The sequence below is a fragment of the Camellia sinensis genome, chromosome 9, assembly GCF_055761805.1.
Source record: "Camellia sinensis isolate YWXY chromosome 9, ASM5576180v1, whole genome shotgun sequence".
Lineage (NCBI taxonomy): Eukaryota > Viridiplantae > Streptophyta > Magnoliopsida > Ericales > Theaceae > Camellia > Camellia sinensis.
The window spans coordinates 132,834,484-132,906,572 of record NC_138969.1 but is presented as its reverse complement, the minus strand read 5'-3'; the positions used below and the strand labels follow the sequence as shown (position 1 = coordinate 132,906,572).

The 72,089-nt window shown below is 43.2% G+C and overlaps 1 protein-coding gene across 1 annotated transcript; it reads right to left on the bottom strand.

The window, feature by feature from the left end:
- Positions 1-35,386: 35,386 nt before the first annotated feature.
- On the bottom strand, positions 35,387-66,798 carry LOC114314777 (uncharacterized). Its single transcript, XM_082889387.1, has 7 exons — positions 65,374-66,798; positions 64,624-64,869; positions 63,940-64,527; positions 62,660-62,752; positions 36,156-36,266; positions 35,818-35,979; positions 35,387-35,719 (listed from the first exon to the last, which is right to left on the bottom strand). The coding sequence occupies exons 1-7, from the start codon at positions 66,796-66,798 to the stop codon at positions 35,387-35,389; spliced, it is 2,958 nt and encodes a 985-aa protein (XP_082745513.1).
- Positions 66,799-72,089: the final 5,291 nt, after the last annotated feature.

The window sequence follows — 72,089 nt, the reverse complement described above, 5'->3', positions numbered from 1 at the left end:
CTTTCGTAATCGAGAGTTAATACTATGGAATTGGTTAACAGGAAGGAATGGTAAATGTGAACCTCCCTTTTTGGGAACATGACGGTTTGGACATTCCATAATGAACCATCAAAATTGGATGATCAAATAGGACTGTGGATAGTCCTAAACTGGTATGTTTTGTTTACCGTTAATAGGTGTTATTAACGTCTTGTTATCTGGAAGTTCACTTTATTGATTCATGATGAACAAATGGAATAATGATGTATATGTCTTCTATCAATAAGTATTACTACGATTACGATATACGTAAGACGATTATTTTAGCTTGGAATAACCTATGAAGAGATTTGTGTACACTGTTGGGTGATAGTATTTTTACGAACCTTCTGGTATGGAACAAAGTGCTGTACGGAACTAAGTGTTGCAATGCAAGTCACCTCCAGAATCCGTACGAGCCACCTCTTGAGTCCATACATATGTGAACTGGGCTTAAAGCCGATGTGAAAGTTATAAGGCCTATGGCCGTTCTGTGAAAGATCTAATTTGTGAAGTTATGAAAGATACAATTTGTGAAATTATGAAAGATATAATTTGTTAAGATATGAAAGGTATAACTTTGTGAATTATGAAATTATGAGGCCGAGGGCCAACTTGTGAATATGAAATTATGAGGCAGAGGGCCAACTTGTGAAGTATGAGGCCGAGAGGCAATTTGTGAAGTTGTGCATCTAACTTAGGCCAAAGGCTAATTTGTAAATTTGTGAACCCATCAGGCCAAGGGCCAATCTGTGAAGTTACGAACCGACAAGGCCGTTCTGAAATGTGTATTGAATCAGACTAACCACAGGATTTTTGCATTTACTTATGTAATTAAATGAATATGTACATTGTAAGTAAGTTAAGCTAAGCTTTAAATTGTTTATGTACTACTATTCACTGAGCTTGACTCACTTTGTGTTATGTCTATTTCTGTAGGCATTCCACCTGGAGGTCAGTTTTAACCCATGGCATTCGTGCCTCTTTTGTCAACCTCAGAGTGTCCAGGCACCTAAGTGAAGGCAGCTCATTTTGCGAAGCTTTTAATTTTGCACCCTGATTGTCTGCTTAGGGTTGATGTATATATAATTCGTTTGCCTGTCCATGTTGTTTTGCGCCCAATTCTAAGGGTTGGGTCTGTATATATATATATATGTACAAAGCTAATTCTCTGATGCACGTCACAGTATGTTTATTTGCCTTATGTTCTGTCTGTGATCCTGGTATGATAGTGGTCGTTCAGTGGATGCAGTTCTTTTATTTATGTTAATTTATAATGGTAAATGCTTCCGTTCAGGCCCTATATGATATGTACACCAGGTTATGCGTCCTTTTCTGTATAGGTCATGCCCAAACTTTTAGGGGCAAGTTTGGGGCGTGACATCACGGGTCTCCTAAATTTCCCAAAAATAAAAATATTTAGGTGGCGACTCTGTATCTGGCAAAGCAGTCCAATGTTGGCATTTTTGATTCAAAATCAATTTTTCAAAGGATTTGCCAGATTTGGACTCTTTGGTGTTTATCAATTTCAAATTGCATTTTTGGGATTACAATTAGAACCACGGGAGTCTGAACTGTTCAAACTTCTAAAAGAGGGGCGTGAAAAAGGCCGAGCTACAGTTTCTGGCGATTGTGCTGGGGATTTAGAGAACTTGACTTAAAATTCATGATATGAAATTTTATCTAAACTTACATGTTTATTTGCATTACATTTGCATTAGTGCGTTTAGTCACTGTGTTTGCTATATATTATTCCTGGCCGGTTTGCTGGAGGCTTGCTTGAAAAGCTTGCCAAAATGCTGACCGGTCACAGGATCTACCGTGATGGGAACACAACCCTTGGATCTTGATTACCGTTGTAATGTTTGATCCACCTTTCACTTTTCCGTATTAGGTGTGAAAGGTATATTAGGTAGTCTTGCCGAGGTACCCTTTTGACCATTTGGCCTAGTTACATATCGAAAGCTATAGAGACTTATCCAAACTAGGACAGGATACTTACCCGAATGTAGGACTGTGTGAAACCACTTTGTTTGAATAGTGAACCCCAGTTCCTGATAAAACTAGGATAGGTAACCCTACCCCCTCATAGGGTTGTTTTGGCTCTCACTTAACTGGTATGTCTTTTAGAGTGAAACTCTACAAGAATGTGCATATTAGTTGCAAGTTTGGGTATCAGATTTGGGGGCAGAAGTCAGTGTTGAGTGCAGTCCTATCAGCTTTGATTACATCTGTGTATGGTTAATATCTGAGCTGAGGTGCTGTGCGGTTTTTTATTTTTGTTTTCCTTTTTGCTTTATTTCTTTTTTCTAGGTAGTTTATCACAATTGCTTCGGACAGTTTGGATACCCCCTAAGCACTCTGGACCAATGTAAGGAGACTTCACAGATTCGGGGATCTTGTTAGGGGACAACATGTGTTTGCTTCACTCCCACCGGTTACTAGACGGAGGAGAGTTAGACACAATTCACCATTTCAGCAATCACCTGCATCTAGTTAGGCTCAATCTTCTACACCTAGGCCAGCAAGAGATTACTCGCCTATTCAGATGACTCGGTACCCTGCAACCAATATGGAGGACTTGATTCTTCATCTCCAACAAATAGTGGAAACCATGCAGCAAGATGCTACCAGCCAAGCTAAAATTGCAGCCCACCAAGCTGAAGTAATAAATATATTGCAGCAACAGCAACCACAGCCGACAGCGGCTTTTGCATCTCATGTACCTCCTGCGGGTATTCCAACACTCGGAGCCATAGTTCTTACTGCTGATGCCCAGGCTGAGAATCAGGGTAACCCGATAGACCCCATGGAGGTGCCTTTTGAATTTGAGATTGACCTGACTGTGCTTAAGGTCAACAAGCTGGAGAAGCTTTTCAAGCGGGCACAGGGCGTGAACTCTATTCCCGACATCAAAGATGGATATACTAACTCTGCGGTAACTTTGCCAGACCGGTTTAAAATGCAACACATAGATCGATTCGATGGCTTTGGAGATCCCATGGTTTATTTGCGGTTGTTCTCTGATATCTTGCGGCCGATGGTCCTCACCAGACTTCAAAACCTGTTATTTTTCGGCCGGACCTTATCAGGAATAGTGGCTATCTGGTATGCAAAGCTGGAGGATTTAGTAAAGTAGAGCTAGGAGGAAATGGCTGAGGCCTTCATCGCACAATACTCATACAACACGCAGATCGAGATCACCATTCGTGATCTTGAGACAACCCATCAAAGGAGGGCTTCTCAAACTTTGTAACGAGGTGGAGGGCCAACACCACGATGATGACTACCAGGCCATCCGAGAATGATCAAATTAGGATAGTGGTCCACAATTTGCAAGGGAAATTATTGTAGACGATGATAGTCTTACCGGTGTTCACATTTACTGAGCTGCATGAGATAGGGGTTAAAATCGAAGATGAAATGAAATAGGGGTTGATAACCGATGAGAAAGAGCAGGTGAAGAGGCCTTTTGTACCCAATTTCAATGCAACCACTAGTGGAAGCCTAGCTGCGCGACCATCTGATGAGAGAGTTGTCACCACCATAACCAAGACCGCCAATCCTTTCGGCAGTACAACTCCACAAACTTCAAACAACCAGGCCCGATCCCAGAGGACCTTTACCCCACTCTATATGCCTTTATCACAAGCCTTGAGGGTGTTGATAAAAAAGAGGCATCTTAAGCTGTTAGAGTCTCGCCCAACACAACCCAACCAAGTACTGTTCGTTTCACCAGTAGCATGGTCACGACACCAACCAATGCTTCAGGATGCATCATGAGATAGAAGATCTCATCAACAACAAGGTGATAGCACAACCCCAAAAGCCAAATGTAGCCAACAACCCTCTCTCAGCTCATAATCAAGTTCCTCCTCCTCACAATCTAAACCTCATCCATACACTAGCCCTCCCCTACGACCCTAGTGTATATATTACCCCTTCTTACCTACCCAAACAGACGTTGTTTATCCTTGAAGGCATGGACTTGTGCGTGATGAATACGCCCACACTTTAACCTGAACCCGTGGTGGTGATAATGGTAGAAGTAGGGAGGATGGCCTTGGAGGAAAATGTTAGTCCATTACCTGAGAGCTCTGCGGACTTATCTGAGGGGATTTATGACTCGTGTTGCTACATTATGCCAGTTGATCAAGCTAAGCCAGAAGTGGTGTTGCCAACTACAATGGAGGTCAATGTGGTTAGAGAGGATGGCCCAAGTTAGGGACTGGATGATCTAGCGGAGCTGGAGAAGGACTTAGACAATCTGCAGTTCTATGACGAACAAGATCAAGGAGGCGTGCAGATTGACTGGTTTGATCTGAATGGGACGATAGAAAACTCCAGGTGGCTTAATGACAAGCCTGACAAAGAGCAAGAAACTGAAACACAGCCAAAGGAATAGGGAGCAAGAATTGCTGCAATGGTCGGAATGGCCGAAGACAAGAGGAAACCTAAGAACTAGGGGTTTTGTAAGGACTGAGCATTTGTCAGGTTTTGTACTGACTAAGCACTACACCCAAGGTTTTTCCAAGGAACTCAAACCTAAGAAAATCTAGGGGTTTTGTAAAAATATCAGCTTTTTGATGCTCAGTGGGTACATGTTCAAGAACAACAAGGCCCTCTTCCACTAACTCTCGAATGAAATGATGACGAATGTCAATGTGTTTGGTGCGAGAGTGTTGGACAAGATTTTTTGAAATGTTAATGGCATTTGTGTTATCACAGAAAAGGGTGAGAGTGTTCTGGTCTATACCATAATCATGAAGCATTTGATTCATCCACAACATTTGGGTACAATAACTCCCTGCAGCAATGTACTCAACCTCAGCAGTCGAAAGAGAAATGGCATCTTGCTTTTTGCTATGCTAGGCAACCAAATTATTCCCAAGGTAAAAACACCCCCCAGATGTGCTCTTACCATCATCAGCACACCCTGCTTAGTCGGCATCAGAAAAACCAGTGACTTCAGTTGTAGTGTCGGTCAAGAACCAAATCCCATAACCCAAAGTCCCATTCACATACTTAATGATGCATTTGACTAGAATCAGATCAGACTCTTTACGATAGGCTCGGTAACGGGCACAAGCACCTATAGACACCCCATTTTTGACCGCCCTTAAGACTTGGGCACTACTGATGGTTTGCTCGGTGTTGAGAGATGTGCAGGGCAAAGAATTAGTTTCTTCGGCTAGAAGAGAGGTAAATATTTCAAAACACTTTGTTTAGGGTTTTGGAGTTGAAGAAAAGAGGAAAGGAGAGGAGAAAACTAGTTTGGGAGAAGTTCGGCATGAATCCGGGTAGAAGCGAGTCGAGCAGCCCTCGCTGAATTGGGCTTATCTGTCTGTACACTTGGAGTTTAGCTATGGGGCCACCACCGTCGGAAAGCTTACTTCCGGGGCTTCATTTTGCACTCAAGAATCTCCTAGAGCCAAGTCCGGGTGGGGGAGACATGATCAGTTGAAGTCGGGCATCATCCCGGTTGGATCGAATCTGCGCAGCTTCACCAAAATGGGCATAACTTTTTCCACAGGAGGAATTTTAATGCAAGGTTTGTGCCATTGGAAAGCTAACTTCCGGGGGTTCAATTTAGACACCAACCGGCCATTTTTTGACCTTACCGGCCATCCACCGACACTATATTTATCCGGCCGGCAATTTATTGTGCCGACCGGCACTTTATTTTGCTGACCGGCAATTTTTGCTAGCCGACGGCCTTCCGGAGCATTCTGCAGATTGAGTGGATTCCAGTTGTGCCAGCTGGAATGCACAGAATTGATCCCCCATGCACATGTGTGTTTGTTTTGCACCTTGTGAGCCTTAGAACCCCCTAACCTTCTAGAAGCTTGAACCTTTTGGCCAAGCTTCTTGGAGAAGCTTGGCCAGCTGTTTTAGCTTCCTCTAGAAGCCTTGCACCCCCCTTGAACCCCTTGGCCCCTTTGAAGCTTGTCTTAGAAGCTTAGCATTGCTTATATAAGCACCTCTCCTCCTCCTTTGTTTAGGTTAGAGATTTGAGGCAAAAAAAAACCAGAGATATACCACATATATCTGATATACATACATACAAACCTCCATCTCTCTCTATATCTCTCTCATTCAACCATCAAACACCTTTGTTCTTGGGCCATTTCTTCATCAACTCATAGCACAAGGCATCCAACGCCCATTCCAGCAGCTTGAGGCTATCCTCCAGAGGTTAAAAGCTCCCAAACTCAGTCCAAAGGTTGCTAAAGATTGGTTCTACAAGGGTGAGTCTCATTTTCCCTCTTTTGTGCATTTTTTTGGCCTATATCTTAGCTCCTTGTGGTTACATCTTTGGGTTCCGACCCAAACTTCAAATCATCATATTTTGAGGTCCTCTTCATGTTTGATTGAGGACCTCTTGCTGTTTGAGGATAGTAGCTAGCACTTCCTTCTTTATCTCTCCTTTAGGCCCTAATCTTGCATAGAATTTTTGGCTTGCGTGTGATCTGTTTTAGAGCCTGATGTAAACTGAAAATAGGCTTATTTTGAGCCCCTCTTCAACATTGAAGAAGGGCTCAACACTTTTTGGGACTTCCATGTTGTACTCCCCTTTATATCCTCTTTTTGGTCCCATTTTTGTATGTCTTGGCAGCCCCTGATGTTGCTGTTTTTGGACCTTGGTCCGAACTAAAAGTGGCTTTATTTTGACCTCCTGAACATGTTTTATTAAGGGTATTTTCTTGTTTGGTGAATGTTTTGTATACCTCATGTTATAGCCACTTTTGAGCCTCATTTTTGCATTGCATTTCTAATATATTTGTATACTGTTTTTGGGGCTGCCATAAACTGTAAATAGTCTTATTTTGGGCCCCTCTTCAATTTTGTTGAAGGGCCCTAACCTGTTTGGAGTTATCAGCTGTGAGTTGCTTCATAATCGTATGTTTAGGGCCGTTTTTGTATGCCATTTTAGCCCCATCTTTGCTTGTTGTTTGGCCATGACATAAACTGTAAAAAGGCTTATCTCAGGGCTTCCTTGCTTCTGTCTTCATGCTCCATGTCCATATTATGCATGCTTTGTACAGCTGTAAGCCATTTCATGTGCCTAATTTTGCATTTCGGGATTCATTCCATGCGTTGAGTGTTGTTTCGTTATGTTTCGGGGCTGTTTTGCATCACCTATCACCTCTGAAATTTGCATGAAAATTGTCCATGTTTGTGCCTTTCAAATGCGTCGAAAAGTTGCTTCATTACGCTTAAGTCTCGGACCATGTATCTATGCATGTTTGCATGTCATTTGCCTCCATGCACTTAGCATTATGGCCACTGTTTTAGGCCTTATTAGAGCTGCCTAATTCATGTATAAGACCACCTTAGCATTAGTTTACATTGCCATATGTATGCTTGTATGCTTGCATAAGCTTGTCACCATGCCATGTTGCATCCTTAGCTTGCATGCTTAGGTTGCATTGCATCTTACATGCATGCCTTGTTCCTTGACTTGATGATAGGAATTGGGCCTTGTTTGATTTGATTTGGTTTGCATGCATTTGAAATCAAAGTTGCATACTTGGTTCTTTGGGCCATCATGCATGGAAATACGTGATTGGTGGTCCGAGAACCGAGGCACATGTCCCTTTGAGTCATTACAATGATAAGAGACATGGTTGGTGCATATATGCCTTGAAATGTGCTGCCATGCTTTGCCTTGTCCTCTGTTGCTGTGGGTTGCAGGTTCTGCAGGAATACTCTGCCGACCGACAGTGTAAGGTGCCGGCCGGCAACAACTTCTCTGCCGACAACTTCATTTGGTGCCGATGATCATACAACACTGCCGGTGGAAATTTCATCTAGCCGGTGGTGATCCCCTCTATCCAAGGATGCAGTCCTGAGGTTTTGACAGCCTCCAGAGGAGTGAAGGAAGGAAAACAGAGGCAGCCTATGCATGGCGGCGCGTTTCCCGAGGCGTTTACTGCTTTTCTTAGTCTATTTTAATTTGTTAATTAAATTAGGCAATTTGTAACATTTAATTAGCTTGCGTAGTTAATTAATTTGTAATATTTATTCGGTTCCTCTGAGCGAGGGCAAACTTGTAATAAGTGTGGGTGCATGTGTGTATGTCTTCCAACCCCCACTTCTTTCTCCCTTTTATTTACCTGCTTATGATGGTAGATTAGGGCACATTTATTTTAGCATACCTTATGCTATGCATGCGCGCATTCATGCATTTGTTGACATGCACCGGGCTCGGTACATCATACAAACTACATTGTACTTTTCAATTCCAAATTGAATACATGTTACCTGTAGCATTTCATATGCCATTTTAGGGTTAGCCGAGCCTGTTTAGATTGCATCTTTGCATGTGTTGCATTAGCCATTTTTAACATGGACTTGGATCATGCATGTTTGCTAACAAGTTCTTTGTTTTGGCATGGAGTACTATGTAAGTATTTCCGCTTTAGCATATCGCATGAGTGTGAATGTTGCCATGACAACATGCTTAACATGTGGCTAGATGCTTATGTGTTAAACTGTTTTGAATGCCTGTGGGTGAAGGTTGAATTGTTTGAGTTGGAAAGACTCGTTGAAATTCGCATTTTAGCCTACTTGTGAGTAGCAAATTCCAAAGCATTTTCAAACCGAACGGATATGCAATGTTTATTTCCAAATTAGGCAATCTAGTCTATACTTGTTTGTTGTGCGCATAACATAGTAATTCTAGGCTGATAATCGGAATAAGAACACGTAAAGTTTTCAAAAACGGATATCACGGTTAGTAGAGGCCGGTCTTCGGACCGGGCGAAAGGGGGTGCTCATAGCTGACCTTCCCCGATCGTACCCAAGCTCCCGAGCCGAGACAACTCCGCTGATGACGGACACGTGGCCTTCGGCACCGAGTCAGGGTTTCCTAAATTCTCCCATTTTAAAATATTTAGGTGGCGACTCTGTATCTGGCAAAGCAGTCCATGTTTGACACTACTTTTTCAAAAATCTATTTCTCAAAACGATTTGCCAGATTTGGACTCTTTGGTTCAGATTTAGAACCGTGACGCAAATCGAGTCCGAACTGTAGCATGAGGCCCCCCCCACGGGCGCGTCTACAGTTTCTAGCGACTCTGCTGGGGAAATTTTAGAGAGCTTGACTCGAACTCATGATATCCTGTTTTGATTTCGCTTATGTGTTTCTTTGCATTGCATGTGCATTGGTGCGCCTAGGAACACAGTGTTTGCCATCTGCCATTCCTGAATGGTTTGCCGGAGGCTTGCCTTGTCAAGGCATGTCCATAAGGCTGACCGGCTATGGGCTCTGACAGTATGTGAACACAAACCCCGGTTTACCGGGGTACCCTTTTGACCATTCGACCTAGTGCATATTCGGAATCCATAGTGACCATTCCAAACTAGGACAGGTTGCTCACCCGATGTTAGGTTGTTTGAAACCGCTGCGTGCGTAGTGAAATCCCAGTTCCTGACAAAATAGGACAGGGAAACCCTACCCCAACATAGGGGTGTTTTGGCTCTCTTTACTTGCTATGTGCTTTTAGAGTGTATCTCTACAGGAATGCATATACCAGTTTGCACATTTGAGTATCAGGCCCGAGGGCACCAGAATCAGTATTGTTGGGGATCAGTAATTGAGAATCAGTTATCTGCGGGTATCAGATTCAGTATTTTGGGAACAGTGATTTTTTGGGAACAGTGATCAGCAGTAGGGTATAGTTGTTTGGCTACACCCGTGTTTGATCCGTTTTGGGCTGAAATGCTGCCTGTTTTTCCTTTCAGGGGGTTCAAAGAGTCGCGAAGTTGATACAGAATAGCCAGTGTCTCCCCTTTGCTGAGGCAGGACTTATGATGGCGCAGAATTCAGAAGAGACTGTGGTTATGACAGCCACATTAGGTCAAGGAATCAGTTTGCAGGGCGAGATCGATGGTGGTGCACCATATTCGCCCAGGTTGCCTGTTGCGCACCCGGTCTGGGCCTCCCAGCTATACCAGGCTCGCGAGCCTACTACATTTGAACTAATGAGGATGATCGAAGATCTTCAGAGAACTGTGACAGATCTGGCCTTTGGGGTTTTGGCTCCATCATCAACCACATCACGTACCAGGGAGTTCATGTCTAAAGGCTCCCCAACTTTGGGACGGGTTGCATTGGAAGAAGGCCAATCTCTTGACAAAGTGGAAGCGACTGGTAAGAACAAGGTAGGAGCAGGCATTGGTCCCCATGAACACCTTCAGTGGGATATTGAGGCTATGAAAGCTGAGGGACTGAACAAAGAGCAAGTCCTCGCGGTTGTCACAAAAACTGTGGATGACACTTTCGCCACTCAGAATGAGAGCACTCTGAATCAAGGGGCAAGCCGGGAGAAGGGCCTTTGTACCAGGAATGTTCCCTTCAGCCCTAATCCCGTGCTCGGAAATGATCAGCAAACCCAGTCAACGTCTGCCAATCCCTTTGCTGGTGCATCCAGCAAAACTCCACAAACCTCAAAACACCCACCTCGAGGCCAGAGGGTGTTTGCACCACTATACATGTCTCTATCAGCGGCCTTGAGGGTCCTGATTAAAGAGGGATATCTGAAACCCCTGGAATCGCGATCACTGCCAGATAGACTTCCTTCCTCCCATGATCCGGCCAAGTACTGTGCCTTTCATCAGCAAGTTGGCCATGTCACTGATAGGTGTTTCCGTCTTCGCCACGAAATACAAGATCTGATTGACAATGAGGTCATCGTCGCACCAACTCAGAAAAGTCTATCGTCATTGGATCAGTGAACTTGTGGGGGATAATGTGATGTGATCAGGGGATGAACCACCTGTGGGCGGCGCTCAGTTTACTCCGGATGTGGCGTTTGGCACGCACTGTTTCGAGCATTTTACGAATGCTAGTTGTTGTGTTTTCTGACTTGGGTATTGGGTCAGTCTTCTCAATTTGTATTGAGTCAGTCTTTTCATACTGAGTCAGTCGGGTCTGTCTTGTTGTATCGAGTCAGTCCTGTTTTGTTGAAGTCGGGTGATTCCGGGGGTGTTACTTCGGATATCCCTATTTTGCTTTATGTTTGTCCTTTTGAGTCTGTTTCTGCCAGGGAGCCAGTTGTGCCAATAGATTTGAATGAACAGTAGTGATTTTCACACTCTTGTGTTTGCTTCTGCCGTGTGCCAGTTGTGCCGGAAGTATTGAATGGAATGACAGTGCTCTTCGCCTGCCTTTTCTGTGCCTTGAAATCATTGTATCGACCTAAGTTTTTTTTTAAAACTTTTTTGAACACTGCGGTGAAAACGAAGAGGAAGGAATTCCTCGGGATTTGCAAAATTTTGATCATTTGAGAGACAGAGAGGCATGCTAAGCCCTTAATGAATGAGATCATGTTTGTTAATGTGAGTACTGAGAAGGACCCTGGCTTGATCCAGATTGGTTCTCACTGTCTTCGGCACGAGCGATTTGTCGCTTTCTTAAAAAATTTCAAAAAATATTTTGCGCAGTCCTTCGAAGACTTGTGTGGGATCACTTTTGAGATTGTGCAGCTTAGGATCGCTCTCAGCCTCGAGATTCGACCGCTCACTTTCAAACCTTGAACCTGAGTTCAGAACGTTCAACGGTCAACCACAACGTGAGGCCTATGTGGCCATTTTGAAGCAGCCCTCGAACAAGAGGCACCAAAGTCAGATGAAGAAGATCAGATCAAAGGAAGCTTGTAAAGCTAGATCAGAAGTCCCCCCCTCAAACTAGGGGCAAAAATGTCAGATATGCTCGAAGAGCCGAAGATGGATCCTTCAGTAAATCAATACAACAGCCACTCTCCTGGATACGGATGGCTTCAAAACCCTAAAACCATTTGGCATGGACTTGTTACACTTTTACCCTTTTGAGAGGCTCGCTGGGCCGAAAACCCGGAAGGGCGACCCAGGCAAAAGTTAGAGCAAGAGAAAAGAACAAAAAAAAAAGGGAAAAGAAAATAACAACAAGAATAAAAGAAAAAAAAAGAAGAGAAAAAAAAAGAAGAGAAAAAGAAAAATAAAGAAAAAAGAATGGAAAAGAATGAAAAGAATTGAAAAGAAAAGAAAAACAAAGCTCGCAAGGTCGAAAACCCGCATCGGGCGCCTTGGCAAAAGTTAGAGCCTAAAAAGGAGAGGTTAAATACCCGAGTGTACCTTAACCACGAACTACGTAAGGCTTGATTCCCATGTTTGGGATACGTAGGCAACTTCATTCTGAAGTCCAGCCCTAAAACACTTCAAATTCAACTGTGTCCATGTGATGGTTCTAGTCATCTTTGTCTTTTCTGTATCCGGGAGTTCGGTTGCAATCATCGCTCTGAGGACTGATTACAATACACTACGGGGCCATTCAGACAAGGGGCAACTTTCCGTTGCCATTCAATGCGCTGCGGTGCCGTGCAAACAAGGGGCAACTTTCCGTTGCCATGTAGCTCTCTTCGAGCAAGGGGCAATTTTCCTCTAAATCCGAGGTTGTGCGTCTCAAGAGTGGGTTCCGTGCTTGTTAAGCATCGGCCGTTTGCAAAAATAGTTTTTGAGAATTTTTACTGAGGTTGACTAATTTTCTCGAAAATTGTTCCATCTTTTCCAAGAATTGGACCATTTCTTGGACCCAAAAAAGGAAAATTTTCAGTGCTCATAGCCTGACTTGCATGATTTCAAATCAAAAATCGAACAAGTGTGTTAATCTAACTCTCATATTGGTCAAAATTGTTTTCGTAAAAAACCAAAAAAAAATGGTCAAAATGATGAACTAGGGGCACAGTTGAGTCAGGTGTTCTGTCTTTTCCCCGTCATCAACTACTCGCTAAGAAGGGCACTCTACCTGCCAGAAAAGGGCACAATTGAAGTCAACAACAAAGGGCTAAAAGCTCTCTCATCCTCCAAGCAACGAGGAATCAAGTCAAGTACGAAGCACGAACTAGAATGGGGCGAGATGTTCCACTCCCTCATCTGGACAGATCTAACCACGTCCAAACTCCCCAGCAGGGCATCATCAACCGATGTTAGCTGCAGATTTGCTACACACCCAGTTGTAGCACAACCCCTCTATGGGAGAAACTTACTGTTGTGAACAAGAGTCTGGTAAAATACCAGGGGCAAGAGCCCACAATTTCCAGCTTATCCATCAATCACCCAGGGGAGGGATTGAAAAATTAGAGATTAAAGAATAGAGAGATGTGCGCTGAGAGAAAAAGCGAGAAAAGGGTTTTGAGAGAAAAACCGAGCTTGAGAGCCGAGTGATGTGAGAATCACAAATAAGAAAGGGTGGGAATAATACCCGGTGAAACAGGCTCCCTGTGCATGTCTGTGTGTCGTGTCTTTTGTTTTGTTTGTCTCGATTCTTGCTTTGAGTCGTTCCGAGCGTGTCTCGACGTGTTTAGGTTGTTTACCTTTTGTTTTCCGTTGTTGAGTCTTTCTCGCTGTGTTCAGTCATAGGCTCAATACCTGGTCGAAAACTCATATCTCAATTTCAAAAATAAATCGTTTTGTGCTCAGAGTGCTGTGCCATCCTTCACGTTTGTGCAAAACAAGATTCTTTTTTCCATAAAACTGCAGGGTCCACCCCCGATAAGTGTGAACGGTGAAACCAGGACCTATCTGAAGCTATGATGGTTCCAGACTGCAAAGCAAAGACAAAAGAGCGAAAATCGAAGTATCTGAGTTTGTGTCAACTTCAGAAAATTCCGTGATTGTACTCCGGACGTACCTCTTCAGGGCCTTGTCAATGCTCCGAAATATGAGTGTACCTCTACCTCAGGCGCAAGATCAATCCTGCTTCAAGGTTATACACTCTTCCACTTACATTGTTATGCACCCACTTCACTTGCATTGTAATGCATTATACCTATCAAGTTTCTTCCTCAATCATGCACGATATTGTATGCACGGTTCATTCAAAGAAGTTCCGTTTTAAGGTCATTCACTTTCGTGTATCAATCACACACACTCACTTTAGTGTATCAATCACACTTCATTCGCTTAGTGTATCAATCACACTCTAATTTCAATTACACTCTAATCTACTTAGTGTATCAATCACGCTTCAGTTACGCTCTCATTCATATAGTGTATCAATCACACTTCATTTGCCTTAGTGTATCAATCGCACTTCATTTGCCTTAGTGTATCAATCACACTTCACTCGCTTTGTGTATCTATCGCACACATATTTGCTTTTGTGTCTATTGCACTCTCATTTAGTGTATCAATCACACTTCTTTCACTTTGTGTATCTATCACGCACATTCTCGTTTTTTGTATCACACTTCATTGATTTAGTGTATCAATCACACTCTGTTCACATCGTGCATCTATCACACTTTGTGTTCATTTTCAGTATATCGATCATACTCTGTTCACTAAGTGCATCTATCACACTTTGTGCTCACATTTAGTGTATCAATCACACTCTGTTCACACTGTGCATCTATCACACTTTGTGTTCACTTTTAGTGTATCAATCACACTCTGTTCACATAGTGCATCTATCACACTTTGTGTTCATTTTCAGTATATCAATCATACTTTGTTCACACTGTGCATCTATCACAATTTGTGTTCACTTTTAGTGTATCAATCACACTCTGTTCACATAGTTCATCTATCACACTTTGTGTTCACTTTTAGTGTATCAATCACACTCTGTTCACATAGTGCATCTATCACACTTTGTGTTCCCTTTTAGTATATCTAGCATACTTGCTCACTAAGTGCATCTATCACACTTCGTGTTCACTTTCAGTATATCCATCATACTTTGATCACTAAGTGCATCTATCACATTTCGTGTTCGCTTTCAGTATATCTATCATACTTTGTTCACTTAGTGCATCTATCACACTTTGTGTTCACCTTTAGTATATCTATCATACCTTATTCACTTAGTGTATCTATCACACTTTGTGTTCACCCTTTGTGTATCTATCACACTATGCTCACCATACTCGCTTAGTGTATCTATCACACGCTCAACTACTGTATGTATCACATGTTGCTTCATATAGTGTATCTATCACATGCTCGCTTTGTGTATCAATCACACACGTTCACTTTGTGTATCAATCACACACTCTCACTTAGTATATCTATCATACTTGTTCACTAGGTGCGTCTATCACACTTTGTGTTCATCTTTTGTGTATCCATCATACTTGTTCACTTAGTGCATCTATCACACTTTGTGCACACCTTTTGTGTATCTATCACACGCTCACACTTTGCTTCATATAGTGTATCCATCACACTCGCTTCACCTTTTATGTATCTATCACACTATGCTCACTTTGTGTATCTATCACACATTCACTTTGTGTATCCATCACACGCTCCCTTTGTGCATCCACCACACACAGTTGCTTAGTGTATCTATCACATATTTGCTCAGTGTATCCATCACACCTGTTTCGCTTTGTGTATCTATCACACTTTGCTTTGCTTAGTGTATCAATCACACTTTATTCGTGTAAGCATGTCCATCACACTCTCTTCACTATGTGTATCTATCACGCATGTTTGTCCACTTAGTGTATCTATCACACTTCGTTCACTTTTGTGTATCTAACGCACATGTTCGTGAGAATTGCATAATTCTCTTACATCCTTTCTGCACGAGGTGTAGTTTGGCTCGAGCTTACTTGCTTGCCTAGCATTCGCTTAAAATGTTGCATTTATTTCACATAATTGCTTCATTACAGCTCTCTTTACATGATCATGAGTGATAACCGGCTTCGCGTAGCATATAAGTCCAACTTTCGAAATCGGCTTCGCGTAGCGTATAAGTCCAACTTTCGAAATCGGCTTCGCGTAGCGTATAAGTCCAACTTTCAAAACCGGCTTCGCGTAGCGTATAAGTCCAACTTTCAAAATCGGCTTCGCGTAGCGTATAAGTCCAACTTTCAAAATCGGCTTCGCGTAGCGTATAAGTCCAACTTTCGAAACCGGCTTCGCGTAGCGTATAAGTCCAACTTTCAAAACCGGCTTCGCGTAGCGTATAAGTCCAACTTTCAAAATCGGCTTCGCGTAGCGTATAAGTCCAACTTTCGAAATCGGCCTCGCGTAGCGTATAAGTCCAACTTTCAAAACCGGCTTCGCGTAGCGTATAAGTCCAACTTTCAAAACTGGCTTCGCGTGGCGTATAAGTCCAATTATCAAAGTCTTCTTGCATATCATTTGCATCATGCCCCTGAACTACGCTGGTTTGATTCCTTGCAAAGGGATACGTAGGCAGCCTGTGGGCACAACCATTTATTTGTCGGTATTTTGTTTGTTTGTCCAAGTCTTCGGCCTTGTCAAAAATGGGTTGTCTCTGGGCTTTGACATTCACTCCCGTCATTGTTATGACTTTCGAGTTCTGTCAAAGAGGGGCAACTGTAGACACCCCATTTTTGACTGCCCTTAAGACTTGGGCACTACTGATGGTTTGCTCGGTGTTGAGAGATGTGTAGGGCAAAGAATCAGTTTCTTCGGCTAGAAGAGAGGCAAATCTTTCAAAACACTTTGTTTAGGGTTTTGGAGTTGAAGAAAAGAGGAAAGGAGAGGAGAAAACTAGTTTGGGAGAAGTTCGGCATGAATCCGGGTAGAAGCGAGTCGAGCAGCCCTCGCTGAATCGGGCTTATCTGTCTGTACACTTGGAGTTTAGCTATGGGGCCACCACCGTCGGAAAGCTTACTTCTGGGGCTTCATTTTGCACTCAAGAATCTCCTAGAGCCAAGTCCGGGTGGGGGAGACATGATCAGTTGAAGTCGGGCATCATCCCGGTTGGATCGAATCTGCGCGGCTTCACCAAAATGGGCATAACTTTTTCCACAGGAGGAATTTTAATGCAAGGTTTGCACCATTGGAAAGCTAACTTCCGGGGGTTCAATTTAGACACCAACCGGCCATTTTTTGACCTTACCGCCCATCCACCGACACTATATTTATCCGGCCGGCAATTTATTGTGCCGACCGGCACTTTATTTTGCTGACCGGCAATTTTTGCTAGCCGACGGCCTTCCGGAGCATTCTGCAGATTGAGTGGATTCCAGCTGTGCCAGCTGGAATGCACAGAATTGATCCCCCACGCACATGTGTGTTTGTTTTGCACCTTGTGAGCCTTTGAGCCCCCTAACCTTCTAGAAGCTTGAACCTTTTGGCCAAGCTTCTTGGAGAAGCTTGGCCAGCTGTTTTAGCTTCCTCTAGAAGCCTTGCACCCCCCTTGAACCCCTTGGCCCCTTTGAAGCTTGTCTTAGAAGCTTAGCATTGCTTATATAAGCACCTCTCCTCCTCCTTTGTTTAGGTTAGAGATTTGAGGCAAAAAAAAACCAGAGATATACCACATATATCTGATATACATACATACAAACCTCCATCTCTCTCCATATCTCTCTCATTCAACCATCAAACACCTTTGTTCTTGGGCCATTTCTTCATCAACTCATAGCACAAGGCATCCAACGCCCATTCCAGCAGCTTGAGGCTGTCCTCCAGAGGTTAAAAGCTCCCAAACTCAGTCCAAAGGTCGCTAAAGATTGGTTCTACAAGGGTGAGTCTCATTTTCCCTCTTTTGTGCATTTTTTTGGCCTATATCTTAGCTCCTTGTGGTTACATCTTTGGGCTCCGACCCAAACTTCAAATCATCATATTTTGAGGTCCTCTTCATGTTTGATTGAGGACCTCTTGCTTTTTGAGGATAGTAGCTAGCACTTCCTTCTTTATCTCTCCTTTAGGCCATAATCTTGCATAGAATTTTTGGCTTGCGTGTGATCTGTTTTAGAGCCTGATGTAAACTGAAAATAGGCTTATTTTGAGCCCCTCTTCAACATTGAAGAAGGGCTCAATACTGTTTCGGACTTCCATGTTGTACTCCCCTTTATATCCTCTTTTTGGTCCCATTTTTGTATGTCTTGGCAGCACCTGATGTTGCTGTTTTTGGACCTTGGTCCGAACTAAAAGTGGCTTTATGTTGACCTCCTGAACATGTTTTATTAAGGGTATTTTCTTGTTTGGTGAATTTTTTGTATACCTCATGTTATAGCCACTTTTGAGCCTCATTTTTGCATTGCATTTCTAATATATTTGTATACTGTTTTTGGGGCTGCCATAAACTGTACATAGTCTTATTTTGGGCCCCTCTTCAATTTTGTTGAAGGGCCCTAACCTGTTTGGAGTTAGCAGCTGTGAGTTGCTTCATAATCGCATGTTTAGGGCCGTTTTTGTATGCCATTTTAGCCCCATCTTTGCTTGCTGTTTGGCCATGCCATAAACTGTAAAAAGGCTTATCTCAGGGCTGCCTTGCTTCTGTCTTCATGCTCCATGTCCATATTATGCATGCTTTGTATAGCTGTAAGCCATTTCATGTGCCTAATTTTGCATTTCGGGATTCATTCCATGCGTTGAGTGTTGTTTCGTTATGTTTCGGGGCTGTTTTGCATCACCTATCGCCTCTGAAATTTGCATGAAAATTGTCCATGTTTGTGCCTTTCAAATGCGTCGAAAAGTTGCTTCATTACGCTTAAGTCTCGGACCATGTATCTATGCATGTTTGCATGTCATTTGCCTCCATGCACTTAGCATTATGGCCATTGTTTTAGGCCTTATTAGAGCTGCCTAATTCATGTATAAGACCACCTTAGCATTAGTTTACATTGCCATATGTATGCTTGTATGCTTGCATAAGCTTGTCACCATGCCATGTTGCATCCTTAGCTTGCATGCTTAGGTTGCATTGCATCTTACATGCATGCCTTGTTCCTTGACTTGATGATAGGAATTGGGCCTTGTTTGGTTTGATTTGGTTTGCATGCATTTGAAATCAAAGTTGCATACTTGGTTCTTTGAGCCATCATGCATGGAAATGCGTGATTGGTGGTCCGAGAACCGAGACACATGTCCCTTTGAGTCATTACAATGATAAGAGACATGGTTGGTGCATATATGCCTTGAAATGTGCTGCCATGCTTTGCCTTGTCCTCTGTTGCTGTGGGTTGCAGGTTCTGCAGGAATACTCTGCCGACCGGCAGTGTAAGGTGCCGGCCGGCAACAACTTCTCTGCCGACAACTTCATTTGGTGCCGATGATCATACAACACTGCCGGTGGAAATTTCATCTAGCCGGTGGTGATCCCCTCTGTCCAAGGATGCAGTCCTGAGGTTTTGACAGCCTCCAGAGGAGTGAAGGAAGGAAAACAGAGGCAGCCTATGCATGGCGGCGCGTTTCCCGAGGCGTTTACTGCTTTTCTTAGTCTATTTTAATTTGTTAATTAAATTAGGCAATTTGTAACATTTAATTAGCTTGCGTAGTTAATTAATTTGTAATATTTATTCGGTTCCTCCGAGCGAGGGCAAACTTGTAATAAGTGTGGGTGCGTGTGTGTATGTCTTCCAACCCCCACTTCTTTCTCCCTTTTATTTACCTGCTTATGATGGTAGATTAGGGCACATTTATTTTAGCATACCTTATGCTATGCATGCGCGCATTCATGCATTTGTTGACATGCACCGGGCTCGGTACATCATACAAACTACATTGTACTTTTCAATTCCAAATTGAATACATGTTACCTGTAGCATTTCATATGCCATTTTAGGGTTAGCCGAGCCTGTTTAGATTGCATCTTTGCATGTGTTGCATTAGCCATTTTTAACATGGACTTGGATCATGCATGTTTGCTAACAAGTTCTTTGTTTTGGCATGGAGTACTATGTAAGTATTTCCGCTTTAGCATATCGCATGAGTGTGAATGTTGCCATGACAGCATGCTTAACATGTGGCTAGATGCTTATGTGTTAAACTGTTTTGCATGCCTGTGGGTGAAGGTTGGATTGTTTGAGTTGGAAAGACTCGTTGAAATCCGCATTTTAGCCTACTTGTGAGTAGCAAATTCCAAAGCATTTTCAAACCGAACGGATATGCAATGTTTATTTCCAAATTAGACAATCTAGTCTATACTTGTTTGCTGTGCGCATAACATTGTAATTCTAGGCTGATAATCGGAATAAGAACACGTAAAGTTTTCAAAAACGGATATCACGGTTAGTAGAGGCCGGTCTTCGGACCGGGCGAAAGGGGGTGCTCATAGCTGACCTTCCCCGATCGTACCCAAGCTCCCGAGCCGAGACAACTCCGGTGATGACGGACACGTGGCCTTCGGCACCGAGTCAGGGTTTCCTAAATTCTCCCATTTTAAAATATTTAGGTGGCGACTTTGTATCTGGAAAAGCAGTCCATGTTTGGCACTACTTTTTCAAAAATCTATTTCTCAAAACGATTTGCCAGATTTGGACTCTTTGGTTCAGATTTAGAACCGTGACGCAAATCGAGTCCGAACTGTAGCATGAGGGCCCCCCCCCACGGGCGCGTCTACACCTACACTAAATGTAATGTCAGGACAACTGGCTGTGAGGTACAAGAGACTTCCTATCATACTCCTGTAAAGGGTAGGATCAACATCAATACCAGAGGAATCTTTGGAAAGGTGAAGACTGGTGCTCATGGGAGTGCATGCATGTTTGGCCAACTCAAGACTGAACTTTGACAAAAGCTTTTTGGCATACTCAGTCTGAAAAACAAACATACCTGAAGGAGACTGTTTAATTTGAAGACCTAAGAAATAAGACAACTCTCTCATTATGCTCATTTCAAGCTCATGTGTCATGTAATCCGAAAAGTATTTCACAATATGATCAGTAGTGGATCCAAACATAATATCATCAACATAAATCTAAGCAACAAGTATATGGGACTTAGTATGTTTTACAAATAAAGTCTTGTCCACACTACCACATTGAAAATCATTATCAAGAAGAAAGGTAGTAAGTCTATCATACAAAGCTCGAGGGGCTTGTTTCAACCCATACAAAGCCTTGTCTAACTTGTAGACATGGTTTGGACATTTCGGGTCCTCAAACCATTTCAGTTGCTCAACATCAACCTCTTTTTTCAATTACCCATTCAGAAAGGCATTTTTCACATCCATTTTAAACAATTTGAAACCAAGAAAGCATGCAACACCAAGTAAAATACGAATAGATTCGAGACATGCAACTGGGGCAAACGTCTGATCATAGTCAACACCCTGTACTTGTGTATAGCCTTGAGCAACTAACCTAGCTTTATTTCTTACTACAGTACCATTCTCATCAGATTTATTATTAAAGATCCACTTGGTACCTATCACATTCTTGTCTCTAGGTCTGGGAACAAGTGCCCAAACATTGTTATGTTCAAATTGATCTAATTCTTCATGCATAGCATTGACCCAACTATCATCTAGTAAGGCCTCTTTTATACTCTTAGGTTCATTTAATGAAACATAACACATATGAGATACCTCCTCCGAATTTGTCTTCGGGTTTTCATTCGATCAGAGACACTTCCAATCACATGTTGAGCCGAATTATTCAGTTTCACCCTTGCTAATGGTTTGAACTCTGGACTTGTGGTGACAGAAGCATCCGGAGTGGTGTCTCTTTGTGCACTCTTTGGACTCTAACTTACCTGAGAAGGTGGTGCTGTCTCACCTTCTTGTGCTTGGACCTCAACTTTTCTTTGACTTTGTGGTTCAGTATCCAGGATTAGAGACTCACCATTTTCTTCCTCATTTATCACTGAAGTAGGAGAACCCGTGTCATCTATAACCACATTTATCGATTCCATTAAAGATAAAGTTCGCAGGTTATAGATACGAAAAGCTCTATTAGTGGTTGAATACCCTAGAAATATACCTTCATAACTTCGGGTCAAATTTTCCCAAAGGCTCTCTATCTTTGAAAATGTAACATTTACTCCGAAGTATTTTACATTAGGTTTCAATCTCTTCCACAATTCATATTGAGTTTGTAAAGTACTGGGCTTTAAATACACACGATTTATGACATAGACAACAGTATTTAAGGCTTCAGCCCAAAACTTTAGAGGAACTTTCTTACTAAGGAACATGACCCCAGCCATCTCTTGAACAACTCTATTCTTCCTTTCAACAACTCCATTTTGTTTGGAGTAATCGGTGCAGAAAATTCATGCTTAATTCCATGCATATCACAAAAATTCGAGAAAGAACTATTTTCAAGCTCACGACCATGATCAGTTCGGATTCTTATGATACGCCCAATAGAAACACCCTGTTCATTTTGGATTTTAAGGACTAAGGCCTGGAAAGCATCAAACGTATCAGATTTTTCTCTTAAAAAATTTATCCATGAAAAATGAGTAAAATCATCAACGGTTAAAAAAATGTATCTTTTACCTCCAATGCTTTCGGTGCGAGTGGGTCCTATAAGATCCATATGAACCAATTCAAGAGGACGTTTGGTTATAAAGCTGTTCACCTTTTTATGGGAGGCACGGGTTTGCTTCCCAAGTTGACATGGTCCACAAACATGGTTCAAATTCTTACCTAGTTTAGGTACTCCTCTCACAAGCTCTTTGTTAGCTATCTTAGTTAGGTTTTTGAAATTCACATGACCTAATCTTTGATGCCACAAATCAATATTACCTATGATGGCTGAGTGGAAAGTGAGATCATTAGTAGTAACAATCCCATAGCAGTTATCAGATGTGTGAACCCCATACATGACAATATTTCCCTTTTTATCTAAAATTTCACATTTATTTTTTGAAAATAATACTTCATGGTGGGAATCACACATTTGACTGATGCTAAAAAGATTTTCTTCAAGGCCATCAACAAATAATGCATTTTCAACCTTAGGAAGACCAGCCACACTTATAGAGCCCTTACCAATGACTCTAGAAGTGCCACCATCTCCAAAGGTAACAATTCCTCCTTCATATTTTTCAAGGGAGGTTAAGTAGGATTTGTCACCTGACATGTTACGAGAGCACCCACTATCAATTTACCACATGTGTGAGTCACGTGCTTTCAGAGCAGTGTGAACTACAAAACAAGTCAAATCATCATTTTTCACCCATATCTTTTTGGTCTTAACAAAATCAGGACTAGTGATCTTGGTAAATGTCTTAGCGTTGTGAACACCCTCATGAATCTTAGTGTTCTGCCTAGACATGTAAGGTTGTCTCCTAACCCAAAAAGTATTAGAATTTCTATCCTTTTGGGACACCTTACCAAACAACTCAAAGCAATAAGGACGAATGTGGCCATACCTACCACAATGATGACGAACAAAAATAGGTTTTACCTCCCATTTGTTGATTTTACCCCCGTTAGGCAGATGAAGAGAGAGATCACCTTGTTGCACCTCCAGCTTTCCCTTTCTTTGAGTCTTCGGGTCATGTGATGTAGAGGCCTGTCCCTTGTGAACTGTCGCATTACCATAGCCTTGACCACTTTTGCCACAACCCATTTGCTAAGACCCAATGATGTCTTCTAATGTCTTGGAACCTTTGTTCTACATGGCAATTGTGGCTCTAGCATCTCTAAGTTCTTCATCTTTTTGACCAACCATCTCTTCCAATGAAGCTTGTGACATCTCAAGGCTTTCAATCTTCTCTTCATATGTGGCCTACATTTTCAGAAGTTCATTCCTTTCGGTCTCACAAGATAGCAGTTTCCCACATAGGTCTTGCCTGTCATTAGAGATTTTGATGACATTCTGCTTTGCTATTGCAATTTCTCCTTTTAGCTTGCCATTCTCATTTTTACATGCTTTGAGCTTGAGAGTGAGTTTGTCATTGATCTTGGACAAATTCAGAGATTCATCATAAAGCTTTGCGTAAGCTTGTTGTTGATCATCACCATCAATCTCACCATTATCTTCTGATGTTTCATCATGTTCTTTTTGCTTCTCTTTCTCCTCGACCTCATCTAGTCGAGCAACTAAGGCAGGAAAGGTGATAGATGGTGGTGAAGATGACTCTTCTCTTTCATGAAATTCACTCAAAATGTCCCTGCATTTTTGGCCTTTGTGCAGTGAGCAACCCATTGCTATTCTTCATCAGAAATTGCTCCACGAATGGTAGTCAGAACTCTCTAATTGCTCGGATTGTCAGTGCTTTCAACATCCTCTTCAATGGCTTGCCAGCCCTCAGGGTCGTAAGCCCTTAGAAACGCCCTTATTCTGATCTTCCAGTACAAGTAATTGCTCCCATCAAAGGTAGGAGCACGGTGCAGATTCTGACCACGAGCAAATTTTAATGGCTTTAGAGGAGGTTGAGTGATAGTAGACTAGAATTCCATGTAAGTACTATATCTTTCCTCACTGGATTCGGTTTCATCGGGTTCTTGCTCTGACCCACTTTCATCATCCCAAGTCATTGTATAGACTTTCTTTCTGTTCTTTTTCGAAGGACATTCAAGAGCAATATGTCCAAACCCTTGACATTTGTAACACTTGACCCGTTGCCCCTTCACAATCTTCATTTTAGTTTTTGGAGCAATTTTTGATGGAAAAGTTTTGGGTTTTTCATTACTCTTATCTTTTGAAATAAGGTCCTTGGAATTATGCTTCTTTTTCTTTAAAATTTTTTGGAACTGTTTAGTAAACATATCCGTCATCGCGGACTCTAGATCAAACTCAATCTTAGGAGTTTTCGTAGTCTTATGAGCAGTAGTGAAAGCCACACTATCTTTTTGTTTTTTCTTAGAAATCTGGTGGGCTTCATAAGTCTGCAAATTTCCAACCAACTAATCAAGCTTGAGGGTATCAATATCCTAAGCCTTCTCAATAACTGTCACTTTTGATTGGAAACTCTCGTGTAAAGACCTCAAAATTTTTCCAACAGCCTTAGCTTCAGGGATTTTTTCACCGAGTGTGAAATAGGAATTCACGATCTCACTAAGTTTAGCATAAAAATCATCAAGCGTCTCATCATTACGCATAAAAAGAGTTTCAAAGGCTGAGGTGAGACGTTGAAGTTTTGACCTTTTAACAAAAGTAGTACCCTTGTGAATTGTTTCAAGAATATCCCAAGCCTCTTTTGCTACCTCACACATGCAAATACAACGAAACTCTTCAGGTGTGATAGATCAAATGGGGGAATTGAAAGACTTACTGTTCCAACTCGAGTTTTGATGGTCAAATTCTTCCCATTTATCAAGGGGTTTGGGAATATCAACACCATCAATGGTGACAACAGGTTAGTTCCACCCATAGATCACACAGTGTCAAACTTTCTCATCGATAGATTTTAAAAAAGCTCTCATACGAGCTTTCCAATAAGAATAGTTTGTACCATCAAGTAATGGAGGTCTATGGGTCGAGTTACCTTCGCAAATTGAATCCATATCACCAATCACACAAAATCACACTCCTATGGTTTTGATAAAAACAAAGAGTGACCTTCTCTGATACCAATTGAAAAACCTAAGTGATTCGTGATTAGATCAAGAATTAATTGTACCAATTCCCAAACAACTAAAACTAACAATCTAAATCATCAAGCCCGTACAAACGCGATTTGGATTGTTGTTTCTGAAACAATAAATTGATGCAAATGATTTTTACATAGAAAAACCACAATTGAAGCACCTCCAATTGTGATAAAAAAAATCACGAGCGAAACGCCACAAATCAATCCACTACTGAAGAAAGAAAGATTACAAAGATACCAAATAAATTATTCAAACGCTTCCAATTTGTCTTCAAATCTTCTGTATATCTTGCACCACAACCTTCGTCTCGGAATTGATTAGATTGGTGTTGAATCCACAACATCCATTGTCGAATCAACAACTACACACATCATCAATCTCCTTTAATTACACTGTACTTGAATCTTCGGATTCCACCAAAGAAGAAAACTCATAAAGAAGATCAACCAAACTCCTTGATGTGTGCTTATCAGAACATGAGTTCAATACTCGATCAAACATCAAGGAAAACCAGAAAAAAACCCCAAAAGAAAATCCTAAAACCCTTAAAGAAGATCTTGAAAACATAACCCTAGATTTGAAGCAACCTGCAGCTTTATAGCTGCTAAAGTCACGAGGTTCGCTCGAGTGTAGGAATGGACGCTCGAGCGGGAACACTACAACGTGTGTTCCAAACCAGGGTTCACGCTCGAGTGAAAAATCACACCACTCAGTATATTTTGTAGACAAGCCAAAATACTACAATGATGGAAACTCCGCTCGAGCGCCAAGTTCCCCGCTCGAGCAGGAAGACCAAAACGAAAGGAAAATTACAACTCAATGCAATCCAAGTTTCTTCACGCAATTTGACAATAAGTAGGGTCCTAACATTAAGGAATGTTACACACATATATATGGGAACTTAAATTTAGTCTTAGATATTAAAAAAATCATATAGTCTCAAACTGTAACTTAAGTCACTGATTTATACAAAAAAATATAATAAAATCAAATCAAATAAAATAAAGTAGCCTAAGCCATTATCACGTTCACAGCCTACCACCACAAATAGTAAATGGCAATTTTGTCCCTTTAGACCAATTTTGAAAAAATGTGAATGTCTTAGGTTAGGGACAAATTTGTCATTTTAGTCTCAAACATCATTTCAAATAGATTTTTCAATACAATAATCAACCAAAAAATTCAACCTAACTTTCTAAACATAAAAATTAAAATAACCTACTAACATAATCAAAAGTCAAGAAGTCAAAAAATATAATCACTTCCCAAACAAAAAAAAAATATATATATATATTATAGCATTCAATATCGCAGAGACTTGAAATTAATTAATGTTACGAAATGTTTCCCTTATACAATATTCGGGATATTTTAATAATAAATCCTCCGTTTCGTTTTTTTGTATATAAGTTATAATAATTTGTGGTGTTGATATTATAAAGGTTTCATTACATTAAAGGTTCCTATAGTTTAGGATTTGTGTCACTTTAATCCCCGTCTTTTCGATTGTGACATATTTGACCTTGAATTTTGAATCTTGTTCCAAATAAGGATAATTGAATATACCATTGCGCAATTCCAAGGACAAAATCCTCAATTTGATAAAATATAAACTAATTTGATGACTTGTTTGAGAGTTGTCCATATTAGTTTAAGACGATTCTCGCATGTTGTTGCATGCTTGCCTTGCTTGTTGTTACATACTCGGCCTATTAACATGTTGTTGCATGTCTAAGTGGTAGTGCATTTGGCATGCATTCTTTTGGTTTTACGTTGTTTTAACATGTTGTTACATGTTTACCTCACATGTTGCTACATGATTGAATGAAGTCACATGTTTGTTTGCATGCTTGAACGTCCATGTTGCATCTTGCATGTTAACATACTCATATTGCATTAGATGTGTTGCACACTTGAGTTATTTGCATGTTTGCTTGCTTGCCTAGGTTGCATTGCATTAAGCATGCATTCCTTGCCTATAGAGGTTGGGGACCTTTATGTGTTTTTGTGCATTTCATTTGATATTGAAGTTGCACACTTGACTTCCTGGGCCATCATGCATTGAAATACGTGATTGGTGGCCCGAGGGTCGAGAACCATACTCCTTTGAGTCTCAAACATGATGAGGAGGGTGGTGGCGCAAACATTGCTTTGAAATGCATTGCCATGCCTTGTCTGTCCTCTGTTGCAGCAAACCAGTATTTTGCAGGAAGAAATAGTCAGTCGGCAACTTTTAGTGCCGACCGACTATCAATACCCAGCCAGTGATATAATTTTTGGTCAATGACCATAATTCCATGGCCAGTGGTGCTCCCTCTTGGTCGGTGGCCTCCCACAACTCTTAGGGAGTATTTCAGAAGCAATTTGGAAACTTGTGTAGTCTTCAGAAGAGGAAAGCAGTGCAAACAAAGGCAACATGTGACATGGCGGTGGATTTCCGAGTGGAGCCGAGCGTGCATGCATTCGTCCCTCTTCCCGAGGCTATTTTACTGTCTTCAATAATTTAATTAATTTGTTTAATCAATTAAGGGTCTGTAATATTTAATTAGCTTGTTAGTTAATTAATTTGTATTATTCATTCGGACCCTCCGAGAGAGGGCAATTTTATAATAAGCGTGCGTGTGTGTGATGCATGTCTTCCAACCACCATTTCTTTCTCCCTTTTACTTAACCGCTTATGATGGTTAGTTCTAGGGCACGTTTCAATTAGCATCCTTATGCTATGCATGTTTGCATCATTCATCTGTATTGCATGTACCGGGCTCGGCGCATCATACTAACTACATAGTATTTCAAATTCCAAGTTGAATACGTGTATCGAGTTGTTGCATTTCACATGCCATCTTTAGATTAGCCGAGCCTATTCTAGTTGCATTTTGCCTACGATGCATTAGCCATTTTTTAACATAGTCTCGGATCATACATTTGATTACTAACATGTTCATTGTTTTGGCTCGGAGTACACTGTGAGTATTTGTGCTTTAGCATCTTGCATGTATGTGAGTGTTAACATGAAAGCATGCTTGCCATGAGGCTAACTGCTTATGTGATATAACTGCCTGAATGCCTGTGGGTAAAGGTTGGGTTGTTTGAATTGGAATAATACATCAAAACCCGTCTTTTAGCCTACTTTCGAGTAGCAAACTTCAAACCATTTTCCAAGACAAAACGAATATGCGATGCTTTGTTCCAAATTAGGCGATCTAGTCTATACTTGTGTGTTGTGCGCATCACATAGTAAGATTAGCTAATTAACCGGAATAAGAACACATATGTTTTCAAAACTCAATATCATGGTTAGTAGAGGCCGATCTTTGATCGGGCGAGCGGGGGTGCTCACGAAGTGACCTTCCCCAATCGTACCCAAGTTCCTGAGCTGAGGCAACTTTGGTGATGACGGACACGTAGCCTTAAGCACGAGTCAGGGTTTCCTAAATTCCCCCAAAATAAAATATTTAGGTGGCGAGTCTGTATCTGGCAAAGTAGTCCATGTTTGGCATTTCTTTCTAAAAATCAGTTTTTCAAAACGATTTGTCGGATTTGGACTACTTGATGATTCATCGGTCTTGCATTGCACTCCGCGAGATTAGATACAGGACCGTGACATTGAGTCCGAACTGTAGTAAGCCCCAAATGAACAAAATGGGATTCCCTCTCGGGACGTTCGGGGACGTCCACAGTTTCTGGCGACTCTGCTGGGGAGTTAGAGAACTTGACTCGAACTCATGATATCTTGTTTTGACTACACTTATGTGTTTCTTTGCATTGCATGTGCATTGGTGCACCTAGGACATCGTGTTTTCCATCTACTATTCCTGAACGGTTTGCTGGAGGCTCGCTTTGAGAGGCGTGCCATAAGGCAGACCGGTTACTAGCTCTGCCACGATGGGAACACAAACCCCGGTTGTTGCCGGGGCACCCTTTTTGACCATTCGACCTAGTGCATATTCAGAATCCATTGTGACCATTCCAAAGCTAGGACAGGTTGCTTACCCGATTATAGGTTGTTTGAAATTGCTGTGTTTGTAGTAAAACCCTAGTTCTTGACGAAACTAGGACAGGAAACCCTAACCCAACATAGGGGTGTTTTGGCTTTCATTTGCTTGTTATATGTGCTTTTAGAGTTGACCTCTATAGGGAACGCACATATCCGTTTGCAAGTCTGGGCATCAGGCCTGCGAGCATCAGTGTTAGTGTTTTGAGAATCAGTAGTATATACGGGTATAAGATTCAGTTTTGGGGAACAGTGATCAGTGATCAAATGTAGTTGTTTAGTTGTGCTTACAATTGTTTGGTTAAAATTGGGCTGAGCTGCTGCCTGTTTTCTCTTTCAGGAGGAGGGGGAGAGTTTCAGAGATCTGAGTTTAGAATAGCCAGTGTTCTCCTTCACTGAAGCAACGCAGATATCTGATCAGTCAAGTCACCAGTCACATCACCCCCGTTTAATTCAGCGGATTTATGATGGCACAAAATTCAAAGGAGATTGTGGTTATGGCAGCCGGATTAAACCAAGGGATCATCTTATAGGGTGAGACCGATGTTAAGGCACCACACCCACCCAGGTCGCCTTCTGCACGCCCTATTTGAGAACCCCAATTGTTTCACGCTTGTGAACCAACCAGATTTGAGTTAATGGGAATGATTGGCGACCTCTAGAGATCTATGGCTGACCTAGCCTACGAGATATCGGCCCCACCACCAACTGCGTTGTATGCTGGGAACTTTATGCCAGAGGAACCCCCGCTACTGGGGCGAATTGTAATTGAGCTCAGCAAACCTGAAGCTGTCTCAAACTCCAGCAATGACGTATCAACGACAACGGGGCTTCGCACTGAAGCAACAACCCAAACCTCCCACCAAGCTGAGGCTGGTGGAAACAACAACATTAAGGCATATACAGATCCCTACGAACAACTCCAGCAAGCTGTTGAGGCTCTGAAAGCCGGGGGGTTGAATAAGCAACAAGTACTCGCGGTTTTGGCTAAGACTATGGATGACATCTTCCCCACTCAGACCGAGAGCAGTTCAAGCCAAAGGGAAAATCGAGATAGGGACCGTCGTTCCAGAACCGTTCCTCTCAACCCTAATCCTGCACCTGGAAAAGATCAGAGAGCCAAGGCAGCACCTACTGATCCTTTTGCTACTGCATCCAGCAAAGGTCCACAGACTTCGAAGTATTTGCCCCGAGGGCGCAGGGCTTTTCATGCCCTTCACATGCCTTTGTCCAAGGCTCTTCGAATCCTCACGAAAAAAGGTCATCTCAAACCTCTTGAGCGTCGGCCTCTTCTGAGTAATCTCTCTCTCTCACATGATACCATCCAGCACTGTGCGTACCATCAACAGGCTGGTCACACCACCGGCAATTGCTTTCGTCTTCACTACGAAATGAAAGACTTGATTGATGATGAGGTCATCCTCCCACCTAGCTCAGCAAAGTCCGTCACTACTGAGTTTGTGGACTTCGAAGATAATACAAGAATGTGATCAGGGGTTGGCCCACCTGCGGGTGGTGCTGGGTTTACTTCAGATGCGGCGTATGGCACACACTGTTTTGAGCATTTGTGAATACTAGCTTTTGTAGTTTCTGACTCGGGTGTTGAGTTAGTTCTGGGGTTTTATTTTGAGTCTGTCCCGTTGTTTTGAGTCAGTCTTTTGATTAAGGGTCTGTCTTGTTGTATCGAGTCAGTCCTGTTTTGTTAGAGTCGAGTGATTCCGAGAGTGTTACCTCGGACATCACTATTTTGTTTTGTGTTTCTCTTTTTGCTTTCTTTTTGAATCTGTTTCTGCCGTGGAGCCAGTTACATCATAAGATCTAAATGAAACAGCTGTGGTTTTCATGTTTTGTGTCTATTTCTGTTTGAGCCAATTGTGCCAGAAGATTTGAATGGAACGACAGTGCTCGTCACTTGCTCTTCTGTGCCTTGAAATTGTTGCATTGACCTAAGTTTTTCCAAACATTTTCTGAACACTGTGGTGAAAACAAAGAGGAAGGAATTCCTCGGTTTTGCAAAATTTGATCAAATTGAGAGAAAGAGAGGCATGCTATGCCCTTAATGAATGAGATCATGTTTGTTAATATGAGTACTGAGAAGGATCCTGACTTGATCTACATTGGTTCTACACTGTCTTCAGCACGAGCGATTAGTCGTTTTCCTAAAATTTTTCAAAAAAATGTTTTGTGCGGTTCGGTGAAGTCCTGTGTGGAATTGCTATTGAGATCGTGCAGCTTAAGATCGCTCCCAGCCTCGAGACTCGACCCCCCCCCCCTTTACTTTGAAATAGTTGAACTTGCGTTCAGAATGTTCAAACGGTCAACCACAATGTGAGACTTGTATGGCCAGATCAGAAGCACCTCTCGAACCAGGGGCAAAAGACGTCAGATAATGCACTCGAAAAGTCCAAGACGAAGATCAGCAAGAATGCCAAATCCCAGAAAGGAGGAAAGAAGAAAGTACTACCAGGGAACAACTGAGTTCCTATCCATAACACTAGGGGCAAATTCAGCCCCCATTGGATGGACTTCAACATCATCAGTAAACAGTAGCCATTCTTCTGGATTCAGATGGCTTCGAGATCTCAAAACCATTTGACATGGACAAAGCTACACTTTTACCCTTGAGAGGCTCGCTGGGCTAAAATCCCAGATGGGCGACCCAGGCAAAAGTTAGAGCAAGAAAAAAAGTGAAGAAGAGAAAAAATGCAAAAGAATGAAAAAGAAGAAAAAGAAAAGAAAAAAAAAAGAAGACAAAAAGAAATGAAAAGAAAAGAAGAACAAAGCTCACAAGGTTGAAAACCCAGAAAGGGTGGCCTTGGCAAAAGTTAGCTCGCAAAAGGAGAGGTTAATGACCGAATGTACCTTAACCGGAACTACGTAAGGCTTGATTCCCATGTTTAGGATACGTAGGCAACTTCATCCTGAAGTCCAGCCACAAACATTCCCAAATGGATTGTCTCCATGTAATGGTTTTGATTATCTTTGTTTTCTCTATATCGAGAGTTTGGTTGTGATCGTCACTTTGAAGGCTGATTACAAAGCCCAGCGGTGCTATCTAAGCAAGGGGCAACTTTCCGTTGCCATACAATGCGCCGCAATACCATTCAAACAAGGGGCAACTTTCCGTTGCCATTCAGTGTGCTGCGATGTCGTTCAGACAAGGGGCAATTTTCCATTGTTTTGGATATGAGGTTGCTTATCTCGAGAGTAGGTTCCGTGCTCGTAGAGCAGCGGCCGTTTGCAAAAATAGTTTTTGTGAATTTTTACTGAGGTTGACTAATTTTCTTCAAAATTATTCCATTTTTCCAAAATCGAACAATTTTCTTGGACCCGAAAAGGAAAATTTTCAGTGCTCACAATCTAACTTGCATGATTTTAAGTCAGAAAGTTGAACGAGCATGTTAATCAAACTTTTATATTGATCAAAATTGTTTTAGTAGAAAGCAAAAACAAAAAGGGTCAAAATGATGAACTAGGGGCACAGTTGAGTCAGGCTTCCTGTCATTTCCCCGTTGTCCATGCGTTTGCCAGAAAGGGCACTCTACCTGCTAGAGAAGGGCACAGTTGAAGCTAACAACAAAGGGCTGAAAGCTCTCAACATCCTCCAAGCAATGAGGTATCAAGCCAAGTGCGAAGCACGAATTCGAGTGGATCAAGTTACTCCACTCCCTCATTCGGGGCCTTGACTAAATGACACCGGAGGAGATAGCTGCGGGCTAATAGTGTTGGGCATGAACCCACAACCTTTTGTTTATCCATCAAACCACCCAGGGGAGGGATAAAAGATGATAGATTGAAGAATAAAGAGATGTGCGCTGATAGAAAAAGTGAGAAAAAGGGCTTTTTCAGAAAAATAGAGATTGTGTGCCAGAGTGATATGAGAATCACAAAGGAGAAAGGGTGGGAAACAATACCCGGAGAAACTGGCCTCCCGCTTTTGTAACACGTCTGAATGTCGTGTCTTTTGTTTGCCTCGATTCTTGTCTTGAATCGTTTTAGGTGTCTGTGTTTGTCTTTAGGTTGTATACCTTTTCTTTTCTGTTATTGAGTCTTTTTTTCCCTGTGTTCATTCGTAGGCTTAATACCCGATTGAGAACTCATTTCTCGATTTTCAAAATGAATCGCTTTGTGCTCAGAGTGCTGTGCCATTCTCCACGTTTGTTCTTCCACATTTGGAGCATCTGAGTATGTTTCAACTTCTGTCGATCCTATCTTTGCATCCCGTCTGTTCGGATCGAACTGTTTGTTCAGAATTAGCTGTGTGCCGAATAAGCCGAATATTGTGTTATGGGCTGTGAGTTCAGAATGAGCAATGTTCAGAATGGGCTGTGTATTCAGAATCAGCAGTGTCCTGCATGAGTCGTATGATCAAAATGAATAAAGTACTATGATGCGAGCGGTTTGTTCAAAACAAACACTCTATATGTTGAACATATTGAGTACTTGTGATTAGTTCCATTTCTAGTCCTTTCCGATGTTGATTTTGCAAAGTCACACCTGTATTACTTCAATTTGCTTATCGAGTTGTTGCTCATTTGCTTATTGAGTTGTTACTTCAATTTGCTTATCGAGTTGTTGCTCATTTGCTTATCGAGTTGTTACCCATTTTGCTTATCGAGTTGTCGCTCATTTGCTTGTCAAGTTGTTACTCATTTGCTTATTGAGTTGTTACTCATTTCATTACCAAGTTGTCGCAATTTCGCTTATCAAGTTGTTTCTCTCTGGTTATCGAGTTGTAAACTTGTTAAGGCCTCATTTTTGCTTATTGAGTTAATTTGTTACGTTGGTCTACCTGACCCGGCAGTACATGCATGTTCAATTTCCATCCGATTACATTGTTATGTGATATGGTATGATACGATACGATGCGATGTACAAATGCAACACTTTTTCAGCAAAAAGCTTGTTTCATTCCATCATTCTTTCAAATACATAGTTTTGGGAAAGTAAAACCTACCCCAAGCAGTACAAAGTGCTCAAACTACTAGCTAAAAGGAAAATAAAGCAAAAAGAAAGAAAAACAGCAAAAGCCTAGATCAATGTCAACTGGTCTCAGGCACGAGAGTCTGTCCTCGTCCTCTTCCTGGACGAAGGTCCAGGAGCGTCGTTACCATCCCCACCATCTGAGCCCGAGCCCAAGTCATCTCCAGTCTCATCCTCAGACGACTCTGCCTTTGTCTCGGACTCATCATCATCTGGAATTGGTGCCCGCGAGTTGCTCCCAAAATGAGTGCGCTTCGCTTTGGTGCGGGGGGGTACTGTGGTCCCCAGTCCTGCTCTCCCTCCTCCTCGGGCAGACATGGATGGTCCTGCTGGAGCACCCCCTGCAACCGGTGTCTGGAATGGGGGCTAAAAATGACAAATGGTAAATACATCATGAATGCTATGAGCAGTACATTAGTGCAGAATGCCGTGTATGAATGCTACGAGCAGTATATCAGTGCAGAATGCCGTGTATGAATGCTATGAGCAGTATATCAGTCCAGAATGTCGTGCATGAATGCTATGAGAAGTATATCAGTGCAAAATGCCGTGTATGAATGCTATGAGTTTTGTGTCAGTACAGAGTACAGTGACTGAGTGCAGTGTATGAATGCCGTGAGCAATGCTATGAGCAGTCTGTGGGTTACGGTGTATCAAATGCCATGAGGGCCGCGTGTCAAGGGCAGTGTTGACAGTGCGATGTATCAGATTATGTGTGAAACAGATTATGCACAGTTTGAGATTCTGGTTGAAGGAGCTTACTGGGATACCGTAAATAGCCAATAAGTCGAGGCTCCGCTGTAGCATCCCCATCACGGAAGCAGTCAACTCGAAACACTTGCGAGTGTACTCGGCAGAAGTCTACAAGAGTGTTAGAAATATGAATATTCCGCGAAAAATCGAGAGAAATAAAATGAAATGACTGTACAAGATGCAAAATACATAGTACATACCGAAGGCAAGCCGTAGAATCTGACTAGCTCATGATCAGGCGGAGGAGGAGCGATGGGGATCTGGTAAGTCTCCCCACCTTGCCCTCGGCATATCACCATGGTAGGCAGCTCGGGCCACCAAGCTCCCTGCCCTCTCCAGGGCCCACTCCTACCTCGGGCCCGAGGTGCCCGCGATGCTCCTACTCTCGCAGTTGGCGCCGCTAGTCACTCTCTCTCAACTCGGCCGGTACCGGCCAGAGGCCGCATGACATAGGTCTGGACGAACTCCGCGTAGTCGCCCTCGTCTACATAGCGCTCATGGCTCCAGCCGATGGTGTAACTCATCATCTCCGCTAAGGTATACTTCTCAGTGTCCCTCGCATGGGTAGGAGGAGGTGCTGGAACCGGCTGCTCTGGCACGCCCAAGGTCTGCTGCAAGAAGCGCTTCCCATAGTACCAGGCACGACAAACCGGGCCCTCTAACAAGACTCTGAATCTGGCAGTCTCCTCAGCGCCGGCATACCGCTCCCGAACTGCAATGGGCAACAAGGCCCATGGCTGCCAAGTGATCTGCAAATAGCAGTACATACAGTTTGTTATCTGATATTTAAGGTACATTGCAAAGAAAAGCCAATAAACTAAAATGTCTGACATACCTCGGCTACGGTGATAGTGTCAAAGTAGCGGTGGAAGAATATGAAGGGCTCCCGCGGCCTCTGCTCGCATCTCATGTCAAAGCGGTGAGAAAATGGGACCATGGGGGGCATCTCCTCGTTCGGTACTGGGGCAAGCCTTGGAAAGTAGGCATTCACCCAGAACTGTATAGTGTGACAGAACGGATATGAGCATGCTTATCAGATAAAGCAGTATACAGATGAAGCAGTACGCAGATAAAGCAGAAAGCAGTATATGTAGTGTATTGTGCAGTGTGTGCAGTGTATAGAGTACAGATAATGTAAAACAAAACTAAAAAGACAGAAAAGGGAATATGTACCTTCCAAGCTCGCCAGTAGCCTCCGAGCAACTGTCCGCTGAGGCAGGAGGATGAACTCATATAACCGTAAAGAGTGGCCAAGCCAGCGCCATCCCAGTCATAGCGGCAGATCTGTGTCACATCCACAAGTGCGCTTAACAAATAAAGGGCGATGGTGTTTGCCCGATCGGCGAAAAGTGTGGTCCCTAGCAGAAACATGATAAAGCCGCGAGTATACTGCTCTTCCTCATCTTGGGTAGTAGGTGCCTAGATCCGAAAATGGTCCTCGAACCGTGAATATCTCACAAACCTTGCCCCGAGCGAGAGGTGGCTAAGCGCTGAGCAGGTACATCTGAGCGGCGTCCCACTTGTCCATGTCGGTATCAAAGCGGATCGGATCACCCCCCACTCCGATGCCTATGAGCATGGAGAAGTCGAAAGGAGTCATCGTTGTCTGCCCGGTGGCAGAAAGGTGGAGGAAGTTGGCGGTGTCCCACCACATCTCCACCAGAGCAGCAAGAAGGGGCCTACTCGCAGTGAGGCGCGAGAGTCCCATGCAGAAGGTCCCAAATCTGGCTCGGTCAACAATGCGACGAATCGCATCAGGTAGCTCCCCTAACCTCTAGCGGCAACATTCCTATACCCCCGGAAGGCATGGTAATCCCCCTGTGGTCAAAACAAACATTTGCGAAGAAGTGTTACAAATACAGTGTTGTGTTGAAAGCACTTAGAATTGATGAAAATACAGCGTGTGTACACGTGTTCAGATTCAAATAGATATTAGGTGCGGGTGTGCTCGCAGTGAACTACAGCATGTGATGTATTAGTCTATTTGAGTGGTTCAGTGGAAAATACAACGTGTGTGCGTGTGTTCAGATTCAAATAGATATCCGGTGCAGGTGTGCTCGCAGTGAACTACATGTGATGTATCAGTGTGTTTGAGTGGTTCAGTGGAAGATAAAGTGTGTATACACGTGTTCAGATTCAAATAGATATCAGGTGCGGGTGTGCTCGCAGTGAACTACAGCATATGATGTATCGGTGTATCTGGGCCAAATAGTTAAAGAAGAGAATCAACTATTGTAGTTATGCATTCTACTCTACAGAAAATGAAACAGGGAAGAGTGTACCTCAGAAGCGCCACAGGACAGATGTGACTCTGGCTCGCGTAGCAGAAGCTCCAGTGGCACGCATCACTCATAGTTCCTGAAGTGACGGATGCTATCAGAAGGAAGCGCGTGTATCGCCGGCCTGTAGGCCGCCGGATCGAACGGCCGGCTATGAAGAGGCAGGAGCTCAGCCACAAGGTCCAAGGTCCACTTCCAACTCCAGGGGAGCCTCGCCGCCTGGAATGTCATCTGCCATCTCAAGAATAGTGTGAAAATGGCCGGAAGTGTGAAAACTGGGCAAGAATTTTAAAAGTCAACCCAAAAGTCAACCCCGAGAGGATGAAAAATGGGCAGAAAAGTCAAAGTCTAAAAAGGGCACAAAGATCGAGGTAAACTTGGGGGAAACAAACCCTAAGTGGTGGAAACCAAGAAAAAATCACCGAAATTAAGATTTGTTCGGTTCAAAACGTGCGAAACGAGGAGGTTTTCGCGAATCAAACGACGAAAAGGGCCCTAAAATATGACAAAAACTCGGATCGAAGGAAGGAAACTCGCCTAGAGAGAGAGGGGAGAGATTTTCGACCAAGGAGGAAGTGGAAATACAGTGCTTGAAGCCCTATATTTAAAGACCAGTGGCCAATTGACAAAACTGCCCCGATACAGTAATTTTTGGCCGGTCGGCCACATTGTTAGCCGGTCGGCCAACTATTTGACTGGTGACCTTATTTCGTGGCCGATGGATGGCATGTGGTCTTCCCCGGTGGCCGGTGCATCTTCCACACCCCTGTTTGGGTCATTGATGTGGTTTGAAACCTTCATTTATCAAGGCAGTACAAGGAAATGCACTTTTAAACCTTGATCGACCTTCGTGTTGAGCTCGAGCCGTGTTTCCGGTATGCGATGCTCAATACGCGCAAAGTGTATCCTTTTCGTATCCTTGGGTATCTTATAAGGTTCAATAACCACTTTAAATGCGTTGCATTACATGTGTTGCCTTGTTTATGATAAACATGCATAAGTTGCATTGTTATGCACGTCTACGCGCGTTGTAACACACACAATTTGCATTGTTATGCACTGTTCATTTGCATTGTCATACATTTCAAGAAAAAAACAAATGTGCGTTGTCACGCATTTAAGGTCATTTGCATTGTCATGCATTTCAAGAGACATGCGTTGTCACGCATTTGAGTTCATTTGTATTGTCATGCATTTCAAGAAAAAAACAAATGTGCGTTGTCACGTATTTGAGGTCATTTGCATTGTCATGCATTTCAAGAGACGTGCGTTGTCCCGCATTTTGAATTCATTTGCAATGTCGTGCATCCCAATAGTATGCATTGTCGTGCATTTCAATAAGTCATGCATTGTCATACACTTTAATTACACGCATTGTCATGCATCTTTCATCTGCATTTCAGTTCATGCATTGTCATGCATTCTCGTTCATGCATTGTCATGCGTGTCTCATTTCGTATTGTCATGCATCTCAAATTACACGCATTGTCATGCATGTTTCCGACCACGCATTGTCATGTGCACCTCATTTGCATTGTTATTCATTTCAATTACACGCTTTGTCATGCATTTTAATTACAGGCATTATCATGCAATTCATGCATTGTCATGCGTGTCTCATTTCGCATTGTCATGCATCTCCATATCGTGCATTGTCATGCATTTCAGTACGTGCATTATCATGCATTCCCTTATCACGCATTGTTGTGCATTTCAATTACACGCATTGTCGTACATTTCAATTGCATGCATTGTCGCGCATTTCAGTTCATGCATTGTCATGCGTGTCTCATTTTGCATTGTCATGCATCTTTCATCTACATTTCAATTCCATGCATTGTCATGCATTCTCGTTCATGCATTGTCATGCGTGTCTCATTATGCATTGTCATGCATTTCCTTACTTTGCATTGTCATGCATTTCAGTACACGCATTGTCATGCATTTCTCTCATCGTGCATTGTTATGCACACCGCATTTGCGTTGTCATGCATTTCCTTATCATTCATTGTCATGCATCTCCTTACTTTGCATTGTTATGCATTTCAGTACATGCATTGTCATGCATTCCCTTATCACGCCTTGTCACACATTTCCTTATCATGCATTGTCATGCATTTCGGTACATGCATTGTAATCCATTTTCCTATTTTGCATTGTCATGCATTTCAGTATATGCATTGTCATGCATTTTCCTACCTCACAATGTTATACACGTTTCATTTGCATTGTTTCTGCTATACACATTGCATGTATTTCCGCGCGTGCTTTACTTACATGTGTATATTTCGCTTACTTTACACATTGCATGCGTTTCTGCGTGTGCTTTACTTATATGTGTTTATGCATCCCCACAGGTGGTTACACATTGTACACGTTTTCGCGTGTACTTTACTTACATGTGTTCATATCTTGCTTTCTTTACACATTGCATGCGTTTTCGCGTGTGCTTTACTTATATGTGTTTATGCATCCCCCCAGGTGGTTACACATTGTACACGTTTTCGCGTGTACTTTACTTACATATGTTCATACCTTGCTTGCTTTACACATTGCATGTGTTTCTGTGTGTGCTTTACTTATATGTGTTTATGCATCCCCCCAGGTGGTTACACATTGTACACGTTTTCGCGTGTACTTTACTTACATGTGTTCATACCTTGCTTGCTTTACACATTGCATGCATTTCCGTGTGTGCTTTACTTACATGTGTTTATGCATCCTCCCAGGTAGTTACACATAGTACACGTTTTCGCGTGTACTTTACTTACATGTGTTCATACCCTGCTTGCTTTACACATTGCATGCGTTTCCGCATGTGCTTTACTTATATGTGTTTATGCATCCTCCCAGGTGGTTACACATTGTACACATTTTCGCGTGTACTTTACTTACATGTGTTCATACCTTGCTTGCTTTACACATTGCAGGCGTTTCCACGTGTGCTTTACTTATATGTCTTTATGCATCCCCCCAGGTGGTTACACATTGTACATGTTTTCACGTGCACTTTACTTACATGTGTTCATACCTTGCCTACTTTACAGATTGTACACGTTTTCACGTGTGCTTTACTTACACGTGTTCATGCATATTTTCAGGAGGTTACGCATTGCTTGCGTTAGCGCGCATGCTTTTCCTATATGTGTTCATTCCTACCATACACATTGCATGCGTTGTCGCGTATTGCTTTACGTATATGTGTTCAAGTTCCTTTTTGTACACATTGCATGCGTTGTCGCATATTGCTTTACTTATATGTGTTCAAGTTCCTCTTTATACACATTGCATGTGTTGTCGCGTATTGCTTTACTCACATGTGTTCAAGTTTCTTTTATACACATTGTATGCGTTGTCACGTGTACTTTACTTACATGTGTTCAAGTTTCTTTTGTACACATTCTATGCATTATCGCGTGTACTTTACTCACATGTGTTCAAGTTTCTTTTATAACACATTGCATGCGTTGTCGCGCATGATTTACTTACATGTATTCATACTTATCTTCACAATTACCCTAAACATTGTACATGTTGTTGCATGTGCTTTACTTACATATGTACATTTTATTCTTCGCTTTACACATTGTACATGTTGTCACATGTGATTTACTTACATGTGTATACTTTTCCTCACCTCCACACATTGTACACGTTGTCAAGTGTACTTTACTTATATGTGTTTGTGCCTTCATAGCATTGTTATGCTTGTTTCAAAATGCATTGTTATGCACACACTCGGGTTGCGTTGTTATGCACCCCTTCCACCGCACTGTCATGCACCCTTTCACTCGCGTTGTCATGCACTTTTTACTTGCGTTTCTATGCATGTATCTAACGATATTGTACCTGTTAAGTTCTCTTTCTTTTTCAGGCACGATATTGTATGTACAGTTCATTTGAGGCTGGCACGACCAGCCGAACTGGGCAGGAACGATATTGTATGTAGGGTTCATTTGAAGCTGGCACGACCAGACGAACCACATAGGTATTGTATTCCCCACGTTGAATGTATCGAGAATTACATAATTCTCTTACGTCCTTTCTGCATTGTAGTGTAGTTTGGTTTTTGGCTTGCTTAAAACTGTTGCATTTATTGTATGTATTTGCTTCGTTACAGCTTTCTTTGCATGATCATAAGTTATGTTCCGCTTTGTGCATTGTTCTTGCATTTTGCCCCTGCCTTCGGGCACATATCTTGCTATCTTGCATGTTTGTCTAAGTCTTCGGCCTTGTCAAAAAAGGGTCGTCTCTGCGCTTTGACATTCACTCCCGTCATTGTTATGACTTTCGAGCTCTGTCAAAGAGGGGCAACTGTAGACACCCCATTTTTGACCGTCCTTAAGGCTTGGACGTCACCGTTTGAACACTAGGTGACCATTCATGTTCATGTTCGTCTTGAGTTCTCGAAGGTTTCGGTTGCGTGCCTTGCCTCAAGACGTCTCAACTTGTTTATTTTGTGCTTGGTTGTACACCAAACACTTGTGTTTTTGCTTCTGAGGGCAGGGAATGGCTTGTTGGCCATCCCCACACCTCACCGGCCTTAGCTTGAGGCCACCGGCTCTCTTTTCTTGCTACTGGCCAAATAGTTTGGTCGGTCGACAGTGTTTTTGGTCGGTCAGCCATTTTTGTTGGTCAATCGGCCATATTTTCCAGCTGACCCTTGTTCATCTGCTTTATGCAGATATTTAGTGCCATCTGGCACAGTTGGCACGCACAATTCACCCCCACCATACACATGTATGGAGGGATTTGCCTCTTGGGTTAGCTTCTCTTAGAAGCTTTAGAATTGAACCTCTATAAGAGGAGAGCCCCTCCTCCTTCTCCAGGGTTCCAGAGGTCTGAAATTAGGGTTAAAAATAGTTGTATCTATCTATCTCTATATCTCCCTCTCTTTACATATTTGTGTGTGTATAAGGTTGTTTTGTTCATACTTTTGCACACAAACACCTAGCATTACACCATCCTTTTGGAGCTGAGGTCCTTGGAGGTTGATTTTGGTGTTCTTGGGTTGCTTTGGACTCAAAAAACCTGCTGGACCATTGTTCTTGAAGAAGGTCTACAAAAGTGAGTGTTCTTGCTTTAGTTTCCCCATTTTTGCACAAGCTTTTAGCCTATCTTTCATACAGTTTTAAGCTTCGACTATAACTGATAAAGTTCTAATTTTGTGTGCTTTAGAACTTTGCTTATGGTCACTTTGAGGTTTGGGGTTGTCTCCCCCCTCCAAGGCCTTGTTTTAGGCCATACCTTTAGGCCATTGTTCTTAGGTTTGCATGACCTTTGTACCACTGAAATCTAGAGGATTTTCAGTGGTGGGGAGGTGGTTTTGGTGTCCTAAATGGGAAAGGGTCATCCCCTCTCCTTGTTGTCTTTGATGCTTGCACAAATGGCTTGTGTTGTAGCTTGTATGCCTAGTTTGCTTTAGCTTCATTTCAGTAGGTATTAGGCTTTGTTTTGCCATGTTATACCTCTGTTTCAAGTTGGTTTAGACATGCCATGTATGCTTCATACACTTGTCTTGTAATCCCATGTTTTAGCCTTAACATGCATCATGTTGTAACATGTGTTTTTAGCATGATTTTGGCTTGACTCCGTGAAGTTTTTTATACCTGTTTTGGCATGCTTTAGGTCTGATTTTTTATACCTTTTAGACAGTGGCCGAGCCCCTGTTTTTCACCATTTCCCGCACGTGCGGCCATGACTCCCGCACGTGCGGCAACATCTCCCGCACGTGCGGCCATGAGCCCCGCACGTGTGGTGATTCTGCTCAAAATTGTCTGAAATTCTAACAAAATCCCAATCTTTTGGTACATCCTCACAAGGCTCATTTTAACATTTTTAGTTGACAATACATAACCTAAAATTCATGTTACAAAGGCTTCAAATACATACATTAAACTAGGCAAACACTAATTCTTGAATCCATAACTATAATCAAATTTCCTTTTTCATCAACATCATATATATCATCACATATATATATAAGGTAAGTTCTTCATGATCTTTCATGAGAAAGTAAGAAATCAAAGCTAATTTCTCCACATACATACATAAGCAACTTAGTTCAAACTCACCCAATGGATTAAACATGATCCAATTACACCTTGGTGTAACATGTCCGCGGGGGGGGGGGGGGGGGGGGGAGAAACCTCGCTGCTACAGTTCGGACTCGACTTGTGTCACGGTTCTTAATCTGAACCAAAGAGTCCAAATCTGGCAAATCGTTTTGAGAAACAGATTTTTGAAAAAGTAGTGCCAAACATGGACTGCTTTGCCAGATACAGAGTCGCCACCTAAATATTTTTAAAATGGGAAAATTTAGGAAACCCTGACTCGGTGCCGAAGGCCACATGTCCGTCATCACCGGAGTTGTCTCGGCTCGGGAGCTTGGGTACGATCGGGGAAGGTCAGCTATGAGCACCCCCTTTCGCCCGGTCCGAAGACCGGCCTCTACTAACCGTGATATCCGTTTTTGAAAACTTTATGTGTTCTTAAACCAATTGTTAGCCTAGAATCACTATGTTATGCGCGCAGCAAACAAGTATAGACTAGATTGCCTAATTTGGAAATAAACATTGCATATCCGTTTGGTTTGAAAATGCTTTGGAATTTGCTACTCGCAAGTAGGCCAAAATACGGATTTCAACGAGTTTTTCCAACTTAAACAATCCGGCCTTCACCCACAGGCATTCAAAACAGTTTAACACATAAGCATCTAGCCACATGTTAAGCATGCTGTCATGGTAACATTCACACTCATGCGATATGCTAAAGCGGAAATACTTACATAGTACTCCGTGCCAAAACAAAGAACTTGTTAGCAAACATGCATGATCCAAGTCCATGTGAAGTGCCTAATGCGTCGCATACAAAATATTGCTAGAATAGGCTCGGCTATCCTAAACATGTCATGTGAAAATGCACAATTATCACGTATTCAGTTTGGGAATTGAAGCATTGATGCAATTAGCGTGATGTACCGAGCCTAATGCATGCAATACAAATGCATGGATACACACATGCATAGCATAAGGTATGCTAAATTAAACGTGCCCTAATCTACCATCATAAGCAGGTAAATAAAAGGGAAGAAAGACGTGAGGTTGGAAGACATACACACACTCACGCACACTTATTACAGGTTTGCCCTCGCTCGGAGGGACCGAAATAATAATACAAATTAATTAACTACACCAGCTAATTAATATTACAAATTAACTAATTTAATTAACAAATTGAATAAATTAAATAAAGCGGGAAAACGCCTCGGGAAGCGCGCCACCATGTGCAAGCTGCCTCTGTTTTCTCTCCTATGCTCCTCTGGAGGCTGTCAAAACCTCAGGGTTGCATCCCTAGGCACTGGGGAGTACCACCGGCTGAGTGGAATCATCACCGGCACTGGTATGTGTCCATCGGCACAAAATTGAGTCTGTCAGCAGAGAAAAGGTTGCCAGCCGGCACCTTACACTGCCGGTCGGCAAAGAAAGTCTGCTGGACCTGCAACTCACAGCAACAGAGGGCAAAACAAGGCATGGCAGCACAATTCAAGGCATGTATGCACCAACCATGTCTCTTATCGTTGTAATGACTCAAAGGGACATGTGCCTCGGTTCTCGGGCCACCAATCACGCATTTCCATGCATGATGGTCCAAGGAACCAAGCATGCAACTTTGGTTTCAAATGCATGCAAACCAATCAAACAAATTAGGCCCAATTCCTATCACCAATTCAAGGAGCAAGGCATGCATGCAAAATGCAATTCAACCTAGGCATACAAGCTAGGAATGCAACATGACATGGCAAGGCACTTATGCAAGCATACAAGCATACATATGGCAATGCAAATGGATGGCAAGATGGACTTATACATGAATTAAGCAACTCTAAAAAGGCCTAAAACAGTAGCCAAAAGTGCTAAAGAGTGAGAGCTAAATGGCATGCACACACACATGCACATAAGGACCAACACTTAAGCACAAATCAAACAACATTCAAGCACACTTGAAAGGAGGAAACATGGACAATTAGCATGCGACATGAGCCCTAAAATCATGTTATAAAATGATGCCAAATCAAGTTATAAATCAAGCCAAAACATGCAACGAATAGTCCAAGTGTTCAAGGCAAGTCAATAAGGCATTGAACTACACTTATCATGACCAAACATGGCATGCATTAAACAACTAAAAACAGATTTTTAGCATGTTAAAACAAGGCCAAAGGACTCCTTAGATGGCATCTAAGTGGCCCAAATTCAAAGGCATGCAAAGGCATCAAAACATGGAGCACGCAACACATGCTTTCAAAGTATTAAAGAGGCATGCAAGGCAATCAAACATGCATGGAAATGGGACTGAAATAGCATGTAGGATGATTCCAAATCACCAAAACAATGCAAAGATGGCATGCTACACATGCACATACTCAAGGCCAACAAGCCCAAATACAAAAGAGCTATATCAAGCATGCCAAAATCAACCCAAATGACTATGGACAGAGCTAAAACATGGCAAAATAAGCACAAAATCTTCACAAATGCAAGCCTAAAACATGCTCCAACAAAGGCTAACAACCTAGAACATGTTAAGGCACAAATAAGGCATTACATGGCAACTATGCTAAACATGCATGAAGTTCCAAAACCAATTTGAAATCATGTTATATTATAGATATATAAGCATGAAAAACAAACCAAACATGCTCAACACACACTCAAGCATAGGCCTCCTTAAGAGGTCAAAATATGCCCTTTTCAAGGACAACAAGGAGAGGGGGTGGCCCTCTCCTTCTTGGGACTTCAAAGCATCATCTTCACCACTGAAATCCCTCAAGATTTCAGTGGTGAAGAGACCTCAACACCAAAATCCCGGAGCTAGCACAAAATGGCTCAAAATGAGGCCTTTTGAGGCCTAAGGGTGGTCAACAACCCTCAAACAATGAAACACTCTTAATAAACAACAAAGAGGGCTTAAAAACAGAACTTTTTTATGTTATACAATAATCACAAAACAGCTCTAAGACTAGTAGAATATTGATGCAAGAATGGGGAAAAAAGGGACTAGAATCTCACCCTTGATGCCTTCGTCAACAAAGATGCTCCAATGGCCTCCTTGAGCTTGAATCCAACACCAAAATTTCAAAACACACTCTTTAGAACCTCAGCTCCAAGAGGAAGGTGAAACACTAGGTGTTTGTGTGCAATAGTGAGACACAAAACACCTAGTGTGCAAAATGAGAGGAAAAGAGAGATAGGTGAGTGTATCTAACCCTAACCCTAGGAAAAACCAGAGCTCTCCTCTGTCTTCTCTCCTCAAAAATGTCTAAAAGCCTATTCTTTTGCCTTAGAGAGAGCTTCTCTCTATATGCCTCTTGTAAAGCTTACAAGACAAGCTTTGCAAGAGGGAGATCCCTCCATACACGTGTATGGAGGGGAGAAAAAGCAATACAGCTGTCCAAAAATATCTACAAAAGCAAATGAACAGCAATCGGCCGGCAAAAAATGCCATCTTGGCCAAAAATAGTGCCGGTCGGCAACAAATAGTGCTGACCGGCAACAAAGAGTGCCGGCCGGCAAACTATATTGCCGGTGGCAGCAAAAACCAGCCGGTGGCATCTAGCCAATGCCGGTGGTGGGTGGGGATGGTCTACAAGCCTGACCCTGCCTTTCCAAGGCAAAACACAAGTGTTTGGTGCAAAACCAGACACTAAACGGTCGAGTTCGGAGATCCTGAGGCAAGGCACGCGAGCCGAGGCTTCCGGGAACTCCAAACGAACACAAACATGGATAATCACCGAGTGTTCAAACGGTGACGTCCAAGTCTTGAGGACGGTCAAAAATGGGGTGTCTACAGTTGCCCCTCTTTGACAGAATTCGAAAGTCATAACAATGACGGGAGTGAATGTCAAAGCCCAGAGACGACCCATTTTTGACAAGGCCGAAGACTCAGACAAACATGCAAGACAAATAAGGTATGCGCCCGGAGGCAGGGGCGAAATGCAAGACAATGCACGAAGCCGAGCATAACTTATGATCATGCAAAGAAAGCTGTAATGAAGCAAACATGTGACAATTTTAAGCTAGCATACCAAACTACACTACAATGCAGAAAGGATGTAAGAGAATTATGGAATTCTCAATACGTCTCACTCGGGAGATACAATACCTGTGCGGCTCGTCTGGTTGCACCAGCTTCAAATGAACCGTACATATAATATCGTGCCTGCAAAGAAACACAAACTTAACAGGTACAACATGGTTAGCAACATGCATGACAATGCAAATGTGGTGTACTCGAAATGCGATATATACAAAACAATGTATAAATAATGCAAATGAAGATGCAATGTAATTGAAACAATGCAAGCTACATGCAAAGCATTTGAATCGTGATCCAATCACGAGTGGTTCGAAACCACATCTATGTCAAATAGATTGATGGAGATAACAAGTCTGTCTACCATAGAACGGTCAACTGAACTATGAGTATTGTAGACAGACGCAAGAACAAGTATTGGGTGGAATTGACATAAGTGGGGAAACAACCCGCTGGAGAAAGGACTACGATCCTAATGCCGGATGCAAAAATTACACTACAATGTAATACATGAATATGGCACGCAGGCCAAACCAAATCTTGCTTAGGAAAGGCATGCATAAATACGAGCCATGTGTAACACAGAAAAGGTGCCGCAACCCTCAACCAACATATCAACGTGGAATCGGCGCGATACACATACAGAACTGTGTTTTAACATGAAAAGTAAGGGCACATACCAGACCAAGCTCAACCTGGAAAGGTGCAAGCCAAAGGCGGAAGGTGATGCAATGAATGCATGCAATCTACAATGCAATATCTACAAATATGCAATAGAGTGGATATTTACAACATGCATGACAATGCAGTGCAATGCGACCCACTGGGGAAAATGCAATGGATGCATGCAAGCTACAATGGAAATGCATGACAATGCACTATGATGCAATGACTATGATTGCAACTTTCCCTATCTTACCAACAGGGCGGTATATTAGGTTGGTCCAGTATCCAGAATTGAGGCGTAGACATGCCGCCTCAACCTATGGGGCTTCCATACAGATTTCAAGCCGAGGGTAAACCCCTGGGTATTTAAACCAGACTTTAGTCTCGGAACTCCCGAACCTTTGCGTTCTACGCATAAGCCGTTCGAACTCTAGTTTCCACCGTCCCAGTTGGTCTTCTTGGAGCTCATCGCAAACACAGACAGGTGGCTTTACCAGACCACCGAAAGTCGTCCGGGCACGACAAACACCGAAGGAATTGCACCTTCAGAGGATTTAAGGTCTCCTGGACCGGGATGCAAAATGGTATGCATGACAATGCATGTTTTGTTTTTTTTTTTGAAATGCAAATGATGTATGAAATGCATGTCGCATGGAATGCGCGACAACACGCGGCTCTCGAAGTGTACGACAATGCGAACACTAAATGTCTTACACCTTCCAAGGATTTAAGGTCTCCTAGACCGTACGTGTTTAAGGTCTCGCCAGACCATGCGTGTTTAAGGTCTCGCCAGACCGGCGGTATTGCACGACGGTATGATGCGCAAAATAGCGCAATGCGTTAGGCAACGCGAGTGCACAGGACAGTGCGATGGAATGTATGCAAAATGCAATGAGATGCGCAAAATAGCGCGAAATTTGAAATGCACAAAATAGTGCGATGCGCAGAACAGCGCGAGATTTGAAATGCACAAAACAACGCAATGCGCAGAACAGCGCGAGGTTTGAAATGCACAAAACAGTGCGATGCGCAGAACAGCGCGAGGTTTGAAATGCACAAAACAGTGCGATGCGCAGAACAGCGCGAGGTTTGAAATGCACAAAACAGTGCGATGCGCAGAACAACGAGGTTTGAAATGCACAAAACAGTGCGATGCGCAGAACAGCGCGAGGTTTGAAATGCACAAAACAGTGCGATGCGCAGAACAGCGCGAGGTTTGAAATGCACAAAACAGTGCAATGCGCAGAACAGCGTGAGGTTTGAAATGCACAAAACAGTGCGATGCGCAAAACAGCGCGAACAATTTCAAAATGCACAAAACAGTGCGATGCCAAGTGTGACATGCATGCCACACGGAGTGTAAATGGGCTTGAATGCGCAACAACGCACGTATTCCGGAATGCATGACAATGCATGGAATGGAAATGCAATGATGATGCATGAGAAATGTGCACGATAATGCAAAGGGGTGCGTGTTGCAACGCATGTAACACGTGCATAACAATGCAAATGTGTGGCGCATGACAGCGCAATGTAATGCACCGAAGTAGTGTGATGAACTCGTGCAACACACCTGGGGCAACTTTTGAATTCAAAAAGGATACAAAAAGGATACACCTTGCACGAATTCGAGTGCTACGCACTGGAGACACGACCCGAAGTCAAAACGGAGGCCGGTTGAATGTCGGAGATGCACTTTCTTGCACTTTCTTCAGCTATGAAGACCCAAAACAACTCAAATGGCCTAAACAAAGCTGTGGGAACCCCACCGGCCGGAAGATGAGGCCACCGGCTGGCCATCGGCACAAAAACAATTCCATCGGCACAAAAAAGTGCCGGCCGGCACAAAACATTGCCGACCGGCAAACAGTTGCTGGTGCGGGGCAGTTTTGTCTTTTCACCTTGGGTGTTATAAAATAGGGCTTCATGCCCTATTTTCTCATTCTTCTCACGCCGAAAACCCTTGCTCTCTCTCTCTAGAGTGCTTCTCTCTCATTTTTCGCCCGTTTCTTCGCGTTCTACGCTCGTTTCATCGTCGGATTCGCGATCCTCTTCGCGTTTCGGACATTTTCCACCGATCACATTCTTGTTTCGGTGCCTCGTTCGGGGTTCTCGCCTTTTCGGGGTTTGTTCCCCTCACTTTCCTCTTCATTTCCGTGCCTCTTCACATTCTGGCCTTCCCGGCCATTTTCGACCCTCTCGGGAGTTGACTTTTCAGTTGACTCTTCGCATTCCGGCTCGGTTTTCCCTTTTCCGGCCATTTTCACACCACTCTCTTCATGGCGGACGACATTCCACGTGGCGGGACTCCCCCGGACCACGAGATGGATCCCGGGGTCGAGCTCCTACCACTGAGCGAGCGCCCGTTCGACCCGGCGACCTACCGGTCGGCGATCCACGTTCTGCCCCCAGACGGCCTGCGTCAGTTCCGGAGCTTTGAGAGGTACGCGGCGCCTGAGCTACTACTACGTGAGCCTACCTCCCACCTTTCATTCGGCACTTCCGAGGTAATTTTTCTTCTTTCTGCTTTACTTTCTGCAATGTAGGATACAAAACTGCCATAGTTAGTTGTATTCTCTAACTGCTGAAATCTGATATGCCGTAGACCGTAGTTGACTGTAAACATACATACAACTGATATCTGCTTGAGACTGACACATGCACACACACTGCACTAGCCCCGAATCACTCAAACACACTGCACTCACTGTATTTCACTGCATACACACTGGTACCCAGTATTCGTCTGAATCTGTCAAACTTGCACACATACCACATCTGTTCTGAAACACCCAAACACGCTGACACAGCACACGTATTTCACTGTAAGCACACCGGCACCCGGTATTTGCCGGAATCTGACAAACTTGCATACATGCCATATCTGTCTTTTCAAAATTACATTTTGAATGTTGTCCTGCAATTGTCATTTTCTGTTTGCAGGAGGGTTCCCATACCATTCGCGGGTATGGGAATACTGGTGCGCGGGAGTGGTATGATGAGCTCCCTGATGCGGTCCAGCGCATCGTGGACCGAGCGGGCTTCGGCACCTTCTGCCGAGGGCTCTCTAGGCTCTCCACATGTAGACCTCTCCTTGCTGCTTTGGCGGAGAGGTGGTGGGACACCACCGATTCTTCCGATTTTTCTGCTGCAGGGGACATGACGATCACCACTTATGACTTCTCGATGCTCACAGGCATCGGGGTAGGGGGGATCCGATCCATTTCGACACCGACATGGATGAGTGGACTGCCGCTCAGGTCCATTTACTGGGGGAGGCCCCACCACTAGCTCGTCCAGGCTTCGTGCGGTACTCCTGGTTCGAGACACAGTTTCGGGTCCAGCCCGCATTGGAGGAGGTGCAGATGACCCCAGAGGACGAGGAGAGGTATGCTCGCGGCTTCCTCATGTTCCTGTTCGGGACTACCATCTTCGCCGACCGGGCGAACACCGTGCCTCTCTGTCTTCTCAGCGTACTGGTGGACGTCCGGGACATCTTGCACTATGACTGGGGTGGCGCTGCTCTGGCCACCCTATACGGATATATGAGCTCGGCTTCTCGCGGCAGCGGCCAGCTCCTCGAAGGCTACTGGCGGGCTTGGGAGGTACATTTCTTCTCCGCTTTTTCACTCCTGTCTCGTACTTTCCGTACTCTGTACACTGCACACACTGTAGTCTGCTTCATACTCACTGTATACTGTACACACGGCACACACATACATTCTGCTTTACACTTACTGTACACTGCTCACACTGTACACTGTACACAATACAAAACACGGCTCTGCCATTCCTGCTTCATTCTGCATATTCTGCTTTATCTGATGATCATACTGACATCTGTTTTGCAGCTGTGGGTTTACGCCTACTTTCCTAGGCTTGCACCTGTGCCAGTTGCGGAGCCTCCTCCGGCTGTCCCGTTCTCGAGTCGTTTTGACGGGAGATGCACCCGGCGACCACGGGAGACGTTCGGCTTCTTCCGCCGATACTTCGACACCATCACCCCCACAGAGGTATGCTTTATTTTCAATTCATTTAGCTTCGCTTTCCCACTGCATATTTCAATAACAGTAGATAACAAACTTTCTGTTACTTTCAGATCACATGGCGGCCATGGGCTTCCTTGCCGTCGGCGATGCGGGGTCGGTTCCCTGGTGCTGAGGAGACCTCGCGTTTCCGGATCTTGCTTGAGGGCCCGGTCTGTCGGGCTTGGTACTTGGAGGAGCGTTTTCTACGCCAGACCCGCGGGTTACCTGAGCAGATAGTCCCGGCTCACCCTCCTGCAGAGATGAGGGAGACCGAGGGGCTGACCCCTGAGCAGCTGGATGATTACTCCATCGGCTGGGAGGAGGCCGGCTTCCGAGGCACCGGCGACTATCAGGAGTACGTGCGGACGTACCTGATGCGACCTTTGAGCGGCCGTCGAGCAGAGGGGGCCAGGCTTGTGGCATCGGCGGCTGGGGCCGGAGCAGGAGCAGGAGCAGGGGCTGGGTCTTCGAGGAGGGCCCGGGTCCGTGGCAGGGGCGGAGTGCGGGGAGGACGAGGAGCTGGCTGGCCTGCCCTGCCTGCTGTACTGACTTTCCAAGGGCAGGGTGGGTCGACCTATCAGATCCCCTTTGCCCCTCCACTGGCTGGGCATGAGTTCATTGACATCCCCGACCTTCCGCCGGTATGTATCACTGCACTTCGTACAATTATTCATTTCAGTTTACTTGATATTCCACAGAATACTAATGCATCTGATACCTTTGCAGGCTTCTTCTGAGTACACCCGTCAGTCGTTGGCGATGAATGCCTCGATGATGGGGATGCTCCAGCGGACATTTGACCTTCTAGCCGTCTACAGCATACCGGTATGTCCTTCTGACACTGGCCTCAAACCATTCATTCACTGCTTTACATAATCTGATGCACGGCACAACACCTGATACACTGATCTCACAGTATCTGAACACTGCATACGCTGCATTCTGCACCAAACTCTGTACTGATAAACTGCTCACGACATTCATACACTGTACTCACACACTGCATTCTGCACTGATAAACTGCTCACGGCATTCATACACTGTATTTACACACTGCATTCTGCACTGATAAACTGCTCACGGCATTCATACACTGTATTTACACACTGCATTCTGCACTGATAAACTGCTCACGGCATACTGATGCATTTCCTTTTCGTGTACTTTTCAGCCTCCTTTCCATATTCCTATGGCGGGAGGTGCTCCAGCTAGACCTTCTGTCTCTGCCTGGGGGAGAGATGAGGAGGGCCGAATATTTCCCCGTACCAGGGGAGGGCGTACTCACGTCGGGAGTAGCTCGCGAGCTCCAGTCCCGGATGATGACGACGACGAGGAGTCAAAGGCGGAGGCAGGGTCATCGGAGGAGGAGACCGGAGACGGTTCTAGCTCGGGCTCTGACGACGATGCTGATGATGCTCCTGGACCTTCGTCCAGGAAGAGGACCAGGACAGACTGACGGCCCTTCGGAGTGCTTGACACAGATGCAGATTTTTGCTATCTCTTCTTTCTTTTTTGTACTTTTCTTTTTGGTTGGTAGATAGATTACCTTGTACTGCCGCAAGCAGATTTTTGTTTCCAAAACTTGTACATTCGAAAAGACAATGGAATGAAACGGACTTTTTATCTGAAAAAGTGTTTACATTTACACATTTCATGCATTGCATCGCATCTCATCATGTTACACCTCAATGTAAATGAAATTGATTGGTTATCTGAAAATTAAACGCTTGCACTGTAATAATCAGATAACTAAACAGCCAACAGAAAAATAACCCAAGCAATCCACTGCCTGATTCTGGACACACAGCCCTTACTCTGTTGGGGATTAATCTGCACACAGCCCATAACACAACATTCGATTCATTCTGCACACGGCAATTCTCAAACAAACAGCCCAATTTGACAGGACGAACCTCAAAGATGGAACCGGTTGGAGTCGAGACACGTTCAAATGTAGAGAATGGCACAGCATTCTGAGCATAAGCAATTTTTTTTGAAATCGAATGAGGGTTTTTCAAACCGGGATATCGAGCCCAACACTGAACACAGCGGGGAGGACTCAAACAAAGAGGTACACGACCTAAACACAACGAGACACGCTCGGGAGAGACTCAAAACAAAAGACGAGACCGTCGAATGAAAGAGACACGACACACAGACGCGTAAACGAAGATGGGAGACCTCGAACCACGAGGAGCCAGTTCAATCTGGGTATTGTTTTCCCACCCTTTCTCATTTGTGATCCTCACATCACTCGACTCTCAAGCTCGGATTTTCTCTCAAAACCCTTTTCCTCACTTTTCTCTCAACTTACACCTCTCTATTCTTCAATCTCTCATTTTCCATCCCTCCCCGGGGTGATTAATGGATGAACAGGAAGTTGCGGGTTCACGCCCGATGCCGTTAGCTCACCGCTATTTCTTCTGGCGGGCAGAGCGCTCTTCTGGCAAGTACGTCGGTGACGGGGGAAAGACAGAACGCCTGGCTCAACTGTGCCCCTAGTTCATCATTTTAACCATTCTTTGTTTTTGCTTTCTACTAAAACAGTTTTGATCAAAATGAGAGTCGGATTAACGTACTTGTTCAATTTTTGATTTGAAAAGCGTGCAAGTCAGGCTGCAAGCACTGAAAATTTTCCTTTTTGGGTCCAAGACAATGGTCCGATTTTGGAAAAATGAAATAGTTTTCGAGAAAATAGTCAACCTCAGTAAAAATTTTCAAAAACTATTTTTCAAACAGTCAATGCTCAACGAGCATGAAACTTACTCTTCGAGATGCGCAACCTCGGATCGGAGGCAATGAAAAATTGCCCCTGGTTTGAAGGGGGGTGGGAGGCAACGGAAAGTTGCCCCTAGTCTGAATGGCGTCTCACGACGGCTTGTGGCAACGGAAAGTTGCCCCTTGTTTGGGATGGTGCCGCAGCAATCCGCAGACAGTCTTCATTGGCGGTGGTCGAGTTCTTGGACACAGCGATGACGAAGACGAGCACGACACATATATGGACACAGTCACCTTGAAGGGTGTTGGCCACTGGACTTTGAAGTGAAATTGAAACCATTGCATGGACTGAGACGCTTATGAAAGCGTTGGGGGCTGGACTTCATGATGAAGTTGCCTACGTATCCCAAACATGGGAATCAAGCCTTACGTAGTTCCGGTTAAGGTCCACTCGGGTATTTTAACCTTTACTTTGTTTGGCTCTCACTTTTGCCAAGGCGCCCAATGCGGGTTTTCAACCTTGCGAGCTTCTTTTCATTTTCTATTTCTTTTTGCTTTTTTTTCTTGCTTCTTTTTTTTCTTTTTTTCTTTTTCAATCTTTCTTTTTGTATTTTTCTCTTTTTTTGTATTTTTCTCTTGCTCTAACTTTTGTCTGGGCCGCCCTTCCGGGTTTTCGGCCCAGCGAGCCTCTCAAAGGGTAAAAGTGTAGCAAGTCCATGCCAAATGGTTTTTGAAATTGAAGCCTCTCTGTGTCTAGGAGAACGGCTGTTGCACTGATTTGCGGAGAATCCATCAAGGTTGCTCCACGAGCTTCTTCCGGCGAGATCTACTCCTTCTGATTTGGCTTTGATGCTTCTTGATCGAAGGCTACCTCAAAACTGGCCACACGGGCCTTTCATGGCGTTTGTCTGTTGAACTTTCTGAACATTCTGAACGGGTTCAAAGTTTGAACGGGTTGAATCTTGAGGCTGAGAGCGATCCTAGGCTGCGCAATCTCAAGAGCGATTCCACACAGGTCTTCGCAGGGCCGCGTAAAACATTTGTTTTTGAAAGTTTTTAAGAAAGCGACAAATCGCTCGCGCCGAAGATAGTGTGGAACCAATCTGGATCAGGCCAGGATCCTTCTCAGTACTCACGCCGACAAGCATGGTTTCATTCATAAAAAGGCTTAGCACGCCTTTCTTTCTCTCAAAATGATCAAAATTTTGCAAAACCCGAGGAATTCCTTCCTCTTCGTTTTTATCACCGCAGTGTTCAAGAGGTTTGTTTTGAAAAACTTAGGTTAATGCAATGAGTTTGGCACACAGGAGAGCAGGCGAGATGTACTGTCAGCCCATTCAAATTCTCTGGCACTTATGCTGAAAGCAAGCATGAAGTTGAGATAGCAACAGCTGTTTTGATCGGCTTTGTTGGTGCAACTGGCCCCTCGGCAGAAACAGACTCAAAACAAAAATAGATAATAATTACAAAACAAAATGGTGTTCGAGGCAACAACCCCAGAATCACCAGGTATTATATACAACGGGGACTGACTCGATACAACCAGACAGACCCTTAAGCAAAAAAAAAGACTGACTCAAGACAAAGAGACAGACTCAAAATAGAAGACTGACTCGACATCCAAGCCAAGACTTACAAAACTCGGTTTCACCGATGCTCAAAAATGCGTGCCAGACGCTTTATCCAAAAATGTACCAAATGTTGCCCGCAGGCGGTTCGCTTTACATACTCGCAGTATCTGACCCTCGAAATCCAGCAACTGAGTGGTAACGGGCTTGCCTGAGGTAGGTGGTAGGATAACCTTGTTATCAATCAAATCCTGCACTTCATAACGAAGACGGGAACACCCATCGGTACTGTGACCGGACTGTTGATGGTACGCGCAGTACAAGGTAGCATCATGAGTGGCGGGGAGATTCTTCGGGAGTGGCCGGGACTCCAAAGGCTTAAGATGCCCATTCTTCGCCAATATCAGCAATGCCCTAGACAAAGGCATGTGGAGGTCGTGAAAGACCCTGCGCCCTCGGGGCAGGTACTTTGCAGTTTGAGGATTCTTGCCAGATGCGCTGGCGAAAGGATCAGCTGGCGCTGCCTTGGCTTTTTGAACCTTCCCCGGTGCAGGGTTGGGAACTACTGGAACTGTCTGGGCATGACGGGGCCCATCCCGGTTTTCTGCCTGGCTTGAACTGCCTTTGATCGGAGTGGGGAAAGCATCATCCACAGCTTTGGTCACTATTGCAGACGTTTGTTGCTTGTTCATCCCTCTGGCCTTCAGAGCCTCGACTGCCCACAGCAGTTGCTCAATGGGGTCGGCGTCTATCTTTGCCTTGTCCTTTCCCCTGGCCTCAGCCTGATCGAGGGTCTGGGTTGATACTGGCGTGTCGTGGCTATAGCCGGAAGCCACCTCCGGCTGGCTGAGCTCTATCACAATCCGCCCCAGTAGCGGGGGCTCCTGTGGTACGAAATTCCCGGCATACGGCGCCGCTGGCGGTGAAGCCGACATTCCATAGGTGAGGTCTGCCACAGACCTTTGGAGATCGCCTATCATCCCCATTAATTCGAAAGTGGTGGGCTCACGAGCCTGGTATAACTGGGGAGCCCAGACCGGCTGCACAACGGGTGACCTGGGCGGATATGACATACTAATGGCGGCCTCATTCTGCGGAGCGGCTCCCTGCTCCAATGCAGCCGTCATAACCACAATTTCTTCTGAACTTTGTGTCGCCATAAATCTTGCCTCAGCAAGGGGAGACACTGACTGTTCTGTATCAACTCTGCAACTCTCTGAACTGAAAGAAAAACAGACAGCTTTTCAGCCCAAACTGATCAAACACGGGTGTAGCCGAACAACTGTACCCTACTGCTGATCACTGTTCCCAGAAATTACTGTTCCCGAAAACTGAACCAATACCCGCGGATAACTGATTCTCACAACTGATACTGATACTGGTGTCCCCAGGTTTAATACTCAGACTTGCAAACTGACATGTGCGTTCCCTGTAGAGCAACACTCTAAAAGCACATAGCAAGTAAAGAGAACAAAACACCCCTATGTTGGGGTAGGGTTTCCCTGTCCTATTTTGTCAGGAATTAGGGTTTCACTACGCACACAGCGGTTTCAAACAACCTAACATCGGGTGAGCAACCTGTCCTAATTTGGAATGGTCACTATGGATCCGAATATGAACTAGGTCGAATGGTCAAAAAGGGTGTCCCGGTAAAACCGGGGTTTGTGTTCCCATGCTGTCAGAGCCCATAGCCGGTCAGCCTTATGGACATGTCTTGACAAGACAAGCCTCCGGCAAACCGTTCAGGAATGGCAGATGGCAAACACTGTGTTCCTAGGCGCACCAATGCACATGCAATGCAAAGAGACACATAAGCGAAATCAAAACAGGATATCACGAGTTCGAGTCAAGCTCTCTAAATTAATCCCCAGCAGAGTCGCCAGAAACTGTAACATGTCCGCGGGGGGGGGGGGGGGAGAAACCTCGCTGCTACAGTTCGGACTCGACTTGTGTCACGGTTCTTAATCTGAACCAAAGAGTCCAAATCTGGCAAATCGTTTTGAGAAACAGATTTTTGAAAAAGTAGTGCCAAACATGGACTGCTTTGCCAGATACAGAGTCGCCACCTAAATATTTTTAAAATGGGAAAATTTAGGAAACCCTAACTCGGTGTCGAAGGCCACATGTCCGTCATCACCGGAGTTGTCTCGGCTCGGGAGCTTGGGTACAATCGGGGAAGGTCAGCTATGAGCACCCCCTTTCGCCCGGTCCGAAGACCGGCCTCTACTAACCATGATATCCGTTTTTGAAAACTTTATGTGTTCTTAAACCAATTGTTAGCCTAGAATTACTATGTTATGCGCGCAGCAAACAAGTATAGACTAGATTGCCTAATTTGAAAATAAACATTGCATATCCGTTTGGTTTGAAAATGCTTTGGAATTTGCTACTCGCAAGTAGGCTAAAATACGGATTTCAACGAGTTTTTCCAACTCAAACAATCCGGCCTTCACCCACAGGCATTCAAAACAGTTTAACACATAAGCATCTAGCCACATGTTAAGCATGCTGTCATGGTAACATTCACACTCATGCGATATGCTAAAGCGGAAATACTTACATAGTACTCCGTGCCAAAACAAAGAACTTATTAGCAAACATGCATGATCCAAGTCCATGTGAAGTGCCTAATGCGTCGCATACAAAATATTGCTAGAATAGGCTCGGCTATCCTAAACATGTCATGTGAAAATGCACAATTATCACGTATTCAGTTTGGGAATTGAAGCATTGATGCAATTAGCGTGATGTACCGAGCCTAATGCATGCAATACAAATGCATGGATACACACATGCATAGCATAAGGTATGCTAAATTAAACGTGCCCTAATCTACCATCATAAGCAGGTAAATAAAAGGGAAGAAAGACGTGAGGTTGGAAGACATACACACACTCACGCACACTTATTACAGGTTTGCCCTCGCTTGGAGGGACCGAAATAATAATACAAATTAATTAACTACACCAGCTAATTAATATTACAAATTAACTAATTTAATTAACAAATTGAATAAATTAAATAAAGCGGGAAAACGCCTCGGGAAGCGCGCCACCATGTGCAAGCTGCCTCTGTTTTCTCTCCTATGCTCCTCTGGAGGCTGTCAAAACCTCAGGGTTGCATCCCTAGGCACTGGGGAGTACCACCGGCTGAGTGGAATCATCACCGGCACTGGTATGTGTCCATCGGCACAAAATTGAGTCTGTCGACAGAGAAAAGGTTGCCGGCCGGCACCTTACACTGCCGGTCGGCAAAGAAAGTCTGCTGGACCTGCAACTCACAGCAACAGAGGGCAAAACAAGGCATGGCAGCACAATTCAAGGCATGTATGCACCAACCATGTCTCTTATCATTGTAATGACTCAAAGGGACATGTGCCTCAGTTCTCGGGCCACCAATCACGCATTTCCATGCATGATGGTCCAAGGAACCAAGCATGCAACTTTGGTTTCAAATGCATGCAAACCAATCAAACAAATTAGGCCCAATTCCTATCACCAATTCAAGGAGCAAGGCATGCATGCAAAATGCAATGCAACCTAGGCATACAAGCTAGGAATGCAACATGACATGGCAAGGCACTTATGCAGGCATACAAGCATACATATGGCAATGCAAATGGATGGCAAGATGGACTTATACATGAATTAAGCAACTCTAAAAAGGCCTAAAACAGTAGCCAAAAGTGCTAAAGAGTGAGAGCTAAATGGCATGCACACACACATGCACATAAGGACCAACACTTAAGCACAAATCAAACAACATTCAAGCACACTTGAAAGGAGGAAACATGGACAATTAGCATGCGACATGAGCCCTAAAATCATGTTATAAAATGATGCCAAATCAAGTTATAAATCAAGCCAAAACATGCAACGAATAGTCCAAGTGTTCAAGGCAAGTCAATAAGGCATTGAACTACACTTATCATGACCAAACATGGCATGCATTAAACAACTAAAAACAGATTTTTAGCATGTTAAAACAAGGCCAAAGGACTCCTTAGATGGCATCTAAGTGGCCCAAATTCAAAGGCATGCAAAGGCATCAAAACATGGAGCACGCAACACATGCTTTCAAAGTATTAAAGAGGCATGCAAGGCAATCAAACATGCATGGAAATGGGACTGAAATAGCATGTAGGATGATTCCAAATCACCAAAACAATGCAAAGATGGCATGCTACACATGCACATACTCAAGGCCAACAAGCCCAAATACAAAAGAGCTATATCAAGCATGCCAAAATCAACCCAAATGACTATGGACAGAGCTAAAACATGGCAAAATAAGCACAAAATCTTCACAAATGCAAGCCTAAAACATGCTCCAACAAAGGCTAACAACCTAGAACATGTTAAGGCACAAATAAGGCATTACATGGCAACTATGCTAAACATGCATGAAGTTCCAAAACCAATTTGAAATCATGTTATATTATAGATATATAAGCATGAAAAACAAACCAAACATGCTCAACACACACTCAAGCATAGGCCTCCTTAAGAGGTCAAAATATGCCCTTTTCAAGGACAACAAGGAGAGGGGGTGGCCCTCTCCTTCTTGGGACTTCAAAGCATCATCTTCACCACTGAAATCCCTCAAGATTTCAGTGGTGAAGAGACCTCAACACCAAAATCCCGGAGCTAGCACAAAATGGCTCAAAATGAGGCCTTTTGAGGCCTAAGGGTGGTCAACAACCCTCAAACAATGAAACACTCTTAATAAACAACAAAGAGGGCTTAAAAACAGAACTTTTATATGTTATACAATAATCACAAAAACAGCTCTAAGACTAGTAGAATATTGATGCAAGAATGGGGAAAAAAGGGACTAGAATCTCACCCTTGATGCCTTCTTAAACAAAGATGCTCCATTGGCCTCCTTGAGCTTGAATCCAACACCAAAATTTCAAAACACACTCTTTAGAACCTCAGCTCCAAGAGGAAGGTGAAACACTAGGTGTTTGTGTGCAATAGTGAGACACAAAACACCTAGTGTGCAAAATGAGAGGAAAAGAGAGATAGGTGAGTGTATCTAACCCTAACCCTAGGAAAAACCAGAGCTCTCCTCTGTCTTCTCTCCTCAAAAATGTCTAAAAGCCTCTTCTTTTGCCTTAGAGAGAGCTTCTCTCTATATGCCTCTTGTAAAGCTTACAAGACAAGCTTTGCAAGAGGGAGATCCCTCCATACACGTGTATGGAGGGGAGAAAAAGCAATACAGCTGTCCAAAAATATCTGCAAAAGCAAATGAACAGCAATCGGCCGGAAAAAAATGCCATCTTGGCCAAAAATAGTGCCGGTCGGCAACAAATAGTGCTGACCGGCAACAAAGAGTGCCGGCCGGGAAACTATATTGCCGGTGGCAGCAAAAACCAGCCGGTGGCATCTAGCCAATGCCGGTGGTGGGTGGGGATGGTCTACAAGCCTCACCCTGCCTTTCCAAGGCAAAACACAAGTGTTTGGTGCAAAACCAGACACTAAACGGTCGAGTTCGGAGATCCTGAGGCAAGGCACGCGAGCCGAGGCTTCCGGGAACTCCAAACGAACACAAACATGGATAATCACCGAGTGTTCAAACGGTGACGTCCAAGTCTTGAGGACGGTCAAAAATGGGGTGTCTACACTTGGGTTGAATTATCATGATTGTATCACCCTCAAATTCAAGAGAGGAATTATAAAAGTTAGACAAACTTACCTTGAGTTGAGATCTCCCAAAGTCTCTCTAAGTTGTTCAATCTCTAGCCTTTAGTGAAACTCCCTTCTCATCTCTGTCTATTCTTACCCTCTCTATTCTTTTCCATGAAAATGTGTTGAACTAGGTCCAAGGCTCCAAGAACACACACATATATATAAGAGCTAATAAGACAAAAGTCAATCGTTTAAACGTCCGAAATTGAAATTTCCCAAACATGCTTAATATTACCTAAAAATTATGCTGATTACAGATTTAAAATCAATTTTAGATAATTAAGCCTTGAAGGCCTCCAATTTCGATTCAAACCTTCTAATGTGACAGATACTTTTCTTGTTGAACAGATAGACATTCTTAAACATATGCTTTAAATATGGAGTTAACTTTCTTACCCTTAATTTCTCATGGAATTACACAGTAAGCATCCAAAATCACAAAATAGGATCCGAAAATATAACAAGGGACGTGTACGAGGGTCGGGTTATTACACTCTCCCCCCCTTAAATAAGTTTGTATCCCAAACTTGTTTTACCTTAGGGTAGAAATAAATGCGGATACTGATGTTGCATTTCCTCCTCTTTTTCCCTAGTTGCGTCGGTTCCGTAATGTTCCCGCCATTCCACTTTTACCATTGGGATTTCTTGGTTGCGTAATTGTTTCACTTGCCGATCCAAAATGCGGATTGGTTTTTCCTCATAAGTTAACTTATCATCTAGCTCAATCTGGTGATAATCAATAACATGGAACGGATCCGCAAGATACCCCCGAAGCATAGAGACATGAAACACATTATGTACTTGGCTCATATGTAGCGGAGGGGCAACCCGGTAAGCTACTAGACCCACCCTTTCCGAAATTTGGAAGGGACCAACGTAGCGGGGCGTTAGCTTACCCCTTTTCCCGAATCTTGGATGGCCTTTCATCGGAGTAACTTTTACAAAGACGTGACTGCCCACTTCGAATTCCAAATCTCTCCGTCGGTTATCCGCATAACCTTTTTGTCTACTTTGAGCCGTCTTTAATCTTTCCCGAACAACTTTAACTTTTTCAGTGGTTAACTGAACAATTTCAGGCCCTAGCAAGGATTATCTCCAACTTCAGCCCAACATACGGGAGAACGACACGGTCTTCCATACAAAGCTTCATAGGGTGCCATTGCAATACTTGAGTGGTAACTATTGTTGTATGCGAACTCTACCAGTGGTAAATGGGTTTCCCAACTTTCTTGAAACTCTAGCACACACATCCGAAGCATATCTTCCAGAGTTTGTATTGTTCTCTCGGATTGACCGTCAGTCTGAGGATGGAAAGTTGTGCTGAATTTTAATTCTGTACCCATGGCTTCTTGTAAACTTTGCCAGAATCTGGAAACGAACTTCGGATCCCTATCCGATATAATCGAGACCGGTACACCATGCAGTCTTACAATTTCATTCACATAAATGACCGCCAATTTATCTGCATTGTACTGAGTCTTCACCGGGAGAAAGTGGGCAGACTTAGTCAATCGGTCGACAATGACCCATATAGAATTCATACCCCGAGATGTCCGTGGTAATCCCACAACGAAATCCATGGTTAAATGTTCCCACTTCCATTCCGGGATTGGAAGGGGTTGTAATAATCCTGCTGGTCTTTGGTGCTCCGCTTTCACTTGCTGACACTGCAAACACTTAGAGACAAAGTCTACAATCTCCTTTTTCATGCTTGGCCACCAGAAATTTTGTTTCAAATCCCGGTACATTTTAGTACTTCCCGGATGCATGGAAAATCTTGAGGCGTGTGCTTCTTCCATCAATTTCCGTTTAAGTTCCAACACATTGGGGACACATACTCGGTTTTGAAATTTGAGTACCGAATCCACTAAACTGAACCCCGATTGTGGTTTGGTCTCCAACTCGTTACGTACCTTCTTTAGAACGTCATCCTCCATTTGATGTGAGTTGATATCTTCAAGCAAAGTCGGTTGAGCCATTACTGCTGCCAGTACTGTTTCCTGTCCAGGTATCTTAAATTCCACCCTCATTTTATCCAATTCATCTATCAATTCCCTTTGCTCCGTAAACAGGTTGGCCAAATCTCCCATATTTTTCCGACTAAGAGCATCCGCAACCATGTTGGCCTTACCGGGATGATAATGGATCTGTAAATCATAGTCTTTAATTAACTCTAACCACCGACGCTGCCGCATGTTCAATTCCTTCTGGGTAAAAAGGTACTTAAGGCTTTTGTGGTCGGTGTAAACTTCACAGGTAGTACCATACAAATAGTGCTTCCATATCTTTAGAGCAAAAACCACCGCCGCGAGCTCAAGATAATGCGTGGGATAATTCTTTTCATGGGGTTTAAGCTGTCGTGAAGCATAGGCAATAACCCTTCCACCTTGCATAAGCACACACCCTAATCCTTTATGAGACGCATCACTGTAAATTACAAACCCTTCGATGCCAGATGGTAAAGCTAAAACTGGAGCTGTGGTTAATTTCATCTTTAATTCCTGGAAAGCAGATTCCCACTCTTTTGACCATTCAAATGCAACTCCCTTTCGAGTCAATTGTGTAAGTGGCCCAGCAATTTTAGAAAAATCTTGAACGAATCTCCTGTAATAGCCAGCTAATCCCATAAAGCTATGCACTTCGGTCACACTGGTAGGTGTCGGCCATTTCACAATCGCCTCAACTTTGTGTGGATCAACAGAAACTCCTTCCTTTGTGATAATATGCCCCAGGAATGCCACCTCGAATAGCCAAAATTCACATTTCTTAAGCTTTGCATACAATTTCTTTTCCCTAAGGGTTTGAAGAATTAAGCGAAGATGGGTTTCATGAGCTTCCACATTCTTTGAATAAATGAGGATATCATCAATAAAGACCACCACAAATTGATCCAGATAGGACTTAAAAACGCGGTTCATCAAATCCATAAAGGCTGCTGGGGCATTAGTAACTCCAAAGGGCATAACCAAAAATTCGTAATGACCGTACCGAGTTTGAAAAGCTGTCTTCTCAACATCATCAGCCTTGACTTTTAATTGATGGTATCCAGACCGTAGGTCAATCTTAGAAAAGACCCGTGCCCCTTGAAGCTGATCAAATAGGTCATCGATTCTTGGCAACGGATACTTATTCTTGATTGTAACTTTGTTAAGTTCTCTGTAATCGATACAAAGCCGGAGTGTTCCATCCTTCTTCTTCACAAATAAAACTGGCGCACCCCACGGAGATACACTCGGGCGGATAAATCCTTTGTCCAATAAATCTTGCAACTGCATTTTCAATTCTTTCATCTCAACTGGCGACATTCTATACGGAGTCTTAGAAATGGGTTGAGTTCCCGGTGCTACTTCAATGGTAAACTCAATTTCACGATCTATTAACTGTCCTGGTAATTCTTCTAGAAAAACATCCGGAAATTCACAGACAACTGGGATCATGTCGGTATTCCTATTCACCACTTGCCCCTCTAGAACACTATATAAGTACCCCTGACACCCTTTCTGAATTAATTTACAAGCCCTTGCTGCGGAAATTAAATAAGTTGGTGAAGTCACTCCATGTCCCTGAAAGGTAGACCCTAATTGTCCCGGAGGGTGGAAACTGATTTGTTTAGTCAAACAATCTATAGTTGCACCATATTCACCTAACCAGTCCATTCCCAGAATAATATCAAAATAGGCCATATCAAGAGGCAACAGATTGGCACATACCCGGATATCCCCAAGTTGGACTTCACAAGCAGCATAGATAGAAGTACAAATCATAGGGCCTCCCAAAGGTGAAGACACACACAACATATGAGACAGTTTTTCTTCAGTTTTATCTAAATTAGGAGCAAATAGTTTCGACACAAAAGAGTGGGTGGAGCCAGAATCAAATAATACATGAGCGAAATGACCATGAATGATAAATGTACCTGACACCACCGTTGCCGCATTTTGCACATCTCCCGGAACCAATGCAAACACCCTGCCTTGTCTCGCAGTATCTTTATTATTAGTAGGTTTAACAGTTGTCTTGGTATTGGAAGTTGGTGCAGACCCCGCTGAACTTGCAGTGGTTCTATTATGGCTTTGCTGATTTCTTTGAGGGCAATCCTTGTTCAAATGACCCGTCTTGCCATACTGAAAACAGGCTCCAGACTTCCGATAGCACGTTCCACGATGCTTCTTCCCACATTCCGGACAAGTCGGTATTGAATCCTGACTAGGGGTAGAAGTATTTGAACTCCCTAAAGTCTGCTTTTTGTTTGGTGGAGTAGGTGATCCCTTTGACCATTGAGTATTTTGCCTCTTCCCTTTCCATTCCGAAATTCGACTCTGAGTAGCGAGATTCCCTTCCGCTATAACGGCTCTTTCCAACACATCAACGTAAGTAGGTAACTTCAACATGTTAACCTTATCCCGGATAGCGCTCCGTAATCCTCCTTCAAATTTACGCGCCTTCTTATAATCCGTATCCACCATATGGGGTGCAAACCGAGCTAATTCTGCAAATTGGGCTTCGTATTCAGCGACGGTTTTGTTCCCTTGCCTGAGAGTTTCGAATTCCGTTACCTTCTTATCCCGCATGCTTTGAGGGAAGTACTTGTCATAAAACAATTCCAAGAATCTGTCCCATGTCAACCGTTGGTGTACAGTTCTCGTAAGCATCCACCATCTGCGTGCCTCATCCTCAAGAGTAAAGGCAGCCAATTGCACCTTCTGAGCTTCTGTGCTGGGAAAGACTTCAAATAGCTTCTCTATCCCCAACACCCATGCTTCAGCTTTCATTGGTTCTATTCCTCCCTTAAAGGATGGTGGTTTCATCTTTTTAAACTCCTTAGTAAGGGTGATAGTCCGGTCTTCAGCATGGAAATCTTGTACTGCCGGTGGAGGTACCAGTGGTGGGGGTGGTTGTTGTGGCTGTTGCTTTTGTTGCCGTAGGGTCTCCGCTATTTCCATAATCATTCTCTCCATTCTATCCAGCCGTGCAGAAGTAGCATCTTCTGTATCTTCTGTCCTTGTCCTCCCCATTGCCTACACAATAATCATTTATACATAATAGACATATTTCCAAAAGTGTTAGCATTATCAGAGTAGACTTAACGTTGCCATCGCTCTTTCATATTCTTTCAGAATGTCATGCAAGATGCCTAAAGCTTTTCTAGACACCCTAAAGCTCAATGGATCCGTGTGTGAGATAGCAACTCGTGCTCTGATACCACTTGTCACACCCCAAACCCGCCCCTAAAAGTTCGGGCATGACCCATTCAAACACAGACATATAACCTGGTATATAGAGCATATGGGGCCTTGACGGAAGCACAAAATATTAGAAGAATACCAAAACAACAAACTCCATTGAGCTATTTCTAGCATGCCAGGATCTCATACATTACGTGCACCATAAAAGGTTGATAGAGTCCAAAACTATTCCTTAGCAGTATATAAATATACAAACACATATTCAGACCCAGCCCTATAGTCGGGCATGTAACAAAAAAAAAAAACTGTTGAAGTCATTTGCATTTAACCTTGGAAGGATAGCCAAGAAGTAAGCTAATTAACTTAATAAACTTCACAAATAGGTGGCCTCGAAAGTGCCTGGCTACGCGAAGGTTGACAAAAGAAACTGGGCGTCATGGGTTAGGATTGACCACCTGGTTGGTTGCCTACAGAAACAGACATAACAGATAGTGAGCCGGGCTCAGTGAATAGTAATACATGAATGAAACAATGCTCAACTTGAAACATGACATATATCAATACATATGGAAAAGCAGAGATCACAAAGTTAGCCTGATTCTGTATTCATTTCATAATGGCCTTAGGCCCAATCTTGAACACAACAGCTTGACATATCACATCCTTAAATCATAGTGGCTTGAAGCCCTTGAACATGGTGGCATAATGCCCTTGAACATGGTGGCACAAAGCCCTTAAACATAGTGGCACAAAGCCCTTAAACATGGTGGCACAAGGCCCTTAAGTAATTTGGCACTAAGTGTCATGACCCGAACCCGCCCCTATGGGTTAAGGACATAACCGGCCAGTAATCCTGGGATTACCTACGGCCTCAGACCAAAACAGACATATCTTGTCAGAGAAAAGGGGCCAAACGGAAGCAATAAATAAAAACTTTGTCCATAGAGCCGTGCTTATATGCACATTAACAGACCACATTTAGTTACGTTAATAACCCACAGTTCAAAAGTACAGTTTCATAGAATTCATTACAAACAGGATCATCCAAAACGAGTCAACCTATGACAGACCATTTACATGATTACATAAAGTCCCTGCCGGCAAGACAAAACATAAATACATAGCTAAAGGCAAGGGTAGGTCTCAAGAGTGAGACGCAAGGCTGACTTCCTCAAAACTCGGATTTATCCTAGCAGACTTCACTGGGGCTGGGTTTGGACTTCCCTTGGCTCACCTACAAACACATGAATGAGCGTGAGCGATAGCCCAGTGAATAATATCAAATATAGCAGTTATATAACAATATGTAGAACAACATGCTCTAAACGGCCTTGGGCCCAATTCTTACTTCTATTTAACGAATATATATAACTATACGAAATTCAAAACAAGTAACTGTAGTTCTAAACATTCTGGCCTTCGGCCCATTCGGATTTCCATTCATGGCGAAACGGCCTTCGACCCATTCACTTATGTCGAAACGGCCTTTGGCCCACTCTTTTATGTCAAAACGGCCTTTGGCCCACTCTTTCATACCAAAACGGCCTTCGGCCCACTCATTCATGTCAAAACGACCTTTGGTCCATTCATTTCCATCAAAACGACCTTTGGTCCATTCATTCTTATCGAAATGACCCTTGGTCCATTCATTTACATCAAAACGACTTTCGGTCCATTCGTTCTTATCAAACGACCTTCGTTCCATTTATACCAAAACGACCTTCGGTCCATTCCTATCAAAACGACCTTCGGTCCATTCATTTACTCCTGTCGGACTTTTGTCCACAATCCCAATTAACAACTTATAGAGTTTATAGGGGAATAACAATTGGACATTTGACAAGCTTTCAAATATTGATATTACTCACAGTGATCGGTTTGTGGATGCGCCCTTGAGCTTGATCCTACACATTTCATGAGTACAAAAGGGTCACTAACAGTTCAATCCGTTCTTTAATTCACATATTCCTCTTTAGGCTTTATTTTTATCTCAATAACTTATTCACAAGGTTTAACATATGCCTAAGAGTACTTACAAGTGAAAGAGAACGGAAAACGAAACACAGAACGCATAAACAAAATTTCAGAAAATAGGGTCCCCGCTCGAGCGTCGACTTATCCGCTCGACCGGACCCTTAAGGCCTGCAAAAGTACTGGTTGCATGAAAATTACGCTCGAGCGTTAAATAGGGCGCTCGAGCGGAAGGCCTGTCTACAAAATTCCACGCTCGAGCGTGATATGCCCCGCTCGAGCGGACATCCAACTCTGCAAAAATGCTGGGAGCACGATTTTCCCGCTCGAGCGGCCATTACCCCGCTCGAGCGGACATCGAAATTCTGGAAAACCCAGAACTGTGTTTTTGAGTTCCAACATCGAATTCAAGGGCCCCAAATGCATGATTTCGGCTCAAACTTCATATATATGTGTACTAACATGATATAGACACTAAATTACCACATATTGAAACTCAATTCCCATGAATCAATCACATGCAAACCCAACTTATACCAAACTTACTTCCAATACGTTAAATTCATGCATTTAAGTTTCATATCTTCATCAATCATGCATGCATGTCAATTCTTGACTCCATTTCTATTCCAATCAATGCAAATGGTGTTCATTCTCATGGAACACAACAAAAACATGCTTGCATGTAGGATTTAACACTCATATACATGCTTGATTATGCAAAACCATGGTGATTCTATACATGCATGTGCATTTTAACTTCAATCCCATCAACTAGAGTACAACTCTTGTTCTTGATCACCAATTAACCTTTAATTCACAAAATCACAAGTTCAAACTCAAGAATTCATAAACAATCACTTACCTAGAAGCTCAATCTATGGTCAGTTCTTGAGTTGGACTTCAAATTCGTAGCCTTGGGCCAAAAATTACACAACTTTCTCCCTCACTCTCTCTAACAGCCGACCTCCCCCCTTTCTTAGAGTTTGATCAGCCAAAAATGAAGGTATATGAGAGAATGAGGAGTGTAGTGCTCAAATACAAGAAGCCCCACTAGCCACATTTAAGATATTAAACAATTTGAGCACAATGCCATTAAATAATTCAATTTAATCTGGCCTGAATCAATTTTTCGATTAAATTTCACCGTAGGCTCTAAAAATTATGCCAATCACAATGGCGTAATCAATTTCGGGTTCTATGGCCGATAAGGCCCTCAATTAAATTTCCAAAGCTGATTATTCAAACAGATATTCCTACGGTGAACAGATAAAACTTCAAAATCACATATATTCACATAATGGCACATAAAACATGGTAAACACATAATCATACTCAGTTTAAGGACCAATTGGCATATTACGGAACAGGGGTATTACACTAAGCCCGTGAATATACTTATACGAACTCAAGAGGTGTCTCACACGGATTCTAGAGGTGGCTCATGTCGTAGCACTTAGTTCCGTGTAGCACTTTGTTTCGTATCATAATAACTTATATTGGATGGCCTTATCTTTCCCATTTCTTTCTTACATACTTGGAACATACTTGGACATTAACATACATACTTGAAACATTGACATAGTTGCGTAAACGAAATGCTAATGAAAAGCATTAGCCCTATGTAAAGCAGATAATAATGTTACTACTCACAGTGTTGCGATGATGTGCTTGTTCCTCCCGGAGTGTGCCCTGCACACATTCAACCTTTACAATTTAGTTTCCTTTTCATATCAAATCACTTTCTGTTTCATTTTACTTCGAAGGAATTTATACATATTAAAAGGTGTCAAAGACATATTCCGACAACATTAGAGGGTTCTACATGCAAAACGGAGCGATCCATGTTTTTCAGCATGGGCCGCACGTGCGGCTGTGAGCCCCGCACGTGCGGCAAGCTCTCCCGCACGTGCGGCAAAATGCCCCGCACGTGCCTTTTAGACAGTGGCCGTGCCCCTGTTTTTCACCATTTCCCGCACGTGCAGCAACACCTCCCGCACGTGCGGTGATTCTGCTCAAAATTGTCCGAAATTCTTACAAAATCCCAATCTTTTGGTACATCCTCACAAGGCTCATTTTAACATTTTTAGTTGACAATACATAACCTAAAATTCATGTTACAAAGGCTTCAAATACATACATTAAACTGGGCAAACACTAATTCTTGAATCCATAACTATAATCAAATTTCCTTTTTCATCAACATCATATATATCATCACATATATATATAAGGTAAGTTCTTCATGATCTTTCATGAGAAAGTAAGAAATCAAAGCTAATTTCTCCACATACATACATAAGCAACTTAGTTCAAACTCACCCAATGGATTAAACATGATCCAATTACACCTTGGGTTGAATTATCATGATTGTATCACCCTCAAATTCAAGAGAGGAATTATAAAAGTTAGACAAACTTACCTTGAGTTGAGATCTCCCAAAGTCTCTCTAAGTTGTTCAATCTCTAGCCTTTAGTGAAACTCCCTTCTCATCTCTCTCTATTCTTACCCTCTCTATTCTTTTCCATGAAAATGTGTTGAACTAGGTCCAAGGCTCCAAGAACACACACACATATATATAAGAGTTAATAAGACAAAAGTCAATCGTTTAAACGTCTGAAATTGAAATTTCCCAAACATGCTTAATATTACCTAAAAATTATGCTGATTACAGATTTAAAATCAATTTTAGATAATTAAGCCTTGAAGGCCTCCAATTTCGATTCAAACCTTCTAATGTGACAGATACTTTTCTTGTTGAACAGATAGACATTCTTAAACATATGCTTTAAATATGGAGTTAACTTTCTTACCCTTAATTTCTCATGGAATTACACAGTAAACATCCAAAATCACAAAATAGGATCCGAAAATATAACAAGGGACGTGTACGAGGGTCGGGTTA

Coding starts and splice junctions, on each gene's coding strand:
- LOC114314777 (XM_082889387.1), bottom strand. CDS start 66,798: ATGAAAGCTGAAGCATGGGTGTTGGGGATAGAGAAGCTATTTGAAGTC. Junction 64,870..65,373: donor AAATTGAGTTTACCATTGAA/GTAGCACCGGGA, acceptor ATTTATTCAAAG/AATGTGGAAGCTCATGAAAC. Junction 35,720..35,817: donor ACACTATCACCGTAGCCGAG/GTATGTCAGACA, acceptor ATCACTTGGCAG/CCATGGGCCTTGTTGCCCAT.